Source organism: Ranitomeya variabilis, chromosome 3, assembly GCF_051348905.1.
Source record: "Ranitomeya variabilis isolate aRanVar5 chromosome 3, aRanVar5.hap1, whole genome shotgun sequence".
Classification (NCBI taxonomy): domain Eukaryota; kingdom Metazoa; phylum Chordata; class Amphibia; order Anura; family Dendrobatidae; genus Ranitomeya; species Ranitomeya variabilis.
Genome location: NC_135234.1, coordinates 301849656 through 301921744, shown reverse-complemented (window position 1 = coordinate 301921744; position 72089 = coordinate 301849656).

Sequence of the window (72089 nt, the reverse complement as noted above, 5' to 3'; positions counted from 1 at the left end):
TCCCACTAATTTTTTTTTTTTGAAAAGGGAGAATTTACCCCCCCTAAAAAAATGGCCAAGTATTACACAGTGGTTTTCGGTGGCACACAATGAGAGACAGATGCCACACACAGCAATGGCACAGAGGCAGACTTGCCAATATTTATCTCCCACTAACTATTTTTTTTTGAAAAGGGAGAATTTGTAAAAAAAAAAAAAAAATGGCCAAGTATTACACAGTGGTTTTCGGTGGCACACAATGAGAGACAGATGCCACACACAGCAATGGCACAGAGGCAGACTTGCCAATATTTATCTCCCACTAATTATTTTTTTTGAAAAGGGAGAATTTACCCCCCCCCAAAAAAAATGGCCAAGTATTACACAGTGGTTTTCGGTGGCACACAATGAGAGACAGATGCCACACACAGCAATGGCACAGAGGCAGACTTGCCAATATTTATCTCCCACTAATTATTTTTTTTGAAAAGGGAGAATTTACCCCCCCAAAAAAAAATTGGCCAAGTATTACACAGTGGTTTTCGGTGGCATACAATGAGAGACAGATGCCACACACAGCAATGGCACAGAGGCAGACTTGCCAATATTTATCTCCCACTAATTATTTTTTTTTGAAAAGGGAGAATTTACCCCCCTCAAAAAAAAAATTGGCCAATCATTACACAGTGGTTTTCGGTGGCACACAATGAGAGACAGATGCCACACACAGCAATGGCACAGAGGCAGACTTGCCAATATTTATCTCCCACTAATTATTTTTTTTAAAAAGGGAGAATTTACCCCCCCCCAAAAAAAATGGCCAAGTATTACACAGTGGTTTTCGGTGGCACACAATGAGAGACAGATGCCACACACAGCAATGGCACAGAGGCAGACTTGCCAATATTTATCTCCCACTAATTATTTTTTTTTGAAAAGGGAGAATTTACCCCCCCAAAAAAAAATTGGCCAAGTATTACAGTGGTTTTCGGTGGCACACAATGAGAGACAGATGCCACACACAGCAATGGCACAGAGGCAGACTTGCCAATATTTATCTCCCACTAATTATTTTTTTTTGAAAAGGGAGAATTTACCCCCCCCAAAAAAAAAAATGGGCAAGTATTGCACAGTGGTTTTTGGTGGCACACAATGAGAGACAGATGCCACACACAGCAATGGCACAGAGGCAGACTTGCCAATATTTATCTCACACTAATTATTTTTTTTTAAAAGGGAGAATTTACCCCCCCCAAAAAAAAAAAATGGCCAAGTATTACACAGTGGTTTTCGGTGGCACACAATGAGAGACAGATGCCACACACAGCAATGGCACAGAGGCAGACTTGCCAATATTTATCTCCCACAAATTTTTTTTTTTTTGAAAAGGGAGAATTTACCCCCCCCCCAAAAAAAAATGGCCAAGTATTACACAGTGGTTTTCGGTGGCACACAATGAGAGACAGATGCCACACACAGCAATGGCACAGAGGCAGACTTGCCAATATTTATCTCCCACTAATTATTTTTTTTGAAATGGGAGAATTTGTAAAAAAAAAAAAAAATGGCCAAGTATTACACAGTGGTTTTCGGTGGCACACAATGAGAGACAGATGCCACACACAGCAATGGCACAGAGGCAGACTTGCCAATATTTATCTCCCACTAATTATTTTTTTTTGAAAAGGGAGAATTTACCCCCCCAAAAAAAAAATTGGCCAAGTATTACACAGTGGTTTTCTGTGGCACACAATGAGAGACAGATGCCACACACAGCAATGGCACAGAGGCAGACTTGCCAATATTTATCTCCCACTAATTATTTTTTTTTGAAAAGGGAGAATTTACCCCCCCCCCAAAAAAAAATGGCCAAGTATTACACAGTGGTTTTCGGTGGCACAGAATGAGAGACAGATGCCACACACAGCAATGGGACAGAGGCAGACTTGCCAATATTTATCTCCCTCTAATTATTTTTTTTGAAAAGGGAGAATTTACCCCCCCCCCAAAAAAAGGCCAAGTATTACACAGTGGTTTTCGGTGGCACACAATGAGAGACAGATGCCACACACAGCAATGGCACAGAGGCAGACTTGCCAATATTTATCTCCCACTAATTATTTTTTTTTGAAAAGGGAGAATTTACCCCCCCCAAAAAAAATTGGCCAAGTATTACACAGTGGTTTTCGGTGGCACACAATGAGAGACAGATGCCACACACAGCAATGGCACAGAGGCAGACTTGCCAATATTTATCTCCCACTAATTTTTTTTTTTTGAAAAGGGAGAATTTACCCCCCCTAAAAAAATGGCCAAGTATTACACAGTGGTTTTCGGTGGCACACAATGAGAGACAGATGCCACACACAGCAATGGCACAGAGGCAGACTTGCCAATATTTATCTCCCACTAACTATTTTTTTTTGAAAAGGGAGAATTTGTAAAAAAAAAAAAAAAAATGGCCAAGTATTACACAGTGGTTTTCGGTGGCACACAATGAGAGACAGATGCCACACACAGCAATGGCACAGAGGCAGACTTGCCAATATTTATCTCCCACTAATTATTTTTTTTGAAAAGGGAGAATTTACCCCCCCAAAAAAAAATTGGCCAAGTATTACACAGTGGTTTTCGGTGGCATACAATGAGAGACAGATGCCACACACAGCAATGGCACAGAGGCAGACTTGCCAATATTTATCTCCCACTAATTATTTTTTTTTGAAAAGGGAGAATTTACCCCCCTCAAAAAAAAAATTGGCCAATCATTACACAGTGGTTTTCGGTGGCACACAATGAGAGACAGATGCCACACACAGCAATGGCACAGAGGCAGACTTGCCAATATTTATCTCCCACTAATTATTTTTTTTAAAAAGGGAGAATTTACCCCCCCCCAAAAAAAATGGCCAAGTATTACACAGTGGTTTTCGGTGGCACACAATGAGAGACAGATGCCACACACAGCAATGGCACAGAGGCAGACTTGCCAATATTTATCTCCCACTAATTATTTTTTTTTGAAAAGGGAGAATTTACCCCCCCAAAAAAAAATTGGCCAAGTATTACAGTGGTTTTCGGTGGCACACAATGAGAGACAGATGCCACACACAGCAATGGCACAGAGGCAGACTTGCCAATATTTATCTCCCACTAATTATTTTTTTTTGAAAAGGGAGAATTTACCCCCCCCCCAAAAAAAAATGGGCAAGTATTGCACAGTGGTTTTTGGTGGCACACAATGAGAGACAGATGCCACACACAGCAATGGCACAGAGGCAGACTTGCCAATATTTATCTCACACTAATTATTTTTTTTTAAAAGGGAGAATTTACCCCCCCCAAAAAAAAAAAATGGCCAAGTATTACACAGTGGTTTTCGGTGGCACACAATGAGAGACAGATGCCACACACAGCAATGGGACAGAGGCAGACTTGCCAATATTTATCTCCCTCTAATAATTTTTTTGAAAAGGGAGAATTTACCCCCCCCCAAAAAAAAGGCCAAGTATTACACAGTGGTTTTCGGTGGCACAGAATGAGAGACAGATGCCACACACAGCAATGGGACAGAGGCAGACTTGCCAATATTTATCTCCCTCTAATTATTTTTTTTGAAAAGGGAGAATTTACCCCCCCCCAAAAAAAAGGCCAAGTATTACACAGTGGTTTTCGGTGGCACACAATGAGAGACAGATGCCACACACAGCAATGGCACAGAGGCAGACTTGCCAATATTTATCTCCCACTAATTATTTTTTTTTGAAAAGGGAGAATTTACCCCCCCCAAAAAAAATTGGCCAAGTATTACACAGTGGTTTTCGGTGGCACACAATGAGAGACAGATGCCACACACAGCAATGGCACAGAGGCAGACTTGCCAATATTTATCTCCCACTAATTTTTTTTTTTTGAAAAGGGAGAATTTACCCCCCCTAAAAAAATGGCCAAGTATTACACAGTGGTTTTCGGTGGCACACAATGAGAGACAGATGCCACACACAGCAATGGCACAGAGGCAGACTTGCCAATATTTATCTCCCACTAACTATTTTTTTTTGAAAAGGGAGAATTTGTAAAAAAAAAAAAAAAATGGCCAAGTATTACACAGTGGTTTTCGGTGGCACACAATGAGAGACAGATGCCACACACAGCAATGGCACAGAGGCAGACTTGCCAATATTTATCTCCCACAAATTTTTTTTTTTTTGAAAAGGGAGAATTTACCCCCCCCCCAAAAAAAAATGGCCAAGTATTACACAGTGGTTTTCGGTGGCACACAATGAGAGACAGATGCCACACACAGCAATGGCACAGAGGCAGACTTGCCAATATTTATCTCCCACTAATTATTTTTTTTTGAAAAGGGAGAATTTGTAAAAAAAAAAAAAATGGCCAGGTATTACACAGTGGTTTTCGGTGGCACACAATGAGAGACAGATGCCACACACAGCAATGGCACAGAGGCAGACTTGCCAATATTTATCTCCCACTAATTATTTTTTTTGAAATGGGAGAATTTGTAAAAAAAAAAAAAAATGGCCAAGTATTACACAGTGGTTTTTGGTGGCACACAATGAGAGACAGATGCCACACACAGCAATGGCACAGAGGCAGACTTGCCAATATTTATCTCCCACTAATTATTTTTTTTTGAAAAGGGAGAATTTACCCCCCCCAAAAAAAAATTGGCCAAGTATTACACAGTGGTTTTCTGTGGCACACAATGAGAGACAGATGCCACACACAGCAATGGCACAGAGGCAGACTTGCCAATATTTATCTCCCACTAATTATTTTTTTTTGAAAAGGGAGAATTTACCCCCCCCCCAAAAAAAAATGGCCAAGTATTACACAGTGGTTTTCGGTGGCACAGAATGAGAGACAGATGCCACACACAGCAATGGGAGAGAGGCAGACTTGCCAATATTTATCTCCCTCTAATTATTTTTTTTGAAAAGGGAGAATTTACCCCCCCCAAAAAAAAGGCCAAGTATTACACAGTGGTTTTCGGTGGCACACAATGAGAGACAGATGCCACACACAGCAATGGCACAGAGGCAGACTTGCCAATATTTATCTCCCACTAATTATTTTTTTTTGAAAAGGGAGAATTTGTAAAAAAAAAAAAAAATGGCCAAGTATTACACAGTGGTTTTCGGTGGCACACAATGAGAGACAGATGCCACACACAGCAATGGCACAGAGGCAGACTTGCCAATATTTATCTCCCACTAATTATTTTTTTTTGAAAAGGGAGAATTTACCCCCCCCAAAAAAAAATGGCCAAGTATTACACAGTGGTTTTCGGTGGCACACAATGAGAGACAGATGCCACACACAGCAATGGCAAGAGGCAGACTTGCCAATATTTATCTCCCACTAATTATTTTTTTTTGAAAAGGGAGAATTTACCCCCCCCCAAAAAAATGGCCAAGTATTACACAGTGGTTTTCGGTGGCACACAATGAGAGACAGATGCCACACACAGCAATGGCACAGAGGCAGACTTGCCAATATTTATCTCCCACTAATTTTTTTTTTTTTGAAAAGGGAGAATTTACCCCCTCCCCCCAAAAAAATGGCCAAGTATTACACAGTGGTTTTCGGTGGCACACAATGAGAGACAGATGCCACACACAGCAATGGCACAGAGGCAGACTTGCCAATATTTATCTCCCACTAATTATTTTTTTTTGAAAAGGGAGAATTTACCCCCCCCCAAAAAAAATTGGCCAAGTATTAAACAGTGGTTTTCTGTGGCACACAATGAGAGACAGATGCCACACACAGCAATGGCACAGAGGCAGACTTGCCAATATTTATCTCCCACTAATTATTTTTTTTTGAAAAGGGAGAATTTACCCCCCCCCCAAAAAAATGGCCAAGTATTACACAGTGGTTTTCGGTGGCACACAATGAGAGACAGATGCCACACACAGCAATGGGACAGAGGCAGACTTGCCAATATTTATCTCCCACTAATTATTTTTTTTTGAAAAGGGAGAATTTGTAAAAAAAAAAAAACGGCCAAGTATTACACAGTGGTTTTCGGTGGCACACAATGAGAGACAGATGCCACACACAGCAATGGCACAGAGGCAGACTTTCCAATATTTATCTCCCACTAATTATTTTTTTTCGAAAAGGGAGAATTTACCCCCCCCAAAAAAATTGGCCAAGTATTACACAGTGGTTTTCAGTGGCACACAATGAGAGACAGATGCCACACACAGCAATGGCACAGAGGCAGACTTGCCAATATTTATCTCCCACTAACTATTTTTTCTTGAAAAGGGAGAATTTTGAAAAAAAAAATGGCCAAGTATTACACAGTGGTTTTCGGTGGCACACAATGAGAGACAGATGCCACACACAGCAATGGCACAGAGGCAGACTTGCCAATATTTATCTCCCTCTAATTATTTTTTTTGAAAAGGGAGAATTTACCCCCCCCCAAAAAAAAAGGCCAAGTATTACACAGTGGTTTTCGGTGGCACACAATGAGAGACAGATGCCACACACAGCAATGGCACAGAGGCAGACTTGCCAATATTTATCTCCCACTAATTATTTTTTTTTGAAAAGGGAGAATTTACCCCCCCCCAAAAAAAAATTGGCCAAGTATTACACAGTGGTTTTCAGTGGCACACAATGAGAGACAGATGCCACACACAGCAATGGCACAGAGGCAGACTTGCCAATATTTATCTCCCACTAATTATTTTTTTTTTGAAAAGGGAGAATTTACCCCCCCAAAAAAAAATTGGCCAAGTATTACACAGTGGTTTTCGGTGGCACACAATGAGAGACAGATGCCACACACAGCAATGGCACAGAGGCAGACTTGCCAATATTTATCTCCCACTAATTATTTTTTTTCGAAAAGGGAGAATTTACCCCCCAAAAAAAAATTGGCCAAGTATTACACAGTGGTTTTCAGTGGCACACAATGAGAGACAGATGCCACACACAGCAATGGCACAGAGGCAGACTTGCCAATATTTATCTCCCACTAACTATTTTTTCTTGAAAAGGGAGAATTTGGAAAAAAAAAATGGCCAAGTATTACACAGTGGTTTTCGGTGGCACACAATGAGAGACAGATGCCACACACAGCAATGGCACAGAGGCAGACTTGCCAATATTTATCTCCCACTAATTATTTTTTTTTGAAAAGGGAGAATTTACCCCCCCCAAAAAAAATTGGCCAAGTATTACACAGTGGTTTTCGGTGGCACACAATGAGAGACAGATGCCACACACAGCAATGGCACAGAGGCAGACTTGCCAATATTTATCTCCCACTAATTATTTTTTTTTGAAAAGGGAGAATTTACCCCCCCCCCAAAAAAAAATGGCCAAGTATTACACAGTGGTTTTCGGTGGCACACAATGAGAGACAGATGCCACACACAGCAATGGCACAGAGGCAGACTTGCCAATATTTATCTCCCACTAATTATTTTTTTTGAAAAGGAGAATTTACTCCCCCCAAAAAAAATTGGCCAAGTATTACACAGTGGTTTTCGGTGGCACACAATGAGAGACAGATGCCACACACAGCAATGGCACAGAGGCAGACTTGCCAATATTTATCTCCCACTAATTATTTTTTTTTGAAAAGGGAGAATTTACCCCCCCAAAAAAAATTGGCCAAGTATTACACAGTGGTTTTCGGTGGCACACAATGAGAGACAGATGCCACACACAGCAATGGCACAGAGGCAGACTTGCCAATATTTATCTCCCACTAACTATTTTTTCTTGAAAAGGGAGAATTGTGAAAAAAAAAATGGCCAAGTATTACACAGTGGTTTTCGGTGGCACACAATGAGAGACAGATGCCACACACAGCAATGGCACAGAGGCAGACTTGCCAATATTTATCTCCCTCTAATTATTTTTTTTTGAAAAGGGAGAATTTACCCCCCCCCCCAAAAAAAAGGCCAAGTATTACACAGTGGTTTTCGGTGGCACACAATGAGAGACAGATGCCACACACAGCAATGGCACAGAGACAGACTTGCCAATATTTATCTCCCACTAATTATTTTTTTTTGAAAAGGGAGAATTTACCCCCCCCAAAAAAAAAAATTGGCCAAGTATTACACAGTGGTTTTCAGTGGCACACAATGAGAGACAGATGCCACACACAGCAATGGCACAGAGGCAGACTTGCCAATATTTATCTCCCACTAATTATTTTTTTTTTGAAAGGGAGAATTTACCCCCCCAAAAAAAAATTGGCCAAGTATTACACAGTGGTTTTCGGTGGCACACAATGAGAGACAGATGCCACACACAGCAATGGCACAGAGGCAGACTTGCCAATATTTATCTCCCACTAATTATTTTTTTTCGAAAAGGGAGAATTTACCCCCCCCAAAAAAATTGGCCAAGTATTACACAGTGGTTTTCAGTGGCACACAATGAGAGACAGATGCCACACACAGCAATGGCACAGAGGCAGACTTGCCAATATTTATCTCCCACTTACTATTTTTTCTTGAAAAGGGAGAATTTGGAAAAAAAAAATGGCCAAGTATTACACAGTGGTTTTCGGTGGCACATAATGAGAGACAGATGCCACACACAGCAATGGCACAGAGGCAGACTTGCCAATATTTATCTCCCAATAATTATTTTTTTTGAAAACGGAGAATTTACCCCCCCCCAAAAAAAATTGGCCAAGTATTACACAGTGGTTTTCTGTGGCACACAATGAGAGACAGATGCCACACACAGCAATGGCACAGAGGCAGACTTGCCAATATTTATCTCCCACTAATTTTTTTTTTTTGAAAAGGGAGAATTTACCCCCCCCCAAAAAAAGGCCAAGTATTACACAGTGGTTTTCGGTGGCACACAATGAGAGACAGATGCCACACACAGCAATGGCACAGAGGCAGACTTGCCAATATTTATCTCCCACTAATTATTTTTTTTTGAAAAGGGAGAATTTACCCCCCCAAAAAATGGCCAAGTATTACACAGTGGTTTTCAGCGGCACACAATGAGAGACAGATGCCACACACAGCAATGGCACAGAGTCAGACTTGCCAATATTTATCTCCCACTATTTATTTTCTTTTGAAAAGGGAGAATTTACCCCCCCAAAAAAATGGCCAAGTATTACACAGTGGTTTTCGGTGGCACACAATGAGAGACAGATGCCACACACAGCAATGGCACAGAGGCAGACTTGCCAATATTTATCTCCCACTAATTATTTTTTTTCGAAAAGGGAGAATTTACCCCCCCAAAAAAAATTGGCCAAGTATTACACAGTGGTTTTCAGTGGCACACAATGAGAGACAGATGCCACACACAGCAATGGCACAGAGGCAGACTTGCCAATATTTATCTCCCACTAACTATTTTTTCTTGAAAAGGGAGAATTGTGAAAAAAAAAATGGCCAAGTATTACACAGTGGTTTTCGGTGGCACACAATGAGAGACAGATGCCACACACAGCAATGGCACAGAGGCAGACTTGCCAATATTTATCTCCCTCTAATTATTTTTTTTTGAAAAGGGAGAATTTACCCCCCCCCCCAAAAAAAAAGGCCAAGTATTACACAGTGGTTTTCGGTGGCACACAATGAGAGACAGATGCCACACACAGCAATGGCACAGAGACAGACTTGCCAATATTTATCTCCCACTAATTATTTTTTTTTGAAAAGGGAGAATTTACCCCCCCCAAAAAAAAAAATTGGCCAAGTATTACACAGTGGTTTTCAGTGGCACACAATGAGAGACAGATGCCACACACAGCAATGGCACAGAGGCAGACTTGCCAATATTTATCTCCCACTAATTATTTTTTTTTTGAAAGGGAGAATTTACCCCCCCCAAAAAAAATTGGCCAAGTATTACACAGTGGTTTTCGGTGGCACACAATGAGAGACAGATGCCACACACAGCAATGGCACAGAGGCAGACTTGCCAATATTTATCTCCCACTAATTATTTTTTTTCGAAAAGGGAGAATTTACCCCCCCCCAAAAAATTGGCCAAGTATTACACAGTGGTTTTCAGTGGCACACAATGAGAGACAGATGCCACACACAGCAATGGCACAGAGGCAGACTTGCCAATATTTATCTCCCACTAACTATTTTTTCTTGAAAAGGGAGAATTTGGAAAAAAAAAATGGCCAAGTATTACACAGTGGTTTTCGGTGGCACATAATGAGAGACAGATGCCACACACAGCAATGGCACAGAGGCAGACTTGCCAATATTTATCTCCCAATAATTATTTTTTTTGAAAACGGAGAATTTACCCCCCCAAAAAAAAAATTGGCCAAGTATTACACAGTGGTTTTCTGTGGCACACAATGAGAGACAGATGCCACACACAGCAATGGCACAGAGGCAGACTTGCCAATATTTATCTCCCACTAATTTTTTTTTTTTGAAAAGGGAGAATTTACCCCCCCCAAAAAAAATTGGCCAAGTATTACACAGTGGTTTTCGGTGGCACACAATGAGAGACAGATGCCACACACAGCAATGGCACAGAGGCAGACTTGCCAATATTTATCTCCCACTAATTATTTTTTTTTGAAAAGGGAGAATTTACCCCCCCCCAAAAAAAATGGCCAAGTATTACACAGTGGTTTTCGGTGGCACACAATGAGAGACAGATGCCACACACAGCAATGGCACAGAGGCAGACTTGCCAATATTTATCTCCCACTAATTATTTTTTTTGAAAAGGAGAATTTACCCCCCCAAAAAAAAATTGGCCAAGTATTACACAGTGGTTTTCGGTGGCACACAATGAGAGACAGGTGCCACACACAGCAATGGCACAGAGGCAGACTTGCCAATATTTATCTCCCACTAATTATTTTTTTTTGAAAAGGGAGAATTTACCCCCCCAAAAAAATTGGCCAAGTATTACACAGTGGTTTTCGGTGGCACACAATGAGAGACAGATGCCACACACAGCAATGGCACAGAGGCAGACTTGCCAATATTTATCTCCCACTAATTATTTTTTTTTGAAAAGGGAGAATTTACCCCCCCCCAAAAAAATGGCCAAGTATTACACAGTGGTTTTCGGTGGCACACAATGAGAGACAGATGCCACACACAGCAATGGCAAGAGGCAGACTTGCCAATATTTATCTCCCACTAATTATTTTTTTTTGAAAAGGGAGAATTTACCCCCCCCAAAAAAAATGGCCAAGTATTACACAGTGGTTTTCGGTGGCACACAATGAGAGACCGATGCCACACACAGCAATGGGACAGAGGCAGACTTGCCAATATTTATCTCCCACTAATTATTTTTTTTTGAAAAGGGAGAATTTGTAAAAAAAAAAAAAATGGCCAAGTATTACACAGTGGTTTTCGGTGGCACACAATGAGAGACAGATGCCACACACAGCAATGGCACAGAGGCAGACTTGCCAATATTTATCTCCCACTAATTATTTTTTTTGAAATGGGAGAATTTGTAAAAAAAAAAAAAAATGGCCAAGTATTACACAGTGGTTTTCGGTGGCACACAATGAGAGACAGATGCCACACACAGCAATGGCACAGAGGCAGACTTGCCTATATTTATCTCCCACTAATTATTTTTTTTTTGAAAAGGGAGAATTTATCCCCCCCCCAAAAAAATGGCCAAGTATTACACAGTGGTTTTCGGTGGCACACAATGAGAGACAGATGCCACACACAGCAATGGCACAGAGGCAGACTTGCCAATATTTATCTCCCACAAATTTTTTTTTTTTTTGAAAAGGGAGAATTTACCCCCCCCCCAAAAAAAAAGGCCAAGTATTACACAGTGGTTTTCGGTGGCACACAATGAGAGACAGATGCCACACACAGCAATGGCACAGAGGCAGACTTGCCAATATTTATCTCCCACTAATTATTTTTTTTTGAAAAGGGAGAATTTACCCCCCCCCAAAAAAAAAATGGCCAAGTATTACACAGTGGTTTTCGGTGGCACACAATGAGAGACAGATGCCACACACAGCAATGGCACAGAGGCAGACTTGCCAATATTTATCTCCCACTAATTATTTTTTTTGAAAAGGGAGAATTTACCCCCCCCCCAAAAAAAAATTGGCCAAGTATTACACAGTGGTTTTCTGTGGCACACAATGAGAGACAGATGCCACACACAGCAATGGCACAGAGGCAGACTTGCCAATATTTATCTCCCACTAATTATTTTTTTTTTGAAAAGGGAGAATTTACCCCCCCCAAAAAAAATGGCAGAGTATTACACAGTGGTTTTCGGTGGCACAGAATGAGAGACAGATGCCACACACAGCAATGGGACAGAGGCAGACTTGCCAATATTTATCTCCCACTAATTATTTTTTTTTGAAAAGGGAGAATTTGTAAAAAAAAAAAAAATGGCCAAGTATTACACAGTGGTTTTCGGTGGCACACAATGAGAGACAGATGCCACACACAGCAATGGCACAGAGGCAGACTTGCCAATATTTATCTCCCACTAATTATTTTTTTTTGAAAAGGGAGAATTTACCCCCCCCCCAAAAAAATGGCCAAGTATTACACAGTGGTTTTCGGTGGCACACAATGAGAGACAGATGCCACACACAGCAATGGCAAGAGGCAGACTTGCCAATATTTATCTCCCACTAATTATTTTTTTTTGAAAAGGGAGAATTTACCCCCCCCAAAAAAAATGGCCAAGTATTACACAGTGGTTTTCGGTGGCACACAATGAGAGACAGATGCCACACACAGCAATGGCACAGAGGCAGACTTGCCAATATTTATCTCCCACTAATTTTTTTTTTTTTGAAAAGGGAGAATTTACCCCCTCCCCCAAAAAAAATGGCCAAGTATTACACAGTGGTTTTCGGTGGCACACAATGAGAGACAGATGCCACACACAGCAATGGCACAGAGGCAGACTTGCCAATATTTATCTCCCACTAATTATTTTTTTTTGAAAAGGGAGAATTTACCCCCCCAAAAAAAAAATTGGCCAAGTATTAAACAGTGGTTTTCTGTGGCACACAATGAGAGACAGATGCCACACACAGCAATGGCACAGAGGCAGACTTGCCAATATTTATCTCCCACTAATTATTTTTTTTTGAAAAGGGAGAATTTACCCCCCCCCAAAAAAAATGGCCAAGTATTACACAGTGGTTTTCGGTGGCACACAATGAGAGACAGATGCCACACACAGCAATGGGACAGAGGCAGACTTGCCAATATTTATCTCCCACTAATTATTTTTTTTTGAAAAGGGAGAATTTGTAAAAAAAAAAAAACGGCCAAGTATTACACAGTGGTTTTCGGTGGCACACAATGAGAGACAGATGCCACACACAGCAATGGCACAGAGGCAGACTTTCCAATATTTATCTCCCACTAATTATTTTTTTTCGAAAAGGGAGAATTTACCCCCCAAAAAAAAATTGGCCAAGTATTACACAGTGGTTTTCAGTGGCACACAATGAGAGACAGATGCCACACACAGCAATGGCACAGAGGCAGACTTGCCAATATTTATCTCCCACTAACTATTTTTTCTTGAAAAGGGAGAATTTTGAAAAAAAAAATGGCCAAGTATTACACAGTGGTTTTCGGTGGCACACAATGAGAGACAGATGCCACACACAGCAATGGCACAGAGGCAGACTTGCCAATATTTATCTCCCTCTAATTATTTTTTTTGAAAAGGAAGAATTTACCCCCCCCCAAAAAAAAGGCCAAGTATTACACAGTGGTTTTCGGTGGCACACAATGAGAGACAGATGCCACACACAGCAATGGCACAGAGGCAGACTTGCCAATATTTATCTCCCACTAATTATTTTTTTTTGAAAAGGGAGAATTTACCCCCCCCCAAAAAAAAATTGGCCAAGTATTACACAGTGGTTTTCAGTGGCACACAATGAGAGACAGATGCCACACACAGCAATGGCACAGAGGCAGACTTGCCAATATTTATCTCCCACTAATTATTTTTTTTTTGAAAAGGGAGAATTTACCCCCCCCAAAAAAATTGGCCAAGTATTACACAGTGGTTTTCGGTGGCACACAATGAGAGACAGATGCCACACACAGCAATGGCACAGAGGCAGACTTGCCAATATTTATCTCCCACTAATTATTTTTTTTCGAAAAGGGAGAATTTACCCCCCCCAAAAAAATTGGCCAAGTATTACACAGTGGTTTTCAGTGGCACACAATGAGAGACAGATGCCACACACAGCAATGGCACAGAGGCAGACTTGCCAATATTTATCTCCCACTAACTATTTTTTCTTGAAAAGGGAGAATTTGGAAAAAAAAAATGGCCAAGTGTTACACAGTGGTTTTCGGTGGCACACAATGAGAGACAGATGCCACACACAGCAATGGCACAGAGGCAGACTTGCCAATATTTATCTCCCACTAATTATTTTTTTTGAAAACGGAGAATTTACCCCCCCCAAAAAAAAAATTGGCCAAGTATTACACAGTGGTTTTCTGTGGCACACAATGAGAGACAGATGCCACACACAGCAATGGCACAGAGGCAGACTTGCCAATATTTATCTCCCACTAATTATTTTTTTTTGAAAAGGGAGAATTTACCCCCCCAAAAAAAAATTGGCCAAGTATTACACAGTGGTTTTCGGTGGCACACAATGAGAGACAGATGCCACACACAGCAATGGCACAGAGGCAGACTTGCCAATATTTATCTCCCACTAATTATTTTTTTTGAAAAGGGAGAATTTACCCCCCCCAAAAAAAAAATGGCCAAGTATTACACAGTGGTTTTCGGTGGCACACAATGAGAGACAGATGCCACACACAGCAATGGCACAGAGGCAGACTTGCCAATATTTATCTCCCACTAATTATTTTTTTTTGAAAAGGGAGAATTTATCCCCCCCAAAAAAATTGGCCAAGTATTACACAGTGGTTTTCGGTGGCACACAATGAGAGACAGATGCCACACACAGCAATGGCACAGAGGCAGACTTGCCAATATTTATCTCCCACTAACTATTTTTTCTTGAAAAGGGAGAATTTGGAAAAAAAAATGGCCAAGTATTACACAGTGGTTTTCGGTGGCACATAATGAGAGACAGATGCCACACACAGCAATGGCACAGAGGCAGACTTGCCAATATTTATCTCCCAATAATTATTTTTTTTGAAAACGGAGAATTTACCCCCCCAAAAAAAAATTGGCCAAGTATTACACAGTGGTTTTCTGTGGCACACAATGAGAGACAGATGCCACACACAGCAATGGCACAGAGGCAGACTTGCCAATATTTATCTCCCACTAATTATTTTTTTTTGAAAAGGGAGAATTTACCCCCCCCCAAAAAATTGGCCAAGTATTACACAGTGGTTTTCGGTGGCACACAATGAGAGACAGATGCCACACACAGCAATGGCACAGAGGCAGACTTGCCAATATTTATCTCCCACTAATTATTTTTTTTTGAAAAGGGAGAATTTACCCCCCCCAAAAAAATTGGCCAAGTATTACACAGTGGTTTTCGGTGGCACACAATGAGAGACAGATGCCACACACAGCAATGGCACAGAGGCAGACTTGCCAATATTTATCTCCCACTAATTATTTTTTTTTGAAAAGGGAGAATTTACCCCCCCCAAAAAAAAATGGCCAAGTATTACACAGTGGTTTTCGGTGGCACACAATGAGAGACAGATGCCACACACAGCAATGGGACAGAGGCAGACTTGCCAATATTTATCTCCCACTAATTATTTTTTTTTGAAAAGGGAGAATTTGTAAAAAAAAAAAAACGGCCAAGTATTACACAGTGGTTTTCGGTGGCACACAATGAGAGACAGATGCCACACACAGCAATGGCACAGAGGCAGACTTTCCAATATTTATCTCCCACTAATTATTTTTTTTCGAAAAGGGAGAATTTACCCCCCAAAAAAAAATTGGCCAAGTATTACACAGTGGTTTTCAGTGGCACACAATGAGAGACAGATGCCACACACAGCAATGGCACAGAGGCAGACTTGCCAATATTTATCTCCCACTAACTATTTTTTCTTGAAAAGGGAGAATTTTGAAAAAAAAAATGGCCAAGTATTACACAGTGGTTTTCGGTGGCACACAATGAGAGACAGATGCCACACACAGCAATGGCACAGAGGCAGACTTGCCAATATTTATCTCCCTCTAATTATTTTTTTTGAAAAGGAAGAATTTACCCCCCCCAAAAAAAAAAGGCCAAGTATTACACAGTGGTTTTCGGTGGCACACAATGAGAGACAGATGCCACACACAGCAATGGCACAGAGGCAGACTTGCCAATATTTATCTCCCACTAATTATTTTTTTTTGAAAAGGGAGAATTTACCCCCCCCCAAAAAAAAAATTGGCCAAGTATTACACAGTGGTTTTCAGTGGCACACAATGAGAGACAGATGCCACACACAGCAATGGCACAGAGGCAGACTTGCCAATATTTATCTCCCACTAATTATTTTTTTTTTGAAAAGGGAGAATTTACCCCCCCAAAAAAAAATTGGCCAAGTATTACACAGTGGTTTTCGGTGGCACACAATGAGAGACAGATGCCACACACAGCAATGGCACAGAGGCAGACTTGCCAATATTTATCTCCCACTAATTATTTTTTTTCGAAAAGGGAGAATTTACCCCCCCAAAAAAAATTGGCCAAGTATTACACAGTGGTTTTCAGTGGCACACAATGAGAGACAGATGCCACACACAGCAATGGCACAGAGGCAGACTTGCCAATATTTATCTCCCACTAACTATTTTTTCTTGAAAAGGGAGAATTTGGAAAAAAAAAATGGCCAAGTATTACACAGTGGTTTTCGGTGGCACACAATGAGAGACAGATGCCACACACAGCAATGGCACAGAGGCAGACTTGCCAATATTTATCTCCCACTAATTATTTTTTTTGAAAACGGAGAATTTACCCCCCCCAAAAAAAAAATTGGCCAAGTATTACACAGTGGTTTTCTGTGGCATACAATGAGAGACAGATGCCACACACAGCAATGGCACAGAGGCAGACTTGCCAATATTTATCTCCCACTAATTATTTTTTTTTGAAAAGGGAGAATTTACCCCCCCCAAAAAAAATTGGCCAAGTATTACACAGTGGTTTTCGGTGGCACACAATGAGAGACAGATGCCACACACAGCAATGGCACAGAGGCAGACTTGCCAATATTTATCTCCCACTAATTATTTTTTTTGAAAAGGGAGAATTTACCCCCCCCCAAAAAAAAATGGCCAAGTATTACACAGTGGTTTTCGGTGGCACACAATGAGAGACAGATGCCACACACAGCAATGGCACAGAGGCAGACTTGCCAATATTTATCTCCCACTAATTATTTTTTTTTGAAAAGAGAGAATTTACCCCCCCCAAAAAAATTGGCCAAGTATTACACAGTGGTTTTCGGTGGCACACAATGAGAGACAGATGCCACACACAGCAATGGCACAGAGGCAGACTTGCCAATATTTATCTCCCACTAACTATTTTTTCTTGAAAAGGGAGAATTTGGAAAAAAAAAATGGCCAAGTATTACACAGTGGTTTTCGGTGGCACATAATGAGAGACAGATGCCACACACAGCAATGGCACAGAGGCAGACTTGCCAATATTTATCTCCCAATAATTATTTTTTTTGAAAACGGAGAATTTACCCCCCCCAAAAAAAATTGGCCAAGTATTACACAGTGGTTTTCTGTGGCACACAATGAGAGACAGATGCCACACACAGCAATGGCACAGAGGCAGACTTGCCAATATTTATCTCCCACTAATTATTTTTTTTTGAAAAGGGAGAATTTACCCCCCCCAAAAAAAATTGGCCAAGTATTACACAGTGGTTTTCGGTGGCACACAATGAGAGACAGATGCCACACACAGCAATGGCACAGAGGCAGACTTGCCAATATTTATCTCCCACTAATTATTTTTTTTGAAAAGGAGAATTTACCCCCCCCAAAAAAAATTGGCCAAGTATTACACAGTGGTTTTCGGTGGCACACAATGAGAGACAGATGCCACACACAGCAATGGCACAGAGGCAGACTTGCCAATATTTATCTCCCACTAATTATTTTTTTTTGAAAAGGGAGAATTTACCCCCCCAAAAAAAATTGGCCAAGTATTACACAGTGGTTTTCGGTGGCACACAATGAGAGACAGATGCCACACACAGCAATGGCACAGAGGCAGACTTGCCAATATTTATCTCCCACTAATTATTTTTTTTTGAAAAGGGAGAATTTACCCCCCCCAAAAAAAATGGCCAAGTATTACACAGTGGTTTTCGGTGGCACACAATGAGAGACAGATGCCACACACAGCAATGGCAAGAGGCAGACTTGCCAATATTTATCTCCCACTAATTATTTTTTTTTTAAAAGGGAGAATTTACCCCCCCCCAAAAAAGGCCAAGTATTACACAGTGGTTTTCGGTGGCACACAATGAGAGACAGATGCCACACACAGCAATGGCACAGAGGCAGACTTGCCAATATTTATCTCCCACTAATTATTTTTTTTTGAAAAGGGAGAATTTACCCCCCCAAAAAATGGCCAAGTATTACACAGTGGTTTTCAGCGGCACACAATGAGAGACAGATGCCACACACAGCAATGGCACAGAGTCAGACTTGCCAATATTTATCTCCCACTATTTATTTTCTTTTGAAAAGGGAGAATTTACCCCCCAAAAAAAATGGCCAAGTATTACACAGTGGTTTTCGGTGGCACACAATGAGAGACAGATGCCACACACAGCAATGGCACAGAGGCAGACTTGCCAATATTTATCTCCCACTAATTATTTTTTTTCGAAAAGGGAGAATTTACCCCCCCCAAAAAAATTGGCCAAGTATTACACAGTGGTTTTCAGTGGCACACAATGAGAGACAGATGCCACACACAGCAATGGCACAGAGGCAGACTTGCCAATATTTATCTCCCACTAACTATTTTTTCTTGAAAAGGGAGAATTGTGAAAAAAAAAATGGCCAAGTATTACACAGTGGTTTTCGGTGGCACACAATGAGAGACAGATGCCACACACAGCAATGGCACAGAGGCAGACTTGCCAATATTTATCTCCCTCTAATTATTTTTTTTTGAAAAGGGAGAATTTACCCCCCCCCCCAAAAAAAAGGCCAAGTATTACACAGTGGTTTTCGGTGGCACACAATGAGAGACAGATGCCACACACAGCAATGGCACAGAGACAGACTTGCCAATATTTATCTCCCACTAATTATTTTTTTTTGAAAAGGGAGAATTTACCCCCCCCAAAAAAAAAAATTGGCCAAGTATTACACAGTGGTTTTCAGTGGCACACAATGAGAGACAGATGCCACACACAGCAATGGCACAGAGGCAGACTTGCCAATATTTATCTCCCACTAATTATTTTTTTTTTGAAAGGGAGAATTTACCCCCCCAAAAAAAAATTGGCCAAGTATTACACAGTGGTTTTCGGTGGCACACAATGAGAGACAGATGCCACACACAGCAATGGCACAGAGGCAGACTTGCCAATATTTATCTCCCACTAATTATTTTTTTTCGAAAAGGGAGAATTTACCCCCCCAAAAAAAATTGGCCAAGTATTACACAGTGGTTTTCAGTGGCACACAATGAGAGACAGATGCCACACACAGCAATGGCACAGAGGCAGACTTGCCAATATTTATCTCCCACTTACTATTTTTTCTTGAAAAGGGAGAATTTGGAAAAAAAAAATGGCCAAGTATTACACAGTGGTTTTCGGTGGCACATAATGAGAGACAGATGCCACACACAGCAATGGCACAGAGGCAGACTTGCCAATATTTATCTCCCAATAATTATTTTTTTTGAAAACGGAGAATTTACCCCCCCCCAAAAAAAATTGGCCAAGTATTACACAGTGGTTTTCTGTGGCACACAATGAGAGACAGATGCCACACACAGCAATGGCACAGAGGCAGACTTGCCAATATTTATCTCCCACTAATTTTTTTTTTTTGAAAAGGGAGAATTTACCCCCCCCCAAAAAAAGGCCAAGTATTACACAGTGGTTTTCGGTGGCACACAATGAGAGACAGATGCCACACACAGCAATGGCACAGAGGCAGACTTGCCAATATTTATCTCCCACTAATTATTTTTTTTTGAAAAGGGAGAATTTACCCCCCCAAAAAATGGCCAAGTATTACACAGTGGTTTTCAGCGGCACACAATGAGAGACAGATGCCACACACAGCAATGGCACAGAGTCAGACTTGCCAATATTTATCTCCCACTATTTATTTTCTTTTGAAAAGGGAGAATTTACCCCCCCAAAAAAATGGCCAAGTATTACACAGTGGTTTTCGGTGGCACACAATGAGAGACAGATGCCACACACAGCAATGGCACAGAGGCAGACTTGCCAATATTTATCTCCCACTAATTATTTTTTTTCGAAAAGGGAGAATTTACCCCCCCAAAAAAAATTGGCCAAGTATTACACAGTGGTTTTCAGTGGCACACAATGAGAGACAGATGCCACACACAGCAATGGCACAGAGGCAGACTTGCCAATATTTATCTCCCACTAACTATTTTTTCTTGAAAAGGGAGAATTGTGAAAAAAAAAATGGCCAAGTATTACACAGTGGTTTTCGGTGGCACACAATGAGAGACAGATGCCACACACAGCAATGGCACAGAGGCAGACTTGCCAATATTTATCTCCCTCTAATTATTTTTTTTTGAAAAGGGAGAATTTACCCCCCCCCCCCAAAAAAAAGGCCAAGTATTACACAGTGGTTTTCGGTGGCACACAATGAGAGACAGATGCCACACACAGCAATGGCACAGAGACAGACTTGCCAATATTTATCTCCCACTAATTATTTTTTTTTGAAAAGGGAGAATTTACCCCCCCCAAAAAAAAAAATTGGCCAAGTATTACACAGTGGTTTTCAGTGGCACACAATGAGAGACAGATGCCACACACAGCAATGGCACAGAGGCAGACTTGCCAATATTTATCTCCCACTAATTATTTTTTTTTTGAAAGGGAGAATTTACCCCCCCCAAAAAAAATTGGCCAAGTATTACACAGTGGTTTTCGGTGGCACACAATGAGAGACAGATGCCACACACAGCAATGGCACAGAGGCAGACTTGCCAATATTTATCTCCCACTAATTATTTTTTTTCGAAAAGGGAGAATTTACCCCCCCCAAAAAAATTGGCCAAGTATTACACAGTGGTTTTCAGTGGCACACAATGAGAGACAGATGCCACACACAGCAATGGCACAGAGGCAGACTTGCCAATATTTATCTCCCACTAACTATTTTTTCTTGAAAAGGGAGAATTTGGAAAAAAAAAATGGCCAAGTATTACACAGTGGTTTTCGGTGGCACATAATGAGAGACAGATGCCACACACAGCAATGGCACAGAGGCAGACTTGCCAATATTTATCTCCCAATAATTATTTTTTTTGAAAACGGAGAATTTACCCCCCCCAAAAAAAAATTGGCCAAGTATTACACAGTGGTTTTCTGTGGCACACAATGAGAGACAGATGCCACACACAGCAATGGCACAGAGGCAGACTTGCCAATATTTATCTCCCACTAATTTTTTTTTTTTGAAAAGGGAGAATTTACCCCCCCCCAAAAAAAATGGCCAAGTATTACACAGTGGTTTTCGGTGGCACACAATGAGAGACAGATGCCACACACAGCAATGGCACAGAGGCAGACTTGCCAATATTTATCTCCCACTAATTATTTTTTTTGAAAAGGAGAATTTACCCCCCCAAAAAAAAATTGGCCAAGTATTACACAGTGGTTTTCGGTGGCACACAATGAGAGACAGGTGCCACACACAGCAATGGCACAGAGGCAGACTTGCCAATATTTATCTCCCACTAATTATTTTTTTTTGAAAAGGGAGAATTTACCCCCCAAAAAAAATTGGCCAAGTATTACACAGTGGTTTTCGGTGGCACACAATGAGAGACAGATGCCACACACAGCAATGGCACAGAGGCAGACTTGCCAATATTTATCTCCCACTAATTATTTTTTTTTGAAAAGGGAGAATTTACCCCCCCCCAAAAAAATGGCCAAGTATTACACAGTGGTTTTCGGTGGCACACAATGAGAGACAGATGCCACACACAGCAATGGCAAGAGGCAGACTTGCCAATATTTATCTCCCACTAATTATTTTTTTTTGAAAAGGGAGAATTTACCCCCCCCCAAAAAAATGGCCAAGTATTACACAGTGGTTTTCGGTGGCACACAATGAGAGACCGATGCCACACACAGCAATGGGACAGAGGCAGACTTGCCAATATTTATCTCCCACTAATTATTTTTTTTTGAAAAGGGAGAATTTGTAAAAAAAAAAAAAATGGCCAAGTATTACACAGTGGTTTTCGGTGGCACACAATGAGAGACAGATGCCACACACAGCAATGGCACAGAGGCAGACTTGCCAATATTTATCTCCCACTAATTATTTTTTTTGAAATGGGAGAATTTGTAAAAAAAAAAAAAAATGGCCAAGTATTACACAGTGGTTTTCGGTGGCACACAATGAGAGACAGATGCCACACACAGCAATGGCACAGAGGCAGACTTGCCTATATTTATCTCCCACTAATTATTTTTTTTTTGAAAAGGGAGAATTTATCCCCCCCCCAAAAAAATGGCCAAGTATTACACAGTGGTTTTCGGTGGCACACAATGAGAGACAGATGCCACACACAGCAATGGCACAGAGGCAGACTTGCCAATATTTATCTCCCACAAATTTTTTTTTTTTTTGAAAAGGGAGAATTTACCCCCCCCAAAAAAAAAATGGCCAAGTATTACACAGTGGTTTTCGGTGGCACACAATGAGAGACAGATGCCACACACAGCAATGGCACAGAGGCAGACTTGCCAATATTTATCTCCCACTAATTATTTTTTTTTGAAAAGGGAGAATTTACCCCCCCCCCAAAAAAAAATGGCCAAGTATTACACAGTGGTTTTCGGTGGCACACAATGAGAGACAGATGCCACACACAGCAATGGCACAGAGGCAGACTTGCCAATATTTATCTCCCACTAATTATTTTTTTTGAAAAGGGAGAATTTACCCCCCCCAAAAAAAAAATTGGCCAAGTATTACACAGTGGTTTTCTGTGGCACACAATGAGAGACAGATGCCACACACAGCAATGGCACAGAGGCAGACTTGCCAATATTTATCTCCCACTAATTATTTTTTTTTTGAAAAGGGAGAATTTACCCCCCCCCAAAAAAATGGCCAAGTATTACACAGTGGTTTTCGGTGGCACAGAATGAGAGACAGATGCCACACACAGCAATGGGACAGAGGCAGACTTGCCAATATTTATCTCCCACTAATTATTTTTTTTTGAAAAGGGAGAATTTGTAAAAAAAAAAAAAATGGCCAAGTATTACACAGTGGTTTTCGGTGGCACACAATGAGAGACAGATGCCACACACAGCAATGGCACAGAGGCAGACTTGCCAATATTTATCTCCCACTAATTATTTTTTTTTGAAAAGGGAGAATTTACCCCCCCCCCAAAAAAATGGCCAAGTATTACACAGTGGTTTTCGGTGGCACACAATGAGAGACAGATGCCACACACAGCAATGGCAAGAGGCAGACTTGCCAATATTTATCTCCCACTAATTATTTTTTTTTGAAAAGGGAGAATTTACCCCCCCCAAAAAAAATGGCCAAGTATTACACAGTGGTTTTCGGTGGCACACAATGAGAGACAGATGCCACACACAGCAATGGCACAGAGGCAGACTTGCCAATATTTATCTCCCACTAATTTTTTTTTTTTTGAAAAGGGAGAATTTACCCCCTCCCCCAAAAAAAATGGCCAAGTATTACACAGTGGTTTTCGGTGGCACACAATGAGAGACAGATGCCACACACAGCAATGGCACAGAGGCAGACTTGCCAATATTTATCTCCCACTAATTATTTTTTTTTGAAAAGGGAGAATTTACCCCCCCCAAAAAAAAATTGGCCAAGTATTAAACAGTGGTTTTCTGTGGCACACAATGAGAGACAGATGCCACACACAGCAATGGCACAGAGGCAGACTTGCCAATATTTATCTCCCACTAATTATTTTTTTTTGAAAAGGGAGAATTTACCCCCCCCAAAAAAAATGGCCAAGTATTACACAGTGGTTTTCGGTGGCACACAATGAGAGACAGATGCCACACACAGCAATGGGACAGAGGCAGACTTGCCAATATTTATCTCCCACTAATTATTTTTTTTTGAAAAGGGAGAATTTGTAAAAAAAAAAAAACGGCCAAGTATTACACAGTGGTTTTCGGTGGCACACAATGAGAGACAGATGCCACACACAGCAATGGCACAGAGGCAGACTTTCCAATATTTATCTCCCACTAATTATTTTTTTTCGAAAAGGGAGAATTTACCCCCCAAAAAAAAATTGGCCAAGTATTACACAGTGGTTTTCAGTGGCACACAATGAGAGACAGATGCCACACACAGCAATGGCACAGAGGCAGACTTGCCAATATTTATCTCCCACTAACTATTTTTTCTTGAAAAGGGAGAATTTTGAAAAAAAAAATGGCCAAGTATTACACAGTGGTTTTCGGTGGCACACAATGAGAGACAGATGCCACACACAGCAATGGCACAGAGGCAGACTTGCCAATATTTATCTCCCTCTAATTATTTTTTTTGAAAAGGAAGAATTTACCCCCCCCCAAAAAAAAGGCCAAGTATTACACAGTGGTTTTCGGTGGCACACAATGAGAGACAGATGCCACACACAGCAATGGCACAGAGGCAGACTTGCCAATATTTATCTCCCACTAATTATTTTTTTTTGAAAAGGGAGAATTTACCCCCCCCCAAAAAAAAATTGGCCAAGTATTACACAGTGGTTTTCAGTGGCACACAATGAGAGACAGATGCCACACACAGCAATGGCACAGAGGCAGACTTGCCAATATTTATCTCCCACTAATTATTTTTTTTTTGAAAAGGGAGAATTTACCCCCCCCAAAAAAATTGGCCAAGTATTACACAGTGGTTTTCGGTGGCACACAATGAGAGACAGATGCCACACACAGCAATGGCACAGAGGCAGACTTGCCAATATTTATCTCCCACTAATTATTTTTTTTCGAAAAGGGAGAATTTACCCCCCCCAAAAAAATTGGCCAAGTATTACACAGTGGTTTTCAGTGGCACACAATGAGAGACAGATGCCACACACAGCAATGGCACAGAGGCAGACTTGCCAATATTTATCTCCCACTAACTATTTTTTCTTGAAAAGGGAGAATTTGGAAAAAAAAAATGGCCAAGTATTACACAGTGGTTTTCGGTGGCACACAATGAGAGACAGATGCCACACACAGCAATGGCACAGAGGCAGACTTGCCAATATTTATCTCCCACTAATTATTTTTTTTGAAAACGGAGAATTTACCCCCCCAAAAAAAAAAATTGGCCAAGTATTACACAGTGGTTTTCTGTGGCACACAATGAGAGACAGATGCCACACACAGCAATGGCACAGAGGCAGACTTGCCAATATTTATCTCCCACTAATTATTTTTTTTTGAAAAGGGAGAATTTACCCCCCCCAAAAAAAATTGGCCAAGTATTACACAGTGGTTTTCGGTGGCACACAATGAGAGACAGATGCCACACACAGCAATGGCACAGAGGCAGACTTGCCAATATTTATCTCCCACTAATTATTTTTTTTGAAAAGGGAGAATTTACCCCCCCCAAAAAAAAAATGGCCAAGTATTACACAGTGGTTTTCGGTGGCACACAATGAGAGACAGATGCCACACACAGCAATGGCACAGAGGCAGACTTGCCAATATTTATCTCCCACTAATTATTTTTTTTTGAAAAGGGAGAATTTACCCCCCCAAAAAAAATTGGCCAAGTATTACACAGTGGTTTTCGGTGGCACACAATGAGAGACAGATGCCACACACAGCAATGGCACAGAGGCAGACTTGCCAATATTTATCTCCCACTAACTATTTTTTCTTGAAAAGGGAGAATTTGGAAAAAAAAATGGCCAAGTATTACACAGTGGTTTTCGGTGGCACATAATGAGAGACAGATGCCACACACAGCAATGGCACAGAGGCAGACTTGCCAATATTTATCTCCCAATAATTATTTTTTTTGAAAACGGAGAATTTACCCCCCCAAAAAAAAATTGGCCAAGTATTACACAGTGGTTTTCTGTGGCACACAATGAGAGACAGATGCCACACACAGCAATGGCACAGAGGCAGACTTGCCAATATTTATCTCCCACTAATTATTTTTTTTTGAAAAGGGAGAATTTACCCCCCCCAAAAAAATTGGCCAAGTATTACACAGTGGTTTTCGGTGGCACACAATGAGAGACAGATGCCACACACAGCAATGGCACAGAGGCAGACTTGCCAATATTTATCTCCCACTAATTATTTTTTTTTGAAAAGGGAGAATTTACCCCCCCCAAAAAAATTGGCCAAGTATTACACAGTGGTTTTCGGTGGCACACAATGAGAGACAGATGCCACACACAGCAATGGCACAGAGGCAGACTTGCCAATATTTATCTCCCACTAATTATTTTTTTTTGAAAAGGGAGAATTTACCCCCCCCAAAAAAAAATGGCCAAGTATTACACAGTGGTTTTCGGTGGCACACAATGAGAGACAGATGCCACACACAGCAATGGGACAGAGGCAGACTTGCCAATATTTATCTCCCACTAATTATTTTTTTTTGAAAAGGGAGAATTTGTAAAAAAAAAAAAACGGCCAAGTATTACACAGTGGTTTTCGGTGGCACACAATGAGAGACAGATGCCACACACAGCAATGGCACAGAGGCAGACTTTCCAATATTTATCTCCCACTAATTATTTTTTTTCGAAAAGGGAGAATTTACCCCCCAAAAAAAAATTGGCCAAGTATTACACAGTGGTTTTCAGTGGCACACAATGAGAGACAGATGCCACACACAGCAATGGCACAGAGGCAGACTTGCCAATATTTATCTCCCACTAACTATTTTTTCTTGAAAAGGGAGAATTTTGAAAAAAAAAATGGCCAAGTATTACACAGTGGTTTTCGGTGGCACACAATGAGAGACAGATGCCACACACAGCAATGGCACAGAGGCAGACTTGCCAATATTTATCTCCCTCTAATTATTTTTTTTGAAAAGGAAGAATTTACCCCCCCCAAAAAAAAAAGGCCAAGTATTACACAGTGGTTTTCGGTGGCACACAATGAGAGACAGATGCCACACACAGCAATGGCACAGAGGCAGACTTGCCAATATTTATCTCCCACTAATTATTTTTTTTTGAAAAGGGAGAATTTACCCCCCCCCAAAAAAAAAATTGGCCAAGTATTACACAGTGGTTTTCAGTGGCACACAATGAGAGACAGATGCCACACACAGCAATGGCACAGAGGCAGACTTGCCAATATTTATCTCCCACTAATTATTTTTTTTTTGAAAAGGGAGAATTTACCCCCCCAAAAAAAAATTGGCCAAGTATTACACAGTGGTTTTCGGTGGCACACAATGAGAGACAGATGCCACACACAGCAATGGCACAGAGGCAGACTTGCCAATATTTATCTCCCACTAATTATTTTTTTTCGAAAAGGGAGAATTTACCCCCCCAAAAAAAATTGGCCAAGTATTACACAGTGGTTTTCAGTGGCACACAATGAGAGACAGATGCCACACACAGCAATGGCACAGAGGCAGACTTGCCAATATTTATCTCCCACTAACTATTTTTTCTTGAAAAGGGAGAATTTGGAAAAAAAAAATGGCCAAGTATTACACAGTGGTTTTCGGTGGCACACAATGAGAGACAGATGCCACACACAGCAATGGCACAGAGGCAGACTTGCCAATATTTATCTCCCACTAATTATTTTTTTTTGAAAAGAGAGAATTTACCCCCCCAAAAAAAATTGGCCAAGTATTACACAGTGGTTTTCGGTGGCACACAATGAGAGACAGATGCCACACACAGCAATGGCACAGAGGCAGACTTGCCAATATTTATCTCCCACTAACTATTTTTTCTTGAAAAGGGAGAATTTGGAAAAAAAAAATGGCCAAGTATTACACAGTGGTTTTCGGTGGCACATAATGAGAGACAGATGCCACACACAGCAATGGCACAGAGGCAGACTTGCCAATATTTATCTCCCAATAATTATTTTTTTTGAAAACGGAGAATTTACCCCCCCCAAAAAAAATTGGCCAAGTATTACACAGTGGTTTTCTGTGGCACACAATGAGAGACAGATGCCACACACAGCAATGGCACAGAGGCAGACTTGCCAATATTTATCTCCCACTAATTATTTTTTTTTGAAAAGGGAGAATTTACCCCCCCCAAAAAAAATTGGCCAAGTATTACACAGTGGTTTTCGGTGGCACACAATGAGAGACAGATGCCACACACAGCAATGGCACAGAGGCAGACTTGCCAATATTTATCTCCCACTAATTATTTTTTTTGAAAAGGAGAATTTACCCCCCCCAAAAAAAATTGGCCAAGTATTACACAGTGGTTTTCGGTGGCACACAATGAGAGACAGATGCCACACACAGCAATGGCACAGAGGCAGACTTGCCAATATTTATCTCCCACTAATTATTTTTTTTTGAAAAGGGAGAATTTACCCCCCCAAAAAAAATTGGCCAAGTATTACACAGTGGTTTTCGGTGGCACACAATGAGAGACAGATGCCACACACAGCAATGGCACAGAGGCAGACTTGCCAATATTTATCTCCCACTAATTATTTTTTTTTGAAAAGGGAGAATTTACCCCCCCCCAAAAAAATGGCCAAGTATTACACAGTGGTTTTCGGTGGCACACAATGAGAGACAGATGCCACACACAGCAATGGCAAGAGGCAGACTTGCCAATATTTATCTCCCACTAATTATTTTTTTTTGAAAAGGGAGAATTTACCCCCCCCCAAAAAATGGCCAAGTATTACACAGTGGTTTTCGGTGGCACACAATGAGAGACCGATGCCACACACAGCAATGGGACAGAGGCAGACTTGCCTATATTTATCTCCCACTAATTATTTTTTTTTGAAAAGGGAGAATTTGTAAAAAAAAAAAAAATGGCCAAGTATTACACAGTGGTTTTCGGTGGCACACAATGAGAGACAGATGCCACACACAGCAATGGCACAGAGGCAGACTTGCCAATATTTATCTCCCACTAATTATTTTTTTTGAAATGGGAGAATTTGTAAAAAAAAAAAAAAAATGGCCAAGTATTACACAGTGGTTTTCGGTGGCACACAATGAGAGACAGATGCCACACACAGCAATGGCACAGAGGCAGACTTGCCTATATTTATCTCCCACTAATTATTTTTTTTTTGAAAAGGGAGAATTTATCCCCCCCCAAAAAAATGGCCAAGTATTACACAGTGGTTTTCGGTGGCACACAATGAGAGACAGATGCCACACACAGCAATGGCACAGAGGCAGACTTGCCAATATTTATCTCCCACAAATTTTTTTTTTTTTGAAAAGGGAGAATTTACCCCCCCCCCCAAAAAAAAAATGGCCAAGTATTACACAGTGGTTTTCGGTGGCACACAATGAGAGACAGATGCCACACACAGCAATGGCACAGAGGCAGACTTGCCAATATTTATCTCACACTAATTATTTTTTTTGAAAAGGGAGAATTTACCCCCCCCAAAAAAAAATTGGCCAAGTATTACACAGTGGTTTTCTGTGGCACACAATGAGAGACAGATGCCACACACAGCAATGGCACAGAGGCAGACTTGCCAATATTTATCTCCCACTAATTATTTTTTTTTGAAAAGGGAGAATTTACCCCCCCCCAAAAAAAAATGGCCAAGTATTACACAGTGGTTTTCGGTGGCACAGAATGAGAGACAGATGCCACACACAGCAATGGGACAGAGGCAGACTTGCCAATATTTATCTCCCACTAATTATTTTTTTTTGAAAAGGGAGAATTTGTAAAAAAAAAAAAAATGGCCAAGTATTACACAGTGGTTTTCGGTGGCACACAATGAGAGACAGATGCCACACACAGCAATGGCACAGAGGCAGACTTGCCAATATTTATCTCCCACTAATTATTTTTTTTTGAAAAGGGAGAATTTACCCCCCCCAAAAAAAAAAATGGCCAAGTATTACACAGTGGTTTTCGGTGGCACACAATGAGAGACAGATGCCACACACAGCAATGGCAAGAGGCAGACTTGCCAATATTTATCTCCCACTAATTATTTTTTTTTGAAAAGGGAGAATTTACCCCCCCCAAAAAAAATGGCCAATTATTACACAGTGGTTTTCGGTGGCACACAATGAGAGACAGATGCCACACACAGCAATGGCACAGAGGCAGACTTGCCAATATTTATCTCCCACTAATTTTTTTTTTTTTGAAAAGGGAGAATTTACCCCCTCCCCAAAAAAAAATGGCCAAGTATTACACAGTGGTTTTCGGTGGCACACAATGAGAGACAGATGCCACACACAGCAATGGCACAGAGGCAGACTTGCCAATATTTATCTCCCACTAATTATTTTTTTTTGAAAAGGGAGAATTTACCCCCCCAAAAAAAAAATTGGCCAAGTATTAAACAGTGGTTTTCTGTGGCACACAATGAGAGACAGATGCCACACACAGCAATGGCACAGAGGCAGACTTGCCAATATTTATCTCCCACTAATTATTTTTTTTTGAAAAGGGAGAATTTACCCCCCCCCCAAAAAAAATGGCCAAGTATTACACAGTGGTTTTCGGTGGCACACAATGAGAGACAGATGCCACACACAGCAATGGGACAGAGGCAGACTTGCCAATATTTATCTCCCACTAATTATTTTTTTTTGAAAAGGGAGAATTTGTAAAAAAAAAAAAACGGCCAAGTATTACACAGTGGTTTTCGGTGGCACACAATGAGAGACAGATGCCACACACAGCAATGGCACAGAGGCAGACTTGCCAATATTTATCTCCCACTAATTATTTTTTTTTGAAAAGGGAGAATTTGTAAAAAAAAAAAACGGCCAAGTATTACACAGTGGTTTTCGGTGGCACACAATGAGAGACAGATGCCACACACAGCAATGGCACAGAGGCAGACTTTCCAATATTTATCTCCCACTAACTATTTTTTCTTGAAAAGGGAGAATTTTGAAAAAAAAAATGGCCAAGTATTACACAGTGGTTTTCGGTGGCACACAATTAGAGACAGATGCCACACACAGCAATGGCACAGAGGCAGACTTGCCAATATTTATCTCCCTCTAATTATTTTTTTTGAAAAGGGAGAATTTACCCCCCCCCAAAAAAAAGGCCAAGTATTACACAGTGGTTTTCGGTGGCACACAATGAGAGACAGATGCCACACACAGCAATGGCACAGAGGCAGACTTGCCAATATTTATCTCCCACTAATTATTTTTTTTTGAAAAGGGAGAATTTACCCCCCAAAAAAAAAAAATTGGCCAAGTATTACACAGTGGTTTTCAGTGGCACACAATGAGAGACAGATGCCACACACAGCAATGGCACAGAGGCAGACTTGCCAATATTTATCTCCCACTAATTTTTTTTTTTTTGAAAAGGGAGAATTTACCCCCCCCAAAAAAAAATTGGCCAAGTATTACACAGTGGTTTTCGGTGGCACACAATGAGAGACAGATGCCACACACAGCAATGGCACAGAGGCAGACTTGCCAATATTTATCTCCCACTAATTATTTTTTTTCGAAAAGGGAGAATTTACCCCCCCAAAAAAAATTGGCCAAGTATTACACAGTGGTTTTCAGTGGCACACAATGAGAGACAGATGCCACACACAGCAATGGCACAGAGGCAGACTTGCCAATATTTATCTCCCACTAACTATTTTTTCTTGAAAAGGGAGAATTTGGAAAAAAAAAATGGCCAAGTATTACACAGTGGTTTTCGGTGGCACACAATGAGAGACAGATGCCACACACAGCAATGGCACAGAGGCAGACTTGCCAATATTTATCTCCCACTAATTATTTTTTTTGAAAAGGAGTATTTACCCCCCCAAAAAAAAATTGGCCAAGTATTACACAGTGGTTTTCGGTGGCACACAGTGAGAGACAGATGCCACACACAGCAATGGCACAGAGGCAGACTTGCCAATATTTATCTCCCACTAATTATTTTTTTTTGAAAAGGGAGAATTTACCCCCCCAAAAAAAATTGGCCAAGTATTACACAGTGGTTTTCGGTGGCACACAATGAGAGACAGATGCCACACACAGCAATGGCACAGAGGCAGACTTGCCAATATTTATCTCCCACTAATTATTTTTTTTTGAAAAGGGAGAATTTACCCCCCCCAAAAAAAATGGCCAAGTATTACACAGTGGTTTTCGGTGGCACACAATGAGAGACAGATGCCACACACAGCAATGGCAAGAGGCAGACTTGCCAATATTTATCTCCCACTAATTATTTTTTTTTTAAAAGGGAGAATTTACCCCCCCCAAAAAAATGGCCAAGTATTACACAGTGGTTTTCGGTGGCACACAATGAGAGACCGATGCCACACACAGCAATGGGACAGAGGCAGACTTGCCAATATTTATCTCCCACTAATTATTTTTTTTTGAAAAGGGAGAATTTGTAAAAAAAAAAAAAAATGGCCAAGTATTACACAGTGGTTTTCGGTGGCACACAATGAGAGACAGATGCCACACACAGCAATGGCACAGATTCAGACTTGCCAATATTTATCTCCCACTAATTATTTTTTTTGAAATGGGAGAATTTGTAAAAAAAAAAAAAAATGGCCAAGTATTACACAGAGGTTTTCGGTGGCACACAATGAGAGACAGATGTCACACACAGCAATGGCACAGAGGCATACTTGCCTATATTTATCTCCCACTAATTATTTTTTTTTTGAAAAGGGAGAATTTATCCCCCCCCAAAAAATGGCCAAGTATTACACAGTGGTTTTCGGTGGCACACAATGAGAGACAGATGCCACACACAGCAATGGCACAGAGGCAGACTTGCCAATATTTATCTCCCACTAATTTTTTTTTTTTTGAAAAGGGAGAATTTACCCCCCCCCAAAAAAATGGCCAAGTATTACACAGTGGTTTTCGGTGGCACACAATGAGAGACAGATGCCACACACAGCAATGGCACAGAGGCAGACTTGCCAATATTTATCTCCCACTAATTATTTTTTTTGAAAAGGGAGAATTTACCCCCCCCAAAAAAAATTGGCCAAGTATTACACAGTGGTTTTCTGTGGCACACAATAAGAGACAGATGCCACACACAGCAATGGCACAGAGGCAGACTTGCCAATATTTATCTCCCACTAATTATTTTTTTTTGAAAAGGGAGAATTTACCCCCCCCCAAAAAAAATGGCCAAGTATTACACAGTGGTTTTCGGTGGCACACAATGAGAGACAGATGCCACACACAGCAATGGGACAGAGGCAGACTTGCCAATATTTATCTCCCACTAATTATTTTTTTTTGAAAAGGGAGAATTTGTAAAAAAAAAAAAAATGGCCAAGTATTACACAGTGGTTTTCGGTGGCACACAATGAGAGACAGATGCCACACACAGCAATGGCACAGAGGCAGACTTGCCAATATTTATCTCCCACTAATTATTTTTTTTTGAAAAGGGAGAATTTACCCCCCCCCCAAAAAAAAATGGCCAAGTATTACACAGTGGTTTTCGGTGGCACACAATGAGAGACATATGCCACACACAGCAATGGCAAGAGGCAGACTTGCCAATATTTATCTCCCACTAATTATTTTTTTTTGAAAAGGGAGAATTTACCCCCCCCAAAAAATGGCCAAGTATTACACAGTGGTTTTCGGTGGCACACAATGAGAGACAGATGCCACACACAGCAATGGCACAGAGGCAGACTTGCCAATATTTATCTCCCACTAATTTTTTTTTTTTTGAAAAGGGAGAATTTACCCCCTCCCCAAAAAAAAATGGCCAAGTATTACACAGTGGTTTTCGGTGGCACACAATGAGAGACAGATGCCACACACAGCAATGGCACAGAGGCAGACTTGCCAATATTTATCTCCCACTAATTATTTTTTTTTGAAAAGGGAGAATTTACCCCCCCCAAAAAAAAATTGGCCAAGTATTAAACAGTGGTTTTCTGTGGCACACAATGAGAGACAGATGCCACACACAGCAATGGCACAGAGGCAGACTTGCCAATATTTATCTCCCACTAATTATTTTTTTTTGAAAAGGGAGAATTTGTAAAAAAAAAAAAAATGGCCAAGTATTACACAGTGGTTTTCGGTGGCACACAATGAGAGACAGATGCCACACACAGCAATGGCACAGAGGCAGACTTGCCAATATTTATCTCCCACTAATTATTTTTTTTGAAATGGGAGAATTTGTAAAAAAAAAAAAAATGGCCAAGTATTACACAGTGGTTTTCGGTGGCACACAATGAGAGACAGATGCCACACAGCAATGGCACAGAGGCAGACTTGCCTATATTTATCTCCCACTAATTATTTTTTTTTTGAAAAGGGAGAATTTATCCCCCCCAAAAAAAATGGCCAAGTATTACACAGTGGTTTTCGGTGGCACACAATGAGAGACAGATGTCACACACAGCAATGGCAAGAGGCAGACTTGCCAATATTTATCTCCCACTAATTATTTTTTTTTGAAAAGGGAGAATTTACCCCCCCCAAAAAAAATGGCCAAGTATTACACAGTGGTTTTCGGTGGCACACAATGAGAGACAGATGCCACACACAGCAATGGCACAGAGGCAGACTTGCCAATATTTATCTCCCACTAATTTTTTTTTTTTTGAAAAGGGAGAATTTACCCCCTCCCCAAAAAAAAATGGCCAAGTATTACACAGTGGTTTTCGGTGGCACACAATGAGAGACAGATGCCACACACAGCTATGGCACAGAGGCAGACTTGCCAATATTTATCTCCCACTGATTATTTTTTTTTGAAAAGGGAGAATTTACCCCCCCCAAAAAAAATTGGCCAAGTATTAAACAGTGGTTTTCTGTGGCACACAATGAGAGACAGATGCCACACACAGCAATGGCACAGAGGCAGACTTGCCAATATTTATCTCCCACTAATTATTTTTTTTTGAAAAGGGAGAATTTACCCCCCCCCAAAAAAAATGGCCAAGTATTACACAGTGGTTTTCGGTGGCACAGAATGAGAGACAGATGCCACACACAGCAATGGGACAGAGGCAGACTTGCCAATATTTATCTCCCACTAATTATTTTTTTTTGAAAAGGGAGAATTTGTAAAAAAAAAAAAAATGGCCAAGTATTACACAGTGGTTTTCGGTGGCACACAATGAGAGACAGATGCCACACACAGCAATGGCACAGAGGCAGACTTGCCAATATTTATCTCCCACTAATTATTTTTTTTTGAAAAGGGAGAATTTACCCCCCCCCAAAAAAAAATGGCCAAGTATTACACAGTGGTTTTCGGTGGCACACAATGAGAGACAGATGCCACACACAGCAATGGCAAGAGGCAGACTTGCCAATATTTATCTCCCACTAATTATTTTTTTTTGAAAAGGGAGAATTTACCCCCCCAAAAAAAAATGGCCAAGTATTACACAGTGGTTTTCGGTGGCACACAATGAGAGACAGATGCCACACACAGCAATGGCACAGAGGCAGACTTGCCAATATTTATCTCCCACTAATTTTTTTTTTTTTGAAAAGGGAGAATTTACCCCCTCCCCAAAAAAAAATGGCCAAGTATTACACAGTGGTTTTCGGTGGCACACAATGAGAGACAGATGCCACACACAGCTATGGCACAGAGGCAGACTTGCCAATATTTATCTCCCACTGATTATTTTTTTTTGAAAAGGGAGAATTTACCCCCCCAAAAAAAAATTGGCCAAGTATTAAACAGTGGTTTTCTGTGGCACACAATGAGAGACAGATGCCACACACAGCAATGGCACAGAGGCAGACTTGCCAATATTTATCTCCCACTAATTATTTTTTTTTGAAAAGGGAGAATTTACCCCCCCCCAAAAAAAATGGCCAAGTATTACACAGTGGTTTTCGGTGGCACACAATGAGAGACAGATGCCACACACAGCAATGGGACAGAGGCAGACTTGCCAATATTTATCTCCCACTAATTATTTTTTTTTGAAAAGGGAGAATTTGTAAAAAAAAAAAAAAACGGCCAAGTATTACACAGTGGTTTTCGGTGGCACACAATGAGAGACAGATGCCACACACAGCAATGGCACAGAGGCAGACTTTCCAATATTTATCTCCCACTAATTATTTTTTTTCGAAAAGGGAGAATTTACCCCCCAAAAAAAAATTGGCCAAGTATTACACAGTGGTTTTCAGTGGCACACAATGAGAGACAGATGCCACACACAGCAATGGCACAGAGGCAGACTTGCCAATATTTATCTCCCACTAATTATTTTTTTTTGAAAAGGGAGAATTTGTAAAAAAAAAAAAAACGGCCAAGTATTACACAGTGGTTTTCGGTGGCACACAATGAGAGACATATGCCACACACAGCAATGGCAAGAGGCAGACTTGCCAATATTTATCTCCCACTAATTATTTTTTTTTGAAAAGGGAGAATTTACCCCCCCCAAAAAAATGGCCAAGTATTACACAGTGGTTTTCGGTGGCACACAATGAGAGACAGATGCCACACACAGCAATGGCACAGAGGCAGACTTGCCAATATTTATCTCCCACTAATTTTTTTTTTTATGAAAAGGGAGAATTTACCCCCTCCCCAAAAAAAAATGGCCAAGTATTACACAGTGGTTTTCGGTGGCACACAATGAGAGACAGATGCCACACACAGCAATGGCACAGAGGCAGACTTGCCAATATTTATCTCCCACTAATTATTTTTTTTTGAAAAGGGAGAATTTACCCCCCCAAAAAAAAAATTGGCCAAGTATTAAACAGTGGTTTTCTGTGGCACACAATGAGAGACAGATGCCACACACAGCAATGGCACAGAGGCAGACTTGCCAATATTTATCTCCCACTAATTATTTTTTTTTGAAAAGGGAGAATTTACCCCCCCCCCAAAAAAAATGGCCAAGTATTACATAGTGGTTTTCGGTGGCACACAATGAGAGACAGATGCCACACACAGCAATGGGACAGAGGCAGACTTGCCAATATTTATCTCCCACTAATTATTTTTTTTTGAAAAGGGAGAATTTGTAAAAAAAAAAAAAAATGGCCAAGTATTACACAGTGGTTTTCGGTGGCACACAATGAGAGACAAATGCCACACACAGCAATGGCACAGAGGCAGACTTGCCAATATTTATCTCCCACTAATTATTTTTTTTTGAAAAGGGAGAATTTACCCCCCAAAAAAAAAAATTGGCCAAGTATTAAACAGTGGTTTTCTGTGGGACACAATGAGAGACAGATGCCACACACAGCAATGGCACAGAGGCAGACTTGCCAATATTTATCTCCCACTAATTATTTTTTTTGAAAAGGGAGAATTTACCCCCCCCCAAAAAATGGCCAAGTATTACACAGTGGTTTTCGGTGGCACACAATGAGAGACAGATGCCACACACAGCAATGGGACAGAGGCAGACTTGCCAATATTTATCTCCCACTAATTATTTTTTTTTGAAAAGGGAAAATTTGTAAAAAAAAAAAAAAATGGCCAAGTATTACACAGTGGTTTTCGGTGGCACACAATGAGAGACAAATGCCACACACAGCAATGGCACAGAGGCAGACTTGCCAATATTTATCTCCCACTAATTATTTTTTTTGAAATGGGAGAATTTGTAAAAAAAAAAAAAATGGCCAAGTATTACACAGTGGTTTTCGGTGGCACACAATGAGAGACATATGCCACACACAGCAATGGCAAGAGGCAGACTTGCCAATATTTATCTCCCACTAATTATTTTTTTTTGAAAAGGGAGAATTTACCCCCCCCCAAAAAATGGCCAAGTATTACACAGTGGTTTTCGGTGGCACACAATGAGAGACAGATGCCACACACAGCAATGGCACAGAGGCAGACTTGCCAATATTTATCTCCCACTAATTTTTTTTTTTTTGAAAAGGGAGAATTTACCCCCTCCCCCAAAAAAAATGGCCAAGTATTACACAGTGGTTTTCGGTGGCACACAATGAGAGACAGATGCCACACACAGCAATGGCACAGAGGCAGACTTGCCAATATTTATCTCCCACTAATTATTTTTTTTTGAAAAGGGAGAATTTACCCCCCCCAAAAAAAATATTGGCCAAGTATTAAACAGTGGTTTTCTGTGGCACACAATGAGAGACAGATGCCACACACAGCAATGGCACAGAGGCAGACTTGCCAATATTTATCTCCCACTAATTATTTTTTTTTGAAAAGGGAGAATTTACCCCCCCCAAAAAAAATGGCCAAGTATTACACAGTGGTTTTCGGTGGCACACAATGAGAGACAGATGCCACACACAGCAATGGGACAGAGGCAGACTTGCCAATATTTATCTCCCACTAATTATTTTTTTTTGAAAAGGGAGAATTTGTAAAAAAAAAAAAAAATGGCCAAGTATTACACAGTGGTTTTCGGTGGCACACAATGAGAGACAAATGCCACACACAGCAATGGCACAGAGGCAGACTTGCCAATATTTATCTCCCACTAATTATTTTTTTTGAAATGGGAGAATTTGTAAAAAAAAAAAAAATGGCCAAGTATTACACAGTGGTTTTCGGTGGCACACAATGAGAGACAGATGCCACACAGCAATGGCACAGAGGCAGACTTGCCTATATTTATCTCCCACTAATTATTTTTTTTTGAAAAGGGAGAATTTACCCCCCCCCCAAAAAAATGGCCAAGTATTACACAGTGGTTTTCGGTGGCACACAATGAGAGACAGATGCCACACACAGCAATGGGACAGAGGCAGACTTGCCAATATTTATCTCCCACTAATTATTTTTTTTTGAAAAGGGAGAATTTGTAAAAAAAAAAAAAAACGGCCAAGTATTACACAGTGGTTTTCGGTGGCACACAATGAGAGACAGATGCCACACACAGCAATGGCACAGAGGCAGACTTTCCAATATTTATCTCCCACTAATTATTTTTTTTCGAAAAGGGAGAATTTACCCCCCCAAAAAAAATTGGCCAAGTATTACACAGTGGTTTTCAGTGGCACACAATGAGAGACAGATGCCACACACAGCAATGGCACAGAGGCAGACTTGCCAATATTTATCTCCCACTAATTATTTTTTTTTGAAAAGGGAGAATTTACCCCCCCCAAAAAAATGGCCAAGTATTACACAGTGGTTTTCGGTGGCACACAATGAGAGACAGATGCCACACACAGCAATGGCACAGAGGCAGACTTGCCAATATTTATCTCCCACTAATTTTTTTTTTTTTGAAAAGGGAGAATTTACCCCCTCCCCAAAAAAAAATGGCCAAGTATTACACAGTGGTTTTCGGTGGCACACAATGAGAGACAGATGCCACACACAGCAATGGCACAGAGGCAGACTTGCCAATATTTATCTCCCACTAATTATTTTTTTTTGAAAAGGGAGAATTTACCCCCCCAAAAAAAAATTGGCCAAGTATTAAACAGTGGTTTTCTGTGGCACACAATGAGAGACAGATGCCACACACAGCAATGGCACAGAGGCAGACTTGCCAATATTTATCTCCCACTAATTATTTTTTTTTGAAAAGGGAGAATTTACCCCCCCCAAAAAAAATGGCCAAGTATTACACAGTGGTTTTCGGTGGTACACAATGAGAGACAGATGCCACACACAGCAATGGGACAGAGGCAGACTTGCCAATATTTATCTCCCACTAATTATTTTTTTTGAAAAGGGAGAATTTGTAAAAAAAAAAAAAAATGGCCAAGTATTACACAGTGGTTTTCGGTGGCACACAATGAGAGACAAATGCCACACACAGCAATGGCACAGAGGCAGACTTGCCAATATTTATCTCCCACTAATTATTTTTTTTGAAATGGGAGAATTTGTAAAAAAAAAAAAAATGGCCAAGTATTACACAGTGGTTTTCGGTGGCACACAATGAGAGACAGATGCCACACAGCAATGGCACAGAGGCAGACTTGCCTATATTTATCTCCCACTAATTATTTTTTTTTTGAAAAGGGAGAATTTATCCCCCCCAAAAAAAATGGCCAAGTATTACACAGTGGTTTTCGGTGGCACACAATGAGAGACAGATGCCACACACAGCAATGGCACAGAGGCAGACTTGCCAATATTTATCTCCCACTAATTATTTTTTTTTGAAAAGGGAGAATTTACCCCCCCCAAAAAAGAATTGGCCAAGTATTACACAGTGGTTTTCTGTGGCACACAATGAGAGACAGATGCCACACACAGCAATGGCACAGAGGCAGACTTGCCAATATTTATCTCCCACTAATTATTTTTTTTTGAAAAGGGAGAATTTACCCCCCCCCCAAAAAAAAATGGCCAAGTATTACACAGTGGTTTTCGGTGGCACAGAATGAGAGACAGATGCCACACACAGCAATGGGACAGAGGCAGACTTGCCAATATTTATCTCCCACTAATTATTTTTTTTTGAAAAGGGACAATTTGTAAAAAAAAAAAAAATGGCCAAGTATTACACAGTGGTTTTCGGTGGCACACAATGAGAGACAGATGCCACACACAGCAATGGCACAGAGGCAGACTTGCCAATATTTATCTCCCACTAATTATTTTTTTTTGAAAAGGGAGAATTTACCCCCCCCCCAAAAAAATGGCCAAGTATTACACAGTGGTTTTCGGTGGCACACAATGAGAGACAGATGCCACACACAGCAATGGCAAGAGGCAGACTTGCCAATATTTATCTCCCACTAATTATTTTTTTTTGAAAAGGGAGAATTTACCCCCCCCAAAAAAAATGGCCAAGTATTACACAGTGGTTTTCGGTGGCACACAATGAGAGACAGATGCCACACACAGCAATGGCACAGAGGCAGACTTGCCAATATTTATCTCCCACTAATTTTTTTTTTTGAAAAGGGAGAATTTACCCCCTCCCCCCAAAAAAATGGCCAAGTATTACACAGTGGTTTTCGGTGGCACACAATGAGAGACAGATGCCACACACAGCAATGGCACAGAGGCAGACTTGCCAATATTTATCTCCCACTAATTATTTTTTTTTGAAAAGGGAGAATTTACCCCCCCCAAAAAAAAATTGGCCAAGTATTAAACAGTGGTTTTCTGTGGCACACAATGAGAGACAGATGCCACACACAGCAATGGCACAGAGGCAGACTTGCCAATATTTATCTCCCACTAATTATTTTTTTTTGAAAAGGGAGAATTTACCCCCCCCAAAAAAAAATGGCCAAGTATTACACAGTGGTTTTCGGTGGCACACAATGAGAGACAGATGCCACACACAGCAATGGGACAGAGGCAGACTTGCCAATATTTATCTCCCACTAATTATTTTTTTTTGAAAAGGGAGAATTTGTAAAAAAAAAAAAAACGGCCAAGTATTACACAGTGGTTTTCTGTGGCACACAATGAGAGACAGATGCCACACACAGCAATGGCACAGAGGCAGACTTGCCAATATTTATCTCCCACTAATTATTTTTTTTTGAAAAGGGAGAATTTACCCCCCCCAAAAAAAATGGCCAAGTATTACACAGTGGTTTTCGGTGGCACACAATGAGAGACAGATGCCACACACAGCAATGGGACAGAGGCAGACTTGCCAATATTTATCTCCCACTAATTATTTTTTTTTGAAAAGGGAGAATTTGTAAAAAAAAAAAAAATGGCCAAGTATTACACAGTGGTTTTCGGTGGCACACAATGAGAGACAGATGCCACACACAGCAATGGCACAGAGGCAGACTTGCCAATATTTATCTCCCACTAATTATTTTTTTTGAAATGGGAGAATTTGTAAAAAAAAAAAAAATGGCCAAGTATTACACAGTGGTTTTCGGTGGCACACAATGAGAGACAGATGCCACACAGCAATGGCACAGAGGCAGACTTGCCTATATTTATCTCCCACTAATTATTTTTTTTTTTAAAAGGGAGAATTTATCCCCCCCCAAAAAAATGGCCAAGTATTACACAGTGGTTTTCGGTGGCACACAATGAGAGACAGATGCCACACACAGCAATGGCACAGAGGCAGACTTGCCAATATTTATCTCCCCTAATTATTTTTTTTTGAAAAGGGAGAATTTACCCCCCCCAAAAAAAAATTGGCCAAGAATTACACAGTGGTTTTCTGTGGCACACAATGAGAGACAGATGCCACACACAGCAATGGCACAGAGGCAGACTTGCCAATATTTATCTCCCACTAATTATTTTTTTTTGAAAAGGGAGAATTTACCCCCCCCCCAAAAAAAAATGGCCAAGTATTACACAGTGGTTTTCGGTGGCACAGAATGAGAGACAGATGCCACACACAGCAATGGGACAGAGGCAGACTTGCCAATATTTATCTCCCACTAATTATTTTTTTTTGAAAAGGGAGAATTTGTAAAAAAAAAAAAAACGGCCAAGTATTACACAGTGGTTTTCGGTGGCACACAATGAGAGACAGATGCCACACACAGCAATGGCACAGAGGCAGACTTGCCAATATTTATCTCCCACTAATTATTTTTTTTCGAAAAGGGAGAATTTACCCCCCCAAAAAAAATTGGCCAAGTATTACACAGTGGTTTTCAGAGGCACACAATGAGAGACAGATGCCACACACAGCAATGGCACAGAGGCAGACTTGCCAATATTTATCTCCCACTAACTATTTTTTCTTGAAAAGGGAGAATTTTGAAAAAAAAAATGGCCAAGTATTACACAGTGGTTTTCGGTGGCACACAATGAGAGACAGATGCCACACACAGCAATGGCACAGAGGCAGACTTGCCAATATTTATCTCCCTCTAATTATTTTTTTTGAAAAGGGAGAATTTACCCCCCCCCCAAAAAAAAGGCCAAGTATTACACAGTGGTTTTCGGTGGCACACAATGAGAGACAGATGCCACACACAGCAATGGCACAGAGGCAGACTTGCCAATATTTATCTCCCACTAATTATATTTTTTTGAAAAGGGAGAATTTATTCCCCAAAAAAAAAAAATTGGCCAAGTATTACACAGTGGTTTTCAGTGGCACACAATGAGAGACAGATGCCACACACAGCAATGGCACAGAGGCAGACTTGCCAATATTTATCTCCCACTAATTATTTTTTTTTTGAAAAGGGAGAATTTACCCCCCAAAAAAAATTGGCCAAGTATTACACAGTGGTTTTCGGTGGCACACAATGAGAGACAGATGCCACACACAGCAATGGCACAGAGGCAGACTTGCCAATATTTATCTCCCACTAATTATTTTTTTTCGAAAAGGGAGAATTTACCCCCCCAAAAAAAAATTGGCCAAGTATTACACAGTGGTTTTCAGTGGCACACAATGAGAGACAGATGCCACACACAGCAATGGCACAGAGGCAGACTTGCCAATATTTATCTCCCACTAACTATTTTTTCTTGAAAAGGGAGAATTTGGAAAAAAAAAATGGCCAAGTATTACACAGTGGTTTTCGGTGGCACACAATGAGAGACAGATGCCACACACAGCAATGGCACAGAGGCAGACTTGCCAATATTTATCTCCCACTAATTATTTTTTTTGAAAACGGAGAATTTACCCCCAAAAAAAAAAAATTGGCCAAGTATTACACAGTGGTTTTCTGTGGCACACAATGAGAGACAGATGCCACACACAGCAATGGCACAGAGACAGACTTGCCAATATTTATCTCCCACTAATTATTTTTTTTTGAAAAGGGAGAATTTACCCCCCCAAAAAAAAATTGGCCAAGTATTACACAGTGGTTTTCGGTGGCACACAATGAGAGACAGATGCCACACACAGCAATGGCACAGAGGCAGACTTGCCAATATTTATCTCCCACTAATTATTTTTTTTTGAAAAGGGAGAATTTACCCCCCCCCCAAAAAAAAAATGGCCAAGTATTACACAGTGGTTTTCGGTGGCACACAATGAGAGACAGATGCCACACACAGCAATGGCACAGAGGCAGACTTGCCAATATTTATCTCCCACTAATTATTTTTTTTGAAAAGGAGAATTTACCCCCCCAAAAAAAAATTGGCCAAGTATTACACAGTGGTTTTCGGTGGCACACAATGAGAGACAGATGCCACACACAGCAATGGCACAGAGGCAGACTTGCCAATATTTATCTCCCACTAATTATTTTTTTTTGAAAAGGGAGAATTTACCCCCCCCAAAAAAATTGGCCAAGTATTACACAGTGGTTTTCGGTGGCACACAATGAGAGACAGATGCCACACACAGCAATGGCACAGAGGCAGACTTGCCAATATTTATCTCCCACTAATTATTTTTTTTTGAAAAGGGAGAATTTACCCCCCCAAAAAAAATGGCCAAGTATTACACAGTGGTTTTCGGTGGCACACAATGAGAGACAGATGCCACACACAGCAATGGCACAGAGGCAGACTTGCCAATATTTATCTCCCACTAATTATTTTTTTTTGAAAAGGGAGAATTTACCCCCCCAAAAAAAGAATTGGCCAAGTATTACACAGTGGTTTTCTGTGGCACACAATGAGAGACAGATGCCACACACAGCAATGGCACAGAGGCAGACTTGCCAATATTTATCTCCCACTAATTATTTTTTTTTGAAAAGGGAGAATTTACCCCCCCCCCAAAAAAAAATGGCCAAGTATTACACAGTGGTTTTCGGTGGCACAGAATGAGAGACAGATGCCACACACAGCAATGGGACAGAGGCAGACTTGCCAATATTTATCTCCCACTAATTATTTTTTTTTGAAAAGGGAGAATTTGTAAAAAAAAAAAAAATGGCCAAGTATTACACAGTGGTTTTCGGTGGCACACAATGAGAGACAGATGCCACACACAGCAATGGCACAGAGGCAGACTTGCCAATATTTATCTCCCACTAATTATTTTTTTTTGAAAAGGGAGAATTTGTAAAAAAAAAAAAAATGGCCAAGTATTACACAGTGGTTTTCTGTGGCACACAATGAGAGACAGATGCCACACACAGCAATGGCACAGAGGCAGACTTGCCAATATTTATCTCCCACTAATTATTTTTTTTTGAAAAGGGAGAATTTACCCCCCCCCAAAAAAAAATGGCCAAGTATTACACAGTGGTTTTCGGTGGCACAGAATGAGAGACAGATGCCACACACAGCAATGGGACAGAGGCAGACTTGCCAATATTTATCTCCCACTAATTATTTTTTTTTGAAAAGGGAGAATTTGTAAAAAAAAAATAAAATGGCCAAGTATTACACAGTGGTTTTCGGTGGCACACAATGAGAGACAGATGCCACACACAGCAATGGCACAGAGGCAGACTTGCCAATATTTATCTCCCACTAATTATTTTTTTTTGAAAAGGGAGAATTTACCCCCCCCCAAAAAAAAATGGCCAAGTATTACACAGTGGTTTTCGGTGGCACACAATGAGAGACAGATGCCACACACAGCAATGGCAAGAGGCAGACTTGCCAATATTTATCTCCCACTAATTATTTTTTTTTGAAAAGGGAGAATTTACCCCCCCCCCAAAAAATGGCCAAGTATTACACAGTGGTTTTCGGTGGCACACAATGAGAGACAGATGCCACACACAGCAATGGCACAGAGGCAGACTTGCCAATATTTATCTCCCACTAATTTTTTTTTTTTTGAAAAGGGAGAATTTACCCCCTCCCCAAAAAAAAATGGCCAAGTATTACACAGTGGTTTTCGGTGGCACACAATGAGATACAGATGCCACACACAGCAATGGCACAGAGGCAGACTTGCCAATATTTATCTCCCACTAATTATTTTTTTTTGAAAAGGGAGAATTTACCCCCCCAAAAAAAAATTGGCCAAGTATTAAACAGTGGTTTTCTGTGGCACACAATGAGAGACAGATGCCACACACAGCAATGGCACAGAGGCAGACTTGCCAATATTTATCTCCCACTAATTATTTTTTTTTGAAAAGGGAGAATTTACCCCCCCCCAAAAAAATGGCCAAGTATTACACAGTGGTTTTCGGTGGCACACAATGAGAGACAGATGCCACACACAGCAATGGGACAGAGGCAGACTTGCCAATATTTATCTCCCACTAATTATTTTTTTTGGAAAAGGGAGAATTTGTAAAAAAAAAAAAAACGGCCAAGTATTACACAGTGGTTTTCGGTGGCACACAATGAGAGATAGATGCCACACACAGCAATGGCACAGAGGCAGACTTTCCAATATTTATCTCCCACTAATTATTTTTTTTCGAAAAGGGAGAATTTACCCCCCCCAAAAAAATTGGCCAAGTATTACACAGTGGTTTTCAGAGGCACACAATGAGAGACAGATGCCACACACAGCAATGGCACAGAGGCAGACTTTCCAATATTTATCTCCCACTAATTATTTTTTTTCGAAAAGGGAGAATTTACCCCCCCAAAAAAAATTGGCCAAGTATTACACAGTGGTTTTCAGAGGCACACAATGAGAGACAGATGCCACACACAGCAATGGCACAGAGGCAGACTTGCCAATATTTATCTCCCTCTAATTATTTTTTTTGAAAAGGGAGAATTTACCCCCCCCCCAAAAAAAGGCCAAGTATTACACAGTGGTTTTCGGTGGCACACAATGAGAGACAGATGCCACACACAGCAATGGCACAGAGGCAGACTTGCCAATATTTATCTCCCACTAATTATTTTTTTTTGAAAAGGGAGAATTTACCCCCCCCAAAAAAAATTGGCCAAGTATTACACAGTGGTTTTCGGTGGCACACAATGAGAGACAGATGCCACACACAGCAATGGCACAGAGGCAGACTTGCCAATATTTATCTCCCACTAATTATTTTTTTTTGAAAAGGGAGAATTTACCCCCCCCCAAAAAAAAAATGGCCAAGTATTACACAGTGGTTTTCGGTGGCACACAATGAGAGACAGATGCCACACACAGCAATGGCACAGAGGCAGACTTGCCAATATTTATCTCCCACTAATTATTTTTTTTGAAAAGGAGAATTTACCCCCCCCAAAAAAAATTGGCCAAGTATTACACAGTGGTTTTCGGTGGCACACAATGAGAGACAGATGCCACACACAGCAATGGCACAGAGGCAGACTTGCCAATATTTATCTCCCACTAATTTTTTTTTTTTGAAAAGGGAGAATTTTCCCCCCCAAAAAAAATTGGCCAAGTATTACACAGTGGTTTTCGGTGGCACACAATGAGAGACAGATGCCACACACAGCAATGGCACAGAGGCAGACTTGCCAATATTTATCTCCCACTAATTATTTTTTTTTGAAAAGGGAGAATTTACCCCCCCCAAAAAAATGGCCAAGTATTACACAGTGGTTTTCGGTGGCACACAATGAGAGACAGATGCCACACACAGCAATGGCAAGAGGCAGACTTGCCAATATTTATCTCCCACTAATTATTTTTTTTTGAAAAGGGAGAATTTACCCCCCCCAAAAAAAATGGCCAAGTATTACACAGTGGTTTTCGGTGGCACACAATGAGAGACCGATGCCACACACAGCAATGGGACAGAGGCAGACTTGCCAATATTTATCTCCCACTAATTATTTTTTTTTGAAAAGGGAGAATTTGTAAAAAAAAAAAAAATGGCCAAGTATTACACAGTGGTTTTCGGTGGCACACAATGAGAGACAGATGCCACACACAGCAATGGCACAGAGGCAGACTTGCCAATATTTATCTCCCACTAATTATTTTTTTTGAAATGGGAGAATTTGTAAAAAAAAAAAAAATGGCCAAGTATTACACAGTGGTTTTCGGTGGCACACAATGAGAGACAGATGCCACACACAGCAATGGCACAGAGGCATACTTGCCTATATTTATCTCCCACTAATTATTTTTTTTTTGAAAAGGGAGAATTTATCCCCCCCCAAAAAAATGGCCAAGTATTACACAGTGGTTTTCGGTGGCACACAATGAGAGACAGATGCCACACACAGCAATGGCACAGAGGCAGACTTGCCAATATTTATCTCCCACTAATTTTTTTTTTTTTTGAAAAGGGAGAATTTACCCCCCCCCAAAAAAAATGGCCAAGTATTACACAGTGGTTTTCGGTGGCACACAATGAGAGACAGATGCCACACACAGCAATGGCACAGAGGCAGACTTGCCAATATTTATCTCCCACTAATTATTTTTTTTGAAAAGGGAGAATTTACCCCCCCCCAAAAAAAATTGGCCTGGCCAAGTATTACACAGTGGTTTTCTGTGGCACACAATGAGAGACAGATGCCACACACAGCAATGGCACAGAGGCAGACTTGCCAATATTTATCTCCCACTAATTATTTTTTTTTGAAAAGGGAGAATTTACCCCCCCCCAAAAAAATGGCCAAGTATTACACAGTGGTTTTCGGTGGCACACAATGAGAGACAGATGCCACACACAGCAATGGGACAGAGGCAGACTTGCCAATATTTATCTCCCACTAATAATTTTTTTTTGAAAAGGGAGAATTTGTAAAAAAAAAAAATGGCCAAGTATTACACAGTGGTTTTCGGTGGCACACAATGAGAGACAGATGCCACACACAGCAATGGCACAGAGGCAGACTTGCCAATATTTATCTCCCACTAATTATTTTTTTTTGAAAAGGGAGAATTTACCCCCCCCCCAAAAAAAATGGCCAAGTATTACACAGTGGTTTTCGGTGGCACACAATGAGAGACATATGCCACACACAGCAATGGCAAGAGGCAGACTTGCCAATATTTATCTCCCACTAATTATTTTTTTTTGAAAAGGGAGAATTTACCCCCCCCAAAAAAAATGGCCAAGTATTACACAGTGGTTTTCGGTGGCACACAATGAGAGACAGATGCCACACACAGCAATGGCACAGAGGCAGACTTGCCAATATTTATCTCCCACTAATTATTTTTTTTTGAAAAGGGAGAATTTACCCCCCCAAAAAAAAATGGCCAAGTATTACACAGTGGTTTTCTGTGGCACACAATGAGAGACAGATGCCACACACAGCAATGGCACAGAGGCAGACTTGCCAATATTTATCTCCCACTAATTATTTTTTTTGAAATGGGAGAATTTGTAAAAAAAAAAAAAAAAAGGCCAAGTATTACACAGTGGTTTTCTGTGGCACACAATGAGAGACAGATGCCACACACAGCAATGGCACAGAGGCAGACTTGCCAATATTTATCTCCCACTAATTATTTTTTTTTTGAAAAGGGAGAATTTATCCCCCCCAAAAAAAATGGCCAAGTATTACACAGTGGTTTTCGGTGGCACACAATGAGAGACAGATGCCACACACAGCAATGGCACAGAGGCAGACTTGCCAATATTTATCTCCCACTAATTTTTTTTTTTTTGAAAAGGGAGAATTTACCCCCCCCCCAAAAAAAAATGGCCAAGTATTACACAGTGGTTTTCGGTGGCACACAATGAGAGACAGATGCCACACACAGCAATGGCACAGAGGCAGACTTGCCAATATTTATCTCCCACTAATTATTTTTTTTTTGAAAAGGGAGAATTTACCCCCCCCAAAAAAAAATTGGCCAAGTATTACACAGTGGTTTTCTGTGGCACACAATGAGAGACAGATGCCACACACAGCAATGGCACAGAGGCAGACTTGCCAATATTTATCTCCCACTAATTATTTTTTTTGAAAAGGAGAAGTTACCCCCCTCAAAAAAAATTGGCCAAGTATTACACAGTGGTTTTCGGTGGCACACAATGAGAGACAGATGCCACACACAGCAATGGCACAGAGGCAGACTTGCCAATATTTATCTCCCACTAATTATTTTTTTTTGAAAAGGGAGAATTTACCCCCCCCCAAAAAAAATTGGCCAAGTATTACACAGTGGTTTTCTGTGGCACACAATGAGAGACAGATGCCACACACAGCAATGGCACAGAGGCAGACTTGCCAATATTTATCTCCCACTAATTATTTTTTTTTGAAAAGGAGAATTTACCCCCCCCAAAAAAAAATTGGCCAAGTATTACACAGTGGTTTTCGGTGGCACACAATGAGAGACAGATGCCATACACAGCAATGGCACAGAGGCAGACTTGCCAATATTTATCTCCCACTAATTATTTTTTTTTGAAAAGGGAGAATTTACCCCCCAAAAAAAAATTGGCCAAGTATTACACAGTGGTTTTCGGTGGCACACAATGAGAGACAGATGCCACACACAGCAATGGCACAGAGGCAGACTTGCCAATATTTATCTCCCACTAATTATTTTTTTTTGAAAAGGGAGAATTTACCCCCCCCAAAAAAATGGCCAAGTATTACACAGTGGTTTTCGGTGGCACACAATGAGAGACAGATGCCACACACAGCAATGGCAAGAGGCAGACTTGCCAATATTTATCTCCCACTAATTATTTTTTTTTGAAAAGGGAGAATTTGTAAAAAAAAAAAAAAAATGGCCAAGTATTACACAGTGGTTTTCGGTGGCACACAATGAGAGACAGATGCCACACACAGCAATGGCACAGAGGCAGACTTGCCTATATTTATCTCCCACTAGTTATTTTTTTTTTGAAAAGGGAGAATTTATCCCCCCCCAAAAAAATGGCCAAGTATTACACAGTGGTTTTCAGTGGCACACAATGAGAGACAGATGCCACACACAGCAATGGCACAGAGGCAGACTTGCCAATATTTATCTCCCACTAATTTTTTTTTTTTGAAAAGGGAGAATTTACCCCCCCCCCAAAAAAAAATGGCCAAGTATTACACAGTGGTTTTCGGTGGCACACAATGAGAGACAGATGCCACACACAGCAATGGCACAGAGGCAGACTTGCCAATATTTATCTCCCACTAATTATTTTTTTTTGAAAATGGAGATTTTACCCCCCAAAAAAAAAATTGGCCAAGTATTGCACAGTGGTTTTCGGTGGCACACAATTAGAGAGAGATGCCACACACAGCAATTGCACAGAGGCAGACTTGCCAATATTTATCTCCCACTAATTATTTTTTTTTGAAAAGGGAGAATTTACCCCCCCAAAAACAAATTTGCCAAGTATTACACAGTGGTTTTCGGTGGCACACAATGAGAGACAGATGCCACACACAGCAATGGCACAGAGGCAGACTTGCCAATATTTATCTCCCACTAATTTTTTTTTTGAAAATGGAGAATTTACCCCCCAAAAAAAATTGGCCAAGTATTACACAGTGGTTTTCGGTGGCACACAATGAGAGACAGATGCCACACACAGCAATGGCACAGAGGCAGACTTGCCAATATTTATCTCCCACTAATTATTTTTTTTTGAAAAGGGAGAATTTACCCCCCCAAAAAACAAATTTGCCAAGTATTACACAGTGGTTTTCGGTGGCACACAATGAGAGACAGATGCCACACACAGCAATGACACAGAGGCAGACTTGCCAATATTTATCTCCCACTAATTTTTTTTTTGAAAAGGGAGAATTTACCCCCCCAAAAAAAAAATTGGCCAAGTATTACACAGTGGTTTTCGGTGGCACACAATGAGAGACAGATGCCACACACAGCAATGGCACAGAGGCAGACTTGCCAATATTTATCTCCCACTAATTATTTTTTTTTGAAAAGGGAGAATTTACCCCCCCAAAAAAAAATGGCCAAGTATTACACAGTGGTTTTCGGTGGCACACAATGAGAGACAGATGCCACACACAGCAATGGTACAGAGGCAGACTTGCCAATATTTATCTCCCAGTAATTATTTTTTTTGAAAAGAGAGAATTTACCCCCCCAAAAAAATGGCCAAGTATTACACAGTGGTTTTCGGTGGCACACAATGAGAGACAGATGCCACACACAGCAATGCACAGAGGCAGACTTGCCAATATTTATCTCCCACTAATTATTTTTTTTGGAAAAGGGAGAATTTGAAAAAAAAAAGAAAAAAAAAATTGGCCAAGTATTACTCAGTGGTTTTCGGTGGCACACAATGAGAGACAAATGCCACACACAGCAATGGCACAGAGGCAGACTTGCCAATATTTATCTCCCTGCAGTAATGTCAGAAAAGTATGGCAGGCAGCTATAAAAAGGACTGCTGCACACAAAAGTGTGGACAAACACACAAGATAGCTGTGCAGAAAGGAAAAACAGGATTTGTGCTTTGAAAAAAGCAGTTGGTTTGCACAGCGGCGTACACACAAAGCAACTCAGCTATCAGGGAGCCTTCTAGGGCAGCCCAATGAGCTACAGCGCTGAGGAAAAAAAAAGGTAGCTTCCACTGTCCCTGCAAACAAAAGGTGGTGTTGGACAGTGGAAATCGCTACAGCACAAGCGGTTTGTGGCTTTATGTACCCTGCCTATCACTATCCCTGCTTCTGAAGAAGCGGCAGCAACCTCTCCCTACGCTCAGATCAGCAGCAGTAAAATGGCGGTCGGCGGGAACGCCCCTTTATAGCCCCTGTGACGCGGCAGAAAGCAAGCCAATCACTGCAATGCCCTTCTCTAAGATGGTGGGGACTGAGATCTATGTCATCACGCTGCCCACACTCTGCGTCCACCTTCATTGGCTGAGAAATGGCGCTTTTAGCGTCATTGAAACGCGACCTTGGCGCGAAAGTCGCGTACCGCATGGCAGACCCCACACAGGGATCGGCTCGGTTTCATGAGACGCAGACTTTGCCAAAAGTCAGCGACTTATGAAAATGAACGATCCGTTTCGCTCAACCCTAAGTGGGATACCTAAAATAAGCCCCTACTGTAAATCAAGAGGTCAATAGCCTTGTGTGTGTTTTTTTCATCACATTGCTAGCAGTGGAGGGATAACTAGGATAAGCCCCCATGCACATGTGATAGCCGTCTGTTGGCCTAGAGTCACCCCGATCAATGACGTAGGGGTGACGGTCATGGTGTAAATCGTGACAACTTGGCTTATACACGAGTATATACAATAGTTTTTTATGTTTTGCCGCCTCTACTCAATAAAAAACAATTTTTCATAAAGTACTATACCCGTCATTGGTTGTTAAGCGATTAAGCACTGTCTTCTACATTAACCCCTTCACCCCCAAGGGTGGTTTGCACGTTAATGACCAGGCCAATTTTTACAATTCTGACCACTGTCCCTTTATGAGGCTATAACTCTGGAACGCTTCAACGGATCTTGGCGATTCTGACACTGTTTTCTCGTGACATATTGTACTTCATGATAGTTGTAAAATTTATTCGATATAACTTGCGTTTATTTGTTAAAAAAATGGATATTTGGCGAAAATTTTGAAAATTTTGCAATTTTCCAACTTTGAATTTTTATGCCCTTAAATCACAGACATATGTCATGCAAAATACTTAATAAGTAACATTTCCCACATGTCTACTTTACATCAGCACAATTTTGGAACCAAATTTTTTTTTTGTTATTGAGTTATAAGGGTTAAAAATTGACCAGCAATTTCTCATTTTTACAACACCATTTTTTTTCAGGGACCACATCTCATTTGAAGTCATTTTGAGGGGTCTATATGACAGAAAATACCCAAGTGTGACAACATTCTAAAAACTGCACCCCTCAAGGTGCTGAAAACCACATTCAAGAAATTTATTAACCCTTCAGGTGTTTCAAAGGAATTTTTGGAATGTTTGAAAAAAAGTTAAATGTTCATTTTTATTTACACCAAATTTATTTCAGCTCCAATTTGTTTTATTTTACCAAGGGTAACAGGAGAAAATGGACCCCAAAAGTTGTTGTACAATTTGTCCTGAGTACGCTAATACCCCATATGTGGGGGTAAACCACTGTTTGGGCGCATGGCAGAGCTCGGAAGGAAAGGAGCGCCATTTGACTTTTCAATGCAAAATTGACTGGAATTGACATGGGACGCCATGTTGCGTTTGGAGAGCCCCTGATGTGCCTAAACATTGAAACCCCCCACAACTGACACCATTTTGGAAAGTAGACCCCCTAAGGAACTTATCTAGATGTGTGGTGAGCACTTTGACCCAACAAGTGCTTCACAGAAGTTTATAATGCAGAGCCGTAAAAATAAAAAATCATATTTTTTCACAAAAATGATTTTTTCGCCCCCATTTTTTTATTTTCCCAAGGGTAAGAGAAGAAATTAGACCTCAAAAGTTGTTGTGCAATTTGTCCTGAGTACAACGATACCCCATATGTGGGTGTAAACCATTGTTTGTGCGCAGGGCAGAGCTCGGAAGGGAAGGAGCACCATTTGACTTTTCAATGCAAAATTGACTGGAATTGAGATGGGACGCCATGTTGCATTTGGAGAGCCCCTGATGTGCCGAAACATTGAAACCCCCCACAAGTGACACCATTTTGGAAAGTAGACCCCCTAAGGAACTTATCTAGATGTGTTTTGAGAGCTTTGAACCCCCAAGTGTTTCACTACAGTTTATAACGCAGAGCCGTGAAAATAAAAATTCCTCTTTTTTTTCACAGAAATTATTTTTTAGCCCCCAGCTTTGTATTTTTACAAGGGTAACATAATAAATTGGACCCCAAAAGTTGTTGTCCAATTTGTCCTGAGTACGCTGATACCCCATATGTGGGGGGGAACCACTGTTTGGGTGCATGACAGAGCTTGGAAGGGAAGGAGCGCCATTTGGAATGCAGTCTTAAATGGATTGGTCTGCAGGCGTCACGTTGCATTTGCAGAGCCCCTGATGTACCCAAACAGTAGAAACCCCCCACAAGTGACCCCAAATTGGAAACTAGACCTCCCAAGGAACTTATCTAGATGTGTTGTGAGAACTTTGAACCCCCAAGTGTTTCACTACAGTTTATAACGCAGAGCTGTGAAAATAAAAATTATTTTTTTTTCACAAAAATGATTTTTTAGCCCCCAGTTTTGTATTTTCACAAGGGTAACAGGATAAATTGGACCCCAAAAGTTGTTGTCCAATTTGTCCTGTGTACGCTGATACCCCATATGTGGGGGTAAACCACTCTTTGGGCGCATGGCAGAGCTCGGAAGGGAAGGAGCGCCGTTTGGAATGCAGACTTAGATGGATTGGTCTGCAGGCATCACGTTGCATTTGCAGAGCCCCTGATGTACCTAAACAGTAGAAACCCCCCACAAGTGACCCCATATTGGAAATTAGACCCCCCAAGGAACTTATCTAGATGTGTTGTGAAAACTTTGAACCCCCAAGTGTTTCACTACAGTTTACAACGCAGAGCCGTGAAAATAAAAAATCCTTTTTTTCCCACAAAACTTATTTTTTAGCCCCCAGTTTTGTATTTTCCCAAGGGTAACAGGAGAAATTGGACCCCAAAAGATGTTGTCCAATTTGTCCTGAGTATGCCGATACCCCATATGTTGGGGTAAACCCCTGTTTGGGTACACGGGAGAGCTCTGAAGGGAAGGAGCACTGTTTTACTTTTTCAACGCAGAATTGTCTGGAATTGAGATCGGATGCCATGTCCCGTTTGGAGAGCCCCTGATGTGCCTAAACAGTGGAAACCCCCAATTATAACTGAAACCCTAATCCAAACACACCCCTTACCCTAATCCAAACGGTAACCCTAACCACACCCCTAACCCTGACACACCCCTAACCCTAATCCCAACCCTATTCCCAACCGTAAATGTAATCCAAACCCTAACCCTAACTTTAGCCCCAACCCTAACTGTAGCCTTAACCCTAGCCCTAACCCTAACCCTAACCCTAGCAATAACCCTAGCCCTAACCCTAGCCCTAACCCTAGCCCTAACCCTAACCCTAGCCCTAACCCTAATGGGAAAATGGAAATAAATACATTTTTTTTATTTTTTTATTTTTCCCTAACTAAGGGGGTGATGAAGGGGGGTTTAATTTATTTTTATAGCGAGTTATTTAGCGGATTTTTATGATTGGCAGCCGTCACACACTGAAAGACGCTTTTTATTGCAAAAAATATTTTTTGCGTTACCACATTTTGAAAGCTATAATTTTTCCATATTTGAGTCCACAGAGTCATGTGAGGTCTTGTTTTTTGCGGGACGAGTTGACGTTTTTATTGGTAACATTTTCGGGCACATGACATTTTTTGATCGCTTTTTATTCCGATTTTTGTGAGGCAGAATGATCAAAAACCAGCTATTCATGAATTTCTTTTGGGGGAGGCGTTTATACCGTTCCGCGTTTGGTAAAATTGATAAAGCAGTTTTATTCTTCGGGTCAGTACGATTACAGCGATACCTCATTTATATCTTTTTTTATGTTTTGGCGCTTTTATACGATAAAAGCTATTTTATAGAAAAAATAATTATTTTGGTATCGCTTTATTCTCAGGACTATAACTTTTTTATTTTTTTGCTGATGATGCATTTTGGTGGCTCGTTTTTTGCGGGACAAGATGACGTTTTCAGCGGTACCATGGTTATTTATATCTGTCTTTTTGATCGCGTGTTATTCCACTTTTTGTTCGGCGGTATGGTAATAAAGCGTTGTTTTTTGCCTCGTTTTTTTTTTTTTTTTTCTCACGGTGTTTACTGAAGGGGTTAACTAGTGGGACAGTTTTATAGGTTGGGTCGTTACGGACACGGCGATACTAAATATGTGTACTTTTATTTTTTTTTTTTATTATTTAGATAAAGAAATGTATTTATGGGAATAATATATATATTTTTTTCTTTATTTAGGAATTTATTTTTTATTTATTTTTTTACACTTGTGGAAAATTTTTTTTTTAACTTTTTTACTTTGTCCCAGGGGGGGACATTACAGATCGGTGATCTGACAGTGTGCACAGCACTCTGTCAGATCGGCGATCTGCTGTGCAGGGCTGCAGGCTTACCAGCGCCTGCTCTGAGCAGGCACTCGGTAAGCCACCTCCCTCCCTGCAGGACCCGGATGCCGCGGCCATCTTGGATCCTGGACCTGCGGCGAGGAGGGAGGTAGGAGACCCTCAGAGCAACGCGATCACATCGCGTTGCTGCGGGGGTCTCAGGGAAGCCCGCAGGGAGCCCTCTCCCTGCGCGATGCTTCCCTATACCGCCGGTACACCGTGATCATGTTTGATCGCGGTGTGCCGGGGGTTAATGTGCCGGGGGCGGTCCGTGACCGCTCCTGGCACATAGTGCCGGATGTCAGCTGCGATATGCAGCTGACACCCGGCCGCGATCAGCCGCGCTCCACCAGTGAGCGCGGCCGATCGCGTATAACGTACTATCCCGTCGGTGGTCATACGGGCCCACCCCACCTCGACGGGATAGTACGTCAGATGTCAGAAAGGGGTTAAAAAAAAAAGATTTAGGAGTCTTGGATGTGATGATATGGCCCCCAAATTGCCATGGTCTAACTATCATCAAGTCTGTGTGGGATTACGTGAAAGGACAGAAGGATGTGCACGGGTCTACAACCACAGAAGATCTGTGGTTAGTTTTCCAATGTGCTTAACATAACCATCTTGCTTAATGCCTTTGATATTGAAGGGTTAATGTTTTTCCTTCTTTTGCTAGAATTTGTTCTTATGCTGTTGTAGCTTTATAGTCTCCGATTCAAGGATTTTATACTTCTTATCTCATATGAAATGTTTTCAAGAGTCAGCAAAAACATGTTCTGGGTACATGGTAAATAAAGGTCATCATGACCTGGGTAACAAGGGGGCTACATGAGTTACATTGCTGTAAATGATATAAAATACCGCCTCTTGTATAAATAAACCATAAAAGTGATTTGCTCACAGCCTGTGTGCATTCTTTTCTCCGAGCGCTTGTTAATAGGCCGCGTTGCGTAGAAGTGGAGACAGGAGGAAGAGAAGACCCGATGCGGACAACAAAGAGGAGTTGCCGATGAGTTTTGGACTAACTGTCTTCATGGTTAAGCTGAGGAACGGTGCCAGTGACTGACGGAGCCAGAACACCATCATTGGGGAACATCAGCGTTGGGATTTGGAGGTCGGGGGATTGGAAGTTGCGACCTCTGTTATGACCCCAATGGCGAGGGTCTCAGAGAAATCAGCAAGTCTGCGAAGTACAAAAATCCAGCTCATAGGGCAGTGGTAACTGGGTTGACCATATATCTACTCCTAACGCCAACACTAGAAGTAGCCGGGGAACATGCCTACGTTGGTCGCTAGATGTCTCGCGCCAGCCGGAGAGCTAACTACCCCTAGAAGAGGAAAACAAAGACCTCTCTTGCCTCCAGAGAAAAGACCCCAAAAGTAGGATACAAGCCCCCCACAAATAATAACGGTGAGGTAAGAAGAAATGACAAACACAGAGATGAACTAGGTTTAGCAAAGAGAGGCCCACTTACTAATAGCAGAATGAAGTAAGATAACTTATATGGTCAACAAAAACCCTATCAAAAATCCACGCTGGAGATTCAAGAACCCCCGAACCGTCTAACGGCCCGGTGGGAGAACACCAGCCACCCTAGAGCTTCCAGCAAGGTCAGGATACAGATTATATACAAGCTGGACAAAAATGCAAACAAAAACAAATAGCAAAAAGCAAGAAAGCAGACTTAGCTTAATCAAGCAGGAACCAGGATCAGTAGACAAGAGCACTACAGATTAGCTCTGATATCAACGTTGCCAGGCATTGAACTGAAGGTCCAGGGAGCTTATATAGCAACACCCCTGACCTAACGACCCAGGTGAGCATACAAGGGATGACAAACATACCCAGAGTCAAATCACTAGTAGCCACTAGAGGGAGCCAAAAGGTAAATTCACAACAGTACCCCCCCCTTAGTGAGGGGTCACCGAACCCTCACCAAGACCACCAGGGCGATCAGGATGAGCGGCGTGAAAGGCACAAACTAATTTGGCCACATGCACATCAGAGGCGACCACCCAGGAATTATCCTCCTGACCATAGCCCTTCCACTTGACCAGGTACTGAAGCCTCCGCCTGGAGAGACGAGAATCTAAGTTCTCCACCACGTACTCCAACTCGCCCTCAACCAACACCGGAGCAGGAGGCTCAGCAGAAGGAACCACAGGCACAACGTACCGCCGCAACAAAGACCTATGAAATACGTTGTGAATGGCAAACGACACCGGAAGATCCAGGCGAAAGGATACAGGATTAAGGATCTCCAATATCTTGTAAGGACCAATGAATCGAGGCTTAAATTTGGGAGAGGAGACCTTCATAGGAACAAATCGAGAAGACAGCCATACCAAATCCCCAACGCGAAGTCGGGGACCCACACCGCGGCGGCGGTTGGCAAAACGCTGAGCCTTCTCCTGTGACAACTTCAAGTTGTCCACCACATGATTCCAGATCCGCTGCAACCTATCCACTACAGAATCCACCCCAGGACAGTCAGAAGGCTCCACATGTCCTGAGGAAAAACGAGGATGGAAACCAGAGTTGCAGAAAAATGGCGAAACCAAGGTGGCAGAACTAGCCCGATTATTAAGGGCAAATTCAGCCAACGGCAAGAAGGTCACCCAATCATCCTGATCAGAAGAGACAAAACACCTCAAATACGCCTCCAGAGTCTGATTAGTTCGTTCCGTTTGTCCGTTAGTCTGTGGATGAAAAGCGGACGAAAACGACAAATCAATGCCCATCCTACCACAAAAGGATCGCCAGAACCTGGAAACAAACTGGGATCCTCTGTCCGACACAATATTCTCAGGAATGCCGTGCAAACGAACCACGTTCTGGAAGAACACAGGAACCAGATCAGAAGAGAAAGGCAGCTTAGGCAAAGGAACCAGATGGACCATCTTGGAGAAACGATCACATATCACCCAGATGACAGACATGCCCTGAGACACCGGAAGATCCGAAATGAAATCCATAGAGATGTGTGTCCAAGGTCTCTTTGGGACAGGCAAGGGCAAGAGCAACCCGCTGGCACGAGAACAGCAAGGCTTAGCTCGAGCACAAGTACCACAGGACTGCACAAATGACCGCACATCCCTTGACAAGGAAGGCCACCAAAAGGACCTGGCCACCAGATCTCTGGTGCCAAAAATTCCCGGGTGCCCTGCCAACACTGAGGAATGAACCTCGGAAATGACTCTGCTGGTCCATTTAGCAGGCACAAACAATCTGTCAGGTGGACAAGAGTCAGGCCTACCAGCCTGAAATCTCTGCAACACACGTCGCAGATCTGGAGAAATAGCTGACAAGATAACTCCTTCCTCAAGAATACCCACAGGTTCAGCGACTCCAGGAGCATCAGGCACAAAGCTCCTAGACAGAGCATCGGCCTTCACATTCTTAGAACCTGGTAAATACGAGACCACAAAGTCAAAACGGGAGAAAAACAATGACCAGCGGGCCTGTCTAGGATTCAGGCGTTTAGCAGACTCGAGATACATCAGATTTTTGTGATCAGTCAAGACCACCACACGATGCTTAGCACCCTCGAGCCAATGACGCCACTCCTCAAATGCCCACTTCATGGCCAACAACTCCCGATTGCCCACATCATAATTTCGCTCAGCCGGCGAAAACTTCCTAGAGAAAAAGGCACAAGGTCTCATAGTAGAGCAACCAGGGCCTCTCTGCGACAAAACGGCCCCTGCCCCAATCTCCGAAGCATCCACCTCAACCTGAAAGGGAAGTGAGATGTCAGGCTGGCACAAAACAGGCGCCAAAGTAAACCGGCGTTTCAACTCCTGGAAAGCCTCCACGGCAGCAGGAGCCCAGTTAGCTACATCAGAGCCTTTCTTGGTCATATCCGTCAACGGTTTAACAACGCTAGAAAAATTAGCGATAAAACGACAGTAGAAGTTAGCAAAACCCAAGAACGTCTGAAGACTCTTAACTGACGAGGGTTGAGTCCAATCATGAATAGCTCGGACCTTGACTGGGTCCATCTCCACAGCAGAAGGGGAAAAAATGAACCCTAAAAAGGGAACCTTCTGTACACCAAAGAGACACTTTGAGCCTTTAACAAACAAAGAATTTTCACGCAAAATCTTGAAAACCATCCTGACCTGCTCCACATGCAAGTCCCAATCATCAGAAAAAACCAGAATATCATCCAGATAAACGATCAAAAATTTATCCAGATACTTCCGGAAAATGTCATGCATAAAGGACTGAAAAACTGAAGGTGCATTAGAGAGCCCAAATGGCATCACCAAGTACTCAAAATGACCTTCGGGCGTATTGAATGCGGTTTTCCATTCATCTCCTTGCTTAATGCGCACAAGGTTGTACGCACCACGAAGGTCTATCTTGGTGAACCACTTGGCACCTTTAATCCGGGCAAACAGGTCTGACAACAGCGGCAAAGGATACTGAAATTTGACAGTGATCTTATTTAAAAGCCGATAGTCAATACAAGGCCTCAAAGATCCGTCCTTTTTGGCCACAAAAAAGAATCCCGCACCAAGAGGGGAAGAAGAAGGACGGATATGCCCCTTCTCCAGAGACTCCTTGATATATGAACGCATCGCGGTATGTTCAGGTACCGACAGATTAAACAGTCTTCCCTTAGGAAACTTACTGCCTGGAATCAAATCTATTGCACAGTCACATTCCCTATGAGGAGGCAATGCACTTGACCTAGACTCGCTGAAGACATCCTGATAATCAGACAAATACGCCGGAACTTCCGAAGGCGTAGAAGTAGCAATAGACACGGGCAGGGAATCTCCATGAATTCCATGACAGCCCCAACTTGACACTGACATTGCCTTCCAGTCCAAGACTGGATTATGGGTCTGTAACCATGGCAAACCCAAAACAACCAAATCATGCATCTTATGCAGAACAAGAAAACGTATCACCTCCCGATGTTCAGGAGTCATGCACATGGTAACCTGTGTCCAAAACTGCGGTTTATTTTCTGCCAATGGCGTAGCATCAATACCCCTAAGAGGGATAGGATTTTCTAATGGCTCAAGAACAAAACCGCAGCGCTTGGCGAATGACAGATCCATAAGACTCAGGGCAGCACCTGAATCTACAAACGCCATGACAGGATACGATGACAGTGAGCAAATCAAAGTTACAGATAGAATAAACTTAGGTTGCAAATTACCAATGGCGACAGGATTAACCACCTTATTAAGACGCTTAGAGCATGCTGAGATAACATGTGTAGAATCACCACAGTAGTAACACAAGCCATTCTGGCGTCTATGAAATTTCCGCTCATTTCTAGTCAGGATTCTATCACATTGCATTAAATCAGGTGCCTGTTCAGATAACACCATGAGGGAATTTGCGGTTTTGCGCTCCCGCAACCGCCGGTCAATTTGAATTGCCAGGGCCATGGAATCATTCAGACCTGTGGGAATGGGAAAACCCACCATCACATTCTTAATGGCTTCAGAAAGGCCATTTCTAAAATTTGCAGCCAATGCACACTCGTTCCACTGGGTCAGCACGGACCATTTCCGAAATTTTTGGCAATACACTTCAGCCTCGTCCTGGCCCTGAGACATAGCCAGCAAGGCTTTTTCTGCCTGAATCTCAAGATTGGGTTCCTCATAAAGCAAACCGAGCGCCAGAAAAAACGCATCAATATCAGCCAATGCCGGATCTCCTGGCGCCAGCGTGAAAGCCCAATCCTGAGGGTCGCCCCGTAAAAAAGAAATAACAATTTTCACTTGCTGAGCGGAGTCTCCAGAGGAACAGGGTCTCAGGGACAAAAACAATTTACAATTATTCCTGAAATTTCTAAACTTAAATCGGTCTCCGGAAAACAGTTCAGGAATCGGTATCTTAGGTTCTGACATAGGATTTCTGGTAACATAATCTTGTATGCCCTGCACACGAGCAGCAAGCTGGTCCACACTTGTAATCAAGGTCTGGACATTCATGTCAGCAGCAATCACAAGCCACTCAGAGGTAAAGGGGAAAAGAAAAAAAAATGAGAGAAAGAAAAAAAAAACTCAGAACTTTCTTTCTTATAATCCCGCTTCTGCAATGCATTTAACATTTAATACAGGCCTGGCAAACTGTTATGACCCCAATGGCGAGGGTCTCAGAGAAATCAGCAAGTCTGCGAAGTACAAAAATCCAGCTCATAGGGCAGTGGTAACTGGGTTGACCATATATCTACTCCTAACGCCAACACTAGAAGTAGCCGGGGAACATGCCTACGTTGGTCGCTAGATGTCTCGCGCCAGCCGGAGAGCTAACTACCCCTAGAAGAGGAAAACAAAGACCTCTCTTGCCTCCAGAGAAAAGACCCCAAAAGTAGGATACAAGCCCCCCACAAATAATAACGGTGAGGTAAGAAGAAATGACAAACACAGAGATGAACTAGGTTTAGCAAAGAGAGGCCCACTTACTAATAGCAGAATGAAGTAAGATAACTTATATGGTCAACAAAAACCCTATCAAAAATCCACGCTGGAGATTCAAGAACCCCCGAACCGTCTAACGGCCCGGGGGGAGAACACCAGCCACCCTAGAGCTTCCAGCAAGGTCAGGATACAGATTATATACAAGCTGGACAAAAATGCAAACAAAAACAAATAGCAAAAAGCAAGAAAGCAGACTTAGCTTAATCAAGCAGGAACCAGGATCAGTAGACAAGAGCACTACAGATTAGCTCTGATATCAACGTTGCCAGGCATTGAACTGAAGGTCCAGGGAGCTTATATAGCAACACCCCTGACCTAACGACCCAGGTGAGCATACAAGGGATGACAGACATACCCAGAGTCAAATCACTAGTAGCCACTAGAGGGAGCCAAAAGGTAAATTCACAACAGACCTCCTCAGAGGAGCTCACGCTGGAAGTGAAGGAGTTGGATCACGCAGCTATCACAGTGGAGAAAACCAACAGCCACGAGATAGACGCTGTCCGGTTAAGGGAAGCGGTGAGTGATTCTCGGCCGCAGACCATAGAGAACAGGTCCGCGCTCATCAACTTCGCACCCCAGGCTCATCTCCTACCCATCCACCATCGGAGGGCCCTTTCCCATCCCCCATTTAGGACGCCTGTATAGAGGAGGTCATCCTGCGGAAGAAACAGCGGGAGAAGGAGGTGTGAGCGGAACTGCGACAACTGGGAGGGGCGCTATGACGACTGTGGCTGCAGCGTCATCATCAGCCCAAGCACGGGCACAGAATTCAAGAAGAAACCAGGTGACTTGGGACGGATGTCGCTGGAAAGTTGATGTCAGTAAAACTCCATTTTGATATATAATGCTTGTTGCACCAATAAAGCGGAACTGTTCCGAGTCCCAGTGGGCAAAGGATCCCTGTAACACCAGAACAACAGTGCAGTAAGGCCGGTATGGGCCAACGTTTGATGTTTTTGTGTGGACCCCCACCTTTAAGTTTTTGTTGCACCTGTTGCGCCATTTCTGCTTAATGGCAGAACTAATGGACCTTGTGTGGCTGTAGCAACAGACTGTTTGAGGACCAGGCAGCCCACACACACCTCCTGGAACCGTACTCTGCACAAAGGGAGGAGAGGAAATCCCCTTGGACTGATAACCTGATGGACAAGTCAGGTTCATAAGGGCTTGTAAGAAAAAGGTATTAACAGACAGCATATAAGCTTTGGTCCTGTGAGCAGTCAGGACCGGGGCCTTATGGACTGAAGATGTACTGTACCTGGATGACTATGTGCCAGGCACCGAAGTTTTATTAAAGGCATTAATATGTTTTTGTACCATTGGGTCTTACATGGGCGTGAAACTTTCTGTGGCAGGTGATGGTGGCATTTAACCATTTACCTCCCTGCATGGAGTATTATATGTAAAAATAAAGTTTTCATATGACATGGTCGGAGATGACCATCTTAAAACGAAGGGGGAATGTAAGGGGCTCTAAGTACTGATATTCACCCTTACTCCTTTAAGAACCGACTTGGTTCTCATTGTAACATGTGAATGATATGTATGATTGTAATTGCTGATATGTTGCTGTATTTAACATGCCATTTCAAGTGCTTCTGTATATATATATATATATATATATATATATATATATATATATATATATATATATATATATATATATATATATATATTACCTTTACTTCTATAATGTTGTAGGGAAAGTGCAGTACTGAAGTTTGCCCACTAGACAGGGAACCATAAATTAGTGTACATAGTTAACTAATAGGAGGGGCGACTGTGTGATTAAGATAGGAGGACTTCCTGATGACAGTTCAGTGAAGACGGAGCTGAGACAGCTCAGAGGAGCCAGGAAGCCCCAGGCATCCCAGAGGTCTTAAGAGCCCCAGACAGTGCAGCAGCACTGCAACGTTTAAAGAAAAGGGCCCAGCCCTTCAGTGCCAGTGGGTCTGAGAGTTACAGCCTTGCAATTGCAGCAAGATAAAGACTCAGGTCGCTCCAAAATGTGGCAGCTTTCTACATGGGCAGACGCCCTTCTGTCTGGGGTGAAGCAGACAAGGGAACACCTAAGAGTAGTCATGCTGAACAGGGAGGATGCTGCAGTACCAAACCGGTCGGTAAGCCCCAAGGAAACCCTGGGAGGAATAAGAAAAGACACAAGAAGAAAAAATGATGTAAACGATGTCGTACTCTGTGTTGACACTGTAACTAATGTGGATGTGCTGCTATTGGAATCAAGTAAAGTTCCTCATTTAAAGTTTGAAATGGACTCTGTCTCTTTATGCTCTTCAACATCAGCAGCCGAGCTTCAGCAGCCCCGATGAAACCCTGATGGTGCAGAGGGTGCAGCAGAAGGCATGCAAGAAAAGGGACATTGTTTATATGTGTCGGGAGGCCACGGCGCACTTAACCAGATATCGCCATGACTTTGGCCCTGGCTCTGCCTCTCACAGAGCCACGTGAGCCTTCCCACTGTCCATAGAACTGGTCTAGTAGGTGAGAGTCCTATCACACTTGGACCTTCCTACTTTAGTCAGCTAGTCTGAGAGAGCTGAAAGAGCCTTCCCGTTACACCCTGTAGGTCTATCGGGTGAAAGAGCCACGAGAGCCTTCCCTCTACACCTTGACAGCTCAGTCTGACTTACTAAAGTGTGGCCTGTGGACAAGGTTCAGGCACACAGAGAGGGCATTTGTAGAAAGGTGGGCTGTCTGGAGAATTAAATTGAAGCCATGGGCAACTTGTTCTGTGTGCAGTCAGGGCCCCGAATAGGATCCAAAATAGCTATACATATACTAAAAGAGGAAAGGAAAACAAGCAGTGAAGTTCAGGGAGAGTTGTAAATTATTGTTTTCTCTTAGACCCTGATCATCTGGGAATGAAACTCAGCAGGTAGGCATTATTACTTACTTAGGGAGGGTCCCCAATCTTGGCCTTTTTCGCTGCCCCCTACTGCTCCTGAACGGATGTCGGTAAATAGATTCTTTGAGGCCCTAGTAGTTATCTATGATGAGCCGGACTGTGTCGGGCAAGGACACTATTATGGGTCTGGTTCAGGGAAAGCACTCAGCCAAGTGGTACAGCTCCGAGTTCCGTTGATGGTCCACTGAGGTGTCCTGGGATGACTCCCCGCTGGGATATCAGTTCAGGAGTGAACTGTTGGATTACCTGAAGGATGCTCTTGCCCTCCATCCTCCTTCCAGCTCATTGGAGGAAGCTATGACTCAGGCTATCTGTATTTATCAGAGGCTGCGGGAGAGAGGTGTTACACAGTAAGAGGTTCCGCTGCTCCCTGCTGGTTCTGTTGTTTTGCCTCCATCTGAGCCTATGGAGGTGGGGGCCGTCAACCTTGAGGAGAAGGAGAGGAGACAGCAATGTGTAGGAAAGCTGTGTTTTTACTCCGGACATTGGAAAAAGGACTGCCCCTCCTGTCAACTGACTACCAAGCGGCTGAGTCTGGCTGATTGTTGTGGAAGTCACCCAGACTCTGAGGTACCTTTTTCTGCATTATTAAAAATTTTACTGGAAGCGGAACTTTGTTGTGGGAGTGGCTCCACGCCTACTTCTGCCTTCGTGAATTGCTGGTCATCCATGAACTATATTGACTCTAACTTGATGTCCAAGTGTAAGTTAGGGACAGTTGGGCTGGAGACTCTTATTCATGTGGTTGCCATTGACAAAACACCACTGGCTAAGAATGTCATCAAATGTGTTTCAGAGGAGTTTCTCTTTAAAATGAGTTCCCTACACCAGGAACGTATTTCATGTTTTGTTATGGACAATCTGCCTGCCGGACTGGTGTTGGGGTTCCCCTGGCTACAATTACATAATCCTATGATAAACTGGGAATCTCGGGACATTGTTAAATGGGGTCCTAATTGTAGTAAAAATTGCCTATTACTGAACTTGTGTCATCCATCAGTCTGGAGGGTATTCCGGAGTAACTGAAGGACTTTGAGGATGTGTTCTCTGAAAAGGAGGCTGAGGTTCTACCACCACACCCATTTGATTGTGCTGTTGATCTTGTTCCCGGTGCCAAATTGCCCAAAGCCCATTTGTACAACCTTTCCGGCCCTGAGCGGGCTGCTATGAAGGAGTATATCTCTGATAGCCTCCGTAAAGGGCGCATTCGGCTGTCTCTCCCGTGATGGCGGGGCTCTTTTTGGTGAAGAAAAATATGGTGGTTTACGTCCATGCCTCGATTTTTGAGAACTGAATAAAATCACTATAAGAAACACTCACCTCCCCCCTACTTATACCCAATTTGTATAATCAATTGTCGGGGGCCAGGTGGTTCTCTAAGTTGGACTTCAGGGGAGCATACAATCTCATCCGTATGCGTGAGGGGGATGAGTGGAAAACTGCATTTCTCACCTCTGAGGGTTTGTTTGAAAATGTGGTTATTCCCTTTGGCCTGACTAACGCGCCAGCAGAATTTCATAAATCATGTTTTCTCAGATTTTATTGGGTGTTTCATGGTAGTTTATTCAGATGACATCCTAATATATTCTTCTGATAAACAGAGTCACATGTGCCACCTCTGGGCGGTTCTTCAGAGGCTTAGGGAAAACTCACTATTTGCTAAACCAGAGAAGTGTTAATTTTTTGCTCAAGATTGTCCTTTCTTGGGGTCATTTTGTCTGCTGAGAGGTTTGCATGGACCCTAGGCAGGAACAGGCTATTGTGGATTGGGTGCAACCCAGAGCACTCAATGGTCTTCAGCATTTTCTGTGTTTCGCTAATTATTATAGAAAATTCATTAAGGGTTTTTTTCAGGTGAAAAAAAGGGGAGAATCCAGCGCTGCTTAAGGTCAGAACGCAAAGCATAAAGTGCAAATGCACATATTGATTTTTAACTGTATTTCAAAATGAGACATTTAGTAAACAATTGATCAATTCTTTGAGCCACCCCGCCACTTCACGGCATTCTCATAATGGGGCAGTCCTACTCTACGTTTTTTATATTCGCTGTGCCATTACGGCCTCCTAAATGTATTAAAAGCAAGACCACATTAAATGCAATCTGTACCTGAAGCATTTCTGAATCACTCCCATGGCGCCAGAAAGAGCAAGCACAGATAAAGGTTGACTAGGTCTGGACACAAACATTTCAAGTACAACCTCCACACTGCCTAACCAGCACCACAGATAAAGGGTGAGACAGGCTTGGACACAGGTGCACAATCAAATAAGGCCTAAAGCAGGGCAGGGCTGCTGTATGTGTGTACAGCAGCCTAGGTCAATCACAAAAAAACACAGAAAGAATGGCTCACATGACCCAGCGTGCACGACAACATTGGTGGTCAGCCACATGGCTTTTCAGCCTTAACCCATAGGGGATTTGTTTATCCCAGTATTTATATAGCATTTTTAATATATGCACTTCTTTATTTAATAAGTTTTCATATCCACATTTTGAGCACTTTTCCTGTATTCTTTTGTAACTTGCACTTAATATGGCGCACTATTTACTGCAGTATTTATGGCTGCTGGCATGTAATTTATTGGTTTGTCACTGCTTAGCATCCCTGCAACCATTCTCCAACATTTTTTATTTTTTTTTATCAGGCACCAGAGAGAAGGTGCGCATGCGTGGATCATCTAGTCACCTTACATTTCCTAGGGTGCTCCACACTGGACCTGCGCATACTCTTGAGCGCGGTTCAGGGAGCGCTGCCTGAGAAGTGCCTTTATATGGATGATGATGATGACGACCGCATGCGCCGTACATTCTACTCATGGTACGCTGACACTCATAAGCCCTACATGCACAGTCACAGCATGGTGGGTGTGGGATGCATGCGTTCCATTTGCAGGCCATCGACGTCATCTCCTCTTAATGGTAACTTAGATATAGCATAGCCAATAGGAAATCACTTAATGGTAACTTAGATACGGCTTAGCCAATAGGAAATCACTTATGTCATAGCTCTCTCTAGTCCTCGCACGTCTATTGGCTGCTACTCATTTAAATAACCGCACCTTTCATCCCTTGGGCATGCCCCCGGAAGAAGCTACGGGCAAAACGCGCATCGGGGCAACAGGGGAACGCCGAAATACCCGGTATTATATGATTCACAGCCTCCATAAACCCACGTGTCACAGCGGTAAGATAATAGGCATTTTCTGGATCTGCTTGTATGTTGATGCAATATATTATGTATTCCCTGGGTGGGCACTGCAGAATGATTAATTTATAATTGCATGCGCCAGGCAGATCGGGCAACATTTAGTGCCTTACAGCACTTGCTAAATCTTGATAGTTTTGATTTTCCTTTCTTGCTGTATCGTGGTGGCATATATTTCTAAAAATAAGAATTTAGGGTATTGTTCTGGCTCCCTGGGTATCTTTTTGTATTATATGTTCCATACCTGTTTTCTTTTTTAATCTTTGGCAATAAACTGAAATTTTATTGGTATCCTATGGTTCTCTTCATTGGACTCACTGGTTAATTCAACTGAGTTTCCTATTTGTTGTTTCATATGCTTGGAAGTGCCATATAGTAATTTGGGACATTTTTTTGAATTATCATGTGTGTACAGCAGCCAAGGTCAATCACAAAAAAACACAGAAAGAATGGCTCACATGACCCAGCGTGCACGGCAACATTGGTGGTCAGCCACAAACCAACATCAAATTAAAAAAAAGGGGAGAAGCCAGCGCTGCTTATGGTCAGAACGCAAAACATAAAGTGCAAATGCACATATTGATTTCTAACTGTATTTCAAAATGAGACATTTAGCAAACAATTGATCAATTCTTTGAGCCACCCCGCCACTTCACTGCATTCTCATAAAAATCACAAAAAAAACAGAAAGAATGGCGTACATGACCTAGCGCGCACGGTTATGTGCGCTTTTTTTTTTTTATTGACCTAGGCTGCTGTACACACATACAGCAGCCCTGCCCTGCCTTAGGCTTTATTTGATTGTGCACCTGTGTCCAAGCCAGTCTCACCCTTTATCTGTGGTGCTGGTTAGGCAGTGTGGAGGTTGTACTTGAAATGTTTGTGTCCAGACCTGGTCAACCTTTATCTGTGCTGCCCTCTCTGGTGCCATGGGAGTGATTCAGAAATGCTTCAGGTACAGCTTGCATTTAATGTGGTCTTGCTTTTAATACATTTAGGAGGCCGTAATGGCACAGCGAATATAAAAAACGTAGAGTAGGACTGCCCCATTATGAGAATGCTGTGAAGTGGCTGGGTGGCTCAAACAATTGATCAATTGTTTGCTAAATGTCTCATTTTGAAATACAGTACAGTTAGAAATCAATATGTGCATTTGCACTTTATGTTTTGTGTTCTGACCTTAAGCAGCGCTGTCTTCTCCCCTTTTTTTTTAGGTGGTTAAATCCCTCACGGATTTAACTCGTAAGGGGGCTGATCTCAAAAACTGGTCAACTCTAGCTATGGCCGCATTTTCTTCCTTGAAGAACTGTTTCATGACTACCCCTGTATTGGTTCAACCTGATTTGTCTAAACCATTTATTGTAGAGGTGGACTCCTCGGAGGTTGGAGTGGGGGCTGCGTTGTCTCAGGGGCCCACCACGTTGACTATCTTAAGACCCCATGCCTTCTTTTAGAAAAAAAATTCCTCTGATGAGAGGAATTGTGATGTGGGTAACCAGTAGCTATTTGCCATTAAATTGGCGTTCGAAGAATGGAGGCATTTTTTGGAGGGGGCTGTCCATCGTATCACTGTCATTACAGATCACAAGAATCTGTCTTACATTGAGTCCACCAAACGTTTAACTCCAAGACAAGCAAACAGGTCACTTTTTTTCCCCGATTTCAGTTTTCTATTACTTTCAGACCAGGGCCCAAGAATGTAAAGGCTGATGCTTTATCTCTTTACCTCATAGCCTAGATACAATATCACCTCCTGAACCTCCTTCCTCCATTCTTCAGAGCGGAGTGATGGTGGCTGCGGTGTCCTCGGCATTGGAACGAGAGATTTGTGAGGCCCAATCTCTCGTCCATACCTGATAATAAGCTTTTTGTGGCTGTTCAGTATCGATTAAGGGTGCTTTGGGAGTTCCATGACTCGGCTCTGGGTGGGCATCCTGGAATCTCAGCCACGCGTAAAGCCATCACTAGGTTGTTTTGGTGGCCATTGTTGGATTCTGATGTCACTAGTTTTGTGTCCTCCTGTGAAACTTTTGACCGGTCAAAAAACCCCTGTAACCGGCCCGCAATTGGTGCCACTGTGTAAGGCTCGGAGGACTTTAAAGGGTGAACCCACTGGACCGCAGTAGTGAACCTCCCTAGGGCGAGGGGACCTGGTAGACCACCCCCTATACAGGGAGCATTTTGAGCAGGCCCAAGAGAGACTACTGCTATGGCAGCTGGTACCCGAAGCAAGGGAACAGAAATGACTGCAGATGGAAAGGAAAAACGAACGGGACGATTGGTAGACGGAGATGCAGGAAAAGATGGAAAGGACTGAAAAGCAGGCTGATACGGAAAAACACGGGAGAAGAGAGAAGGTAGAAGACAAACCGGAATTCACGGTGGAGATGCTGGAACCAGGATCAGGAAATGACAAGCAGCAGACTGGCACAACAGGAACACAAGTACACAGAAGAAACGGAGGTGGGAGACGA